The sequence below is a fragment of the Dermacentor variabilis genome, chromosome 3, assembly GCF_050947875.1.
Source record: "Dermacentor variabilis isolate Ectoservices chromosome 3, ASM5094787v1, whole genome shotgun sequence".
Classification (NCBI taxonomy): Eukaryota; Metazoa; Arthropoda; class Arachnida; order Ixodida; family Ixodidae; genus Dermacentor; species Dermacentor variabilis.
Genome location: NC_134570.1, coordinates 163,960,347 through 164,032,435, shown reverse-complemented (window position 1 = coordinate 164,032,435; position 72,089 = coordinate 163,960,347). Strand labels below are relative to the sequence as shown.

Genomic DNA, 72,089 nt, shown 5'->3' with positions numbered 1-72,089 from the left:
CAGGGGGTCACCCTCTCCTTCCAGTCATTGTGCCCGACCAGAGGCGCTACGAGAGCCGAAGTTACCTTCTCCTCCCAGTCTTTGTGCCCGACCGGCGGCGCTACGACAGTGTGCGTCACCATTAGCCCATTGTACAATCACGTGCTCGTCTATTGAGGGGTTCCTTCTTGCCCTCAACTGCGAGAGTATAAAAACAGCTGCCCCCGGACGCCAAAAGGAGGGCTCCGATTTCTTCTGTTGAGTAAAGTGCTCTCCCGTCTCTCTACTTCGGTCAACCTGACCGCCAACTCTTTGCGATGTTAAAATAAACAAGTTGTTTTGTTGTTACCAGTCGACTCATGCTTTGCCGGGACCTTCGGATGCTTCCAGTTGTACCCCAGGCCGCCAGGCCAACGCTACCCTTGGGGCTTGCGACCCAGGTACAACCACGGGCGTCAGCGCCGAGTTCCCAACAACCGATGCCATCGGTGGGACCCAAACAACTGTCTGCCAGCGGTGAGATCGCGACAACGGAGGCCAGCAGCGAAGATATGCAGTTGACTGTATGCTGAGCAGCTCAACGACGATCCGGGAGCAGTGCAACGAGCCCTGTGTGATGACTGGTTGCCTGCAGCGGAACGACTGCGCTGGACTCTTGGCTGCGAGGTTTGGTGAGTGCGGGACTTTCTTCTTCTGAGCTTTGCCAGGCTTTTGTTAGTGTCAGAAACAGAGCTGGTAATTGTGGTTGTCGTTGCTGCCGGGTTAGTTTGCGGCAAGACAATAGTAAGCAGTAGAGAAAGCAGCATTCAGAGCAGCCATGGATTTGAAGTCGTTGCGCAAACCGAAATTGTTGGAGCTTGCAAGAGAGTTGGGTCTGGATGTCTCAGACAAACTAAGAAAACCTGAACTGCTAAAGGCTATTCTTGAGTTAGAGGCTGAGGATGACGAGCTGTCGGAATGCCTTGAGACCATTGAGGAGAGGGAGACTGCAAAAAGACAGGAGCGCGAACTTAAAGAGCAAAAACAAAAAGAAGAGCGTGAACGTGAAGAACAGAACGAAAAGGAAGAGCGTGAACGCAAAGAACAGAAAGAGCGAGAGCAACAAGAGAAAAAAGAAGAGCGCGACCGTCAACACGCGTTGGAAATGAAGCGTCTCGAGATAGAGATGGAACGCGCTCGTAATTGAAGTCAGGCACACGGTGCAGGAGAACGCGTATTGTTCAAAATGACTGACCTGATGCGGCCGTTTAAGCTTGGAGAGGACATTGGTTTGTTCCTGGTTAACTTTGAGCGAACGTGCGAGAAGCAGGGGTTCTCTCGGGAAACGTGGCCACAGCGCTTGCTCACTTTGTTACCCGGCGAGGCGGCCGACGTAGTCGCTCGCTTGGATAGAGAGGAGGCAGAGGATTTCGACAAAGTAAAATCGAGTCTGCTAAAAAAGTACCGGCTGTCTGCGGAGGCGTTCCGTCGGAAGTTTCGGGAAAATGAGAAAGGCAGAAGTGAGTCATATACAGAGTTTGCGTATAGGCTTATGTCAAACATGCAGGAGTGGCTCAAAGAAGAGAAAGCGTTTGGTGACCACGATAAAGTTCTGCAGTGCTTCGGGCTAGAACAGTTTTATAGTCGGTTACCGGAGAACGTGCGATACTGGGTCTTGGATAGGCCAGACGTTTGTACGGTGGCTAAAGCCGCTGAGCTAGCCGAGGAGTTTGTGACGCGTCGGGCTCGCGGAGCTAAGGACGGTCAAAAGGGTGAATTTGGCTCGAAGTTTGAGAGGCCGAAGTTCACACCCATGAGAGCAAAGGGGAACACGCGTAGTGCGGATGCGAGTGGAAGCAGTGCGACCGAACCTAAGGAGACGGCGGCAGCCGAAGCCGAACGCAGAAAGCGGTTCGAGATGAGGCAAGCGCGCGTTTGTTATACGTGCCAGAAGCCGGGTCACTTTTCGGCGCAGTGTCCGGAAACAACACCAAAAGTTGTGTTTTTTTCAATAGGCAGCACTGACGAGAACATGAAGCTTCTCGAGCCTTACATGCGAGACCTCCTCGTGAACGGGAAAGAGTGCCGAGTGCTTCGCGATTCCGCAGCTACGATGGATGTAGTTCACCCGTCTTACGTAGAACCCCATATGTTCACGGGCGAGTGCGCGTGGATCAAGCAAGCCGTGGAAGCTCATAGCGTGTGTCTGCCAGTAGCAAAGGTGCTTATTGAAGGACCTTTCGGAGCGCTTGAGACGGAGGCGGCAGTGTCATCTATGCTGCCCCCCCAGTACCCGTACCTATTTTCAAACAGGTCCGATCACCTCCTGCGCGAGAAGGGGCTTTTGTTTGGTGAAGCTAGTGTTCAGGCCTTAACCAGATCGAAGGTTCGGGAGCTCGCTGCAAAGGCGGTAGTTGCGGGGCCGACGTTATCAAACAACGAAAAAGGGTCAGAGGCGCAGCAAGCTGATATTCAGAGCACGCCCGAACTGAATAAACTTGAGTCTGTAACGTTAAAGGCGCCAGATACTGGAGAGGAAACGCCCGACACGGGAAAGTTAGAAGAGCTATCTACTGATTTGCTCATCGCGCCTACGTCAGACGGACTTAATAGGTTGCTAAAAGTCAGCCGGTCGGCTTTGATAGCCGAGCAAAAAAAGGATGGCAGCCTGGAAAACGTGCGCTGCAATGTCAAAGAAGGTATCGCCAGGAAAACTGCGCGTTTTGTGGAAAGAGGTGGAGTCCTGTACCGGAAGTATCTAGACCGCAGAGGAGTGGAGTTCGATCAGCTGATCGTGCCTCAATGCTATCGTCAGGATCTGTTGCGCTTGACGCATGGGGGTTCGTGGTCCGGACACCTAGGAGTTAAGAAAACTAAGGACCGTCTCTTGCAAGAGTACTATTGGCCAGGGTGTTTTCGGGACGCAGACCATTTCGTAAGGTCATGTGACACCTGTCAGCGGGTGGGCAAACCAGGGGACAAATCGAAGGCGCCGTTGAAATTGGTACCTATCATTACGGAGCCTTTTAGACGGCTCGTTATTGATACAGTGGGACCTCTGCCGGTAACAGCCACGGGGTACAGACACATTTTGACTGTGATCTGCCCAGCGACAAAGTTCCCTGAAGCAGTGCCGCTTAAAGAACTCAGCTCAGTTGAGATAGTCAATGCACTACTGTCCATATTTGCGCGAGTTGCTTTTCCTGCGGAAATCCAATCAGATCAGGGCACAGTGTTTACTAGCGCTTTGACGACAACTTTTCTCGAAAGGTGTGGGGTAAAGCTGCTACACAGCTCAGTGTACCACCCACAGTCGAATTCCGTTGAGAAGCTCCACTCCGTCATGAAGCGCGTGTTGAGAGCGTTGTGTTTTGAACATCGAACTGACTGGGAGCTGTGTCTGCCTGGGGTGATGTTTGCTTTAAGGACCGCGCCGCATGCGGCTACGGGGTTTTCGCCAGCTGAACTGGTGTACGGTCGCTCGCTTCGATCTCCGCTTCGCATGCTTCGAGAATCGTGGGAAGGTAGGGGCGACGACCCAGTCGTGGTGGAGTACGTGCTTAAGCTCCTCGAACGCTTAAGAAGGGCACAGGAGTTGTCAGGTGAAGCAATGGCAAAGGCCCAGCAGAGGGCCAAGGTTTATTATGATCGGACAGCCAGGGCCCGTCGTTTTGAGGTGGGCGATGAGGTCATGATATTGCGCACATCGCTAAACAACAAACTAGACGTGCAGTGGGAGGGCCCAGCACGAATTGTTCAGAAACTGTCGGACGTTAACTACGTGGTAAGTCTGCCAGGAAAGCGGAAAGCACAGCAAGTTTACCACTGTAATCTGCTCAAACCTTATAGACAAAGGGAAGCAGTGGTGTGCATGATGGTAAACGTTCCTGAAGAGCTTCCGGTCGAGCTTCCGGGACTAGGCTCAGTGACGAACAGGGAAGACACCGGTCAAGTCATTAGTGACCTTATCAGTAAAGCACCGCTGTCGCCCGAGCAGAAAACCGAACTACACCAGCTATTACAAGAGTTTCAAGGTCTGTTCTCTGAGAGGCCTGGTAGGACTTCTGTCCTTACTCATGACATAGAACTTACCTCCCCAGAGCCAGTACGATCCAAGGCGTATCGGGTGTCACCCCGCCAGAGCGATATTATGGAGGCTGAGGTAAAGAAAATGCTACAGCTCGGTGTTATTGAGGCAGGTGAGAGTGATTATACCTCCCCTTTGATTTTAGTGTAGGTACCGGGCAAGGAACCTCGTCCTTGCGTCGACTACCGCAGGCTTAATTCCATCACTAAGGATCAAATTTATCCGATCCCTAACATCGAGGAGCGCCTTGAGAAAGTTAGTAGCGCTCAGTTTATTTCCACCCTAGATCTTGTCAGGGGTTATTGGCAGGTTCCACTTACAGAAGAGGCTAGTAGGTATGCGGCGTTCATTTCACCAATGGGAACATTCCGTCCTAAAGTGTTGAGTTTTGGTTTGAAGAACGCGCCATACTGTTTTTCAAGCCTCATGGATAAAGTGTTGCGGGGACAGCAAGAATTCGCTTTACCGTATCTAGACGACGTAGCGATATTCTCCGCATCCTGGTCTGAGCATATGGCACACTTGCGGGCAGTGCTAACCCGCCTGCGCGAAGCGGGCTTGACAGTAAAGGCTCCTAAGTGCCAGTTAGCACAGGCCGAGGTTGTCTACCTCGGTCACGTGATTGGTCAGGGTCGTCGCCGCCCCTCTGAAATAAAAGTGGCCGCTGTGCGAGACTTTCCGCAACCGCGCACAAAGACCGATATTCGGTCGTTCTTAGGTGTCGCCGGCTACTATCAGAGGTACATCCCCAGGTACTCTGATATCGCGGCTCCCCTGACGGATGCTCTAAGAAAGTCAGAGCCTCAAACAGTCGTCTGGGACGAGACAAAGGAAAGAGCTTTTAGCGCCCTAAAGAGTGCCCTAACAAACCAGCCTGTGCTACGATCGCCAGACTATACAAAAGGGTTCATTGTTCAGTGCGATGCTAGTGAGCGAGGCATGGGCGTTGTACTGTGCCAACGGGAAAAGGGAGAAGTAGAACACCCCGTCCTGTATGCTAGTCGTAAGCTGACCAGTCGTGAGCAGGCGTATAGCGCCACCGAGAAAGAGTGTGCATGTCTCGTGTGGGCCGTTCAGAAATTGTCATGCTATCTAGCCGGCTCGAGGTTTATCATTGAGACGGATCACTGCCCTCTCCAATGGCTGCAGACCATCTCTCCCAAAAATGGCCGCCTCCTGCGCTGGAGCCTCGCTTTACAACAATATTCCTTTGAGGTGCGTTACAAAAAGGGGAGTCTCAACGGTAACGCCGATGGCTTAAGTCGAAGCCCCTAACGTAGGAATCAGCCTCAAAATTGTTTGTTACTGATGTTTTTCTTCCTGAGGCAGGATTTTTTTTAACATATTGCTTTTGTTTAGTGTTTCAAAGTGATGATATGCTTTCTAGTGCAATTTTCCAATTTGTGGACGCGTTCTGAGTGATGCTAGACTACTGTAAGGAACTAGGCAGTGGTATAAAAAGGGGAAAGAGCCTGGCAGGGCTTAGTGAGGGTTGTGCCGTGCTTGCTGACTGAGCGGTTGAGTTTCAGCGTAGTTCTAACGCTTGCCGGGAACGAGAACAAAAATGTGAACTCTCCCGAAGTCACTTTGCAGTGTCCCGTGCGAACCTGAACGAGAGAACGAGGCCTTCTCTGTGCGCTGCGCTCAAGAAACGTCGAGGGACGCCCGACTTCGGTTATGAGCATCATCGAGCGACATCCCTCCGGACAGCGGATGCAGTCCCCTGTCCATCGGGATCTCCTTCCCCCGGCGGGGCGGTCTGTTGCGTTTCGCCTGCGACGCGCGGTTTTGCCGGCGCGACTGCGGCGGGGCGGCAGACATTTTGGCCCGTTCGGCGTCGCCGCAACGCTCCCCGCCAGGCGTTTCCAGGCGTTTCCAGGCGTTTCCAGGCATGTTCCGATGCCACGTGTCTTCATGTGCGTGTGTGAGTGTATGTGCCATTGTGCCCGAACGGCGGCGATGCGACAGCAGGGGGTCACCCTCTCCTTCCAGTCATTGTGCCCGACCAGAGGCGCTACGAGAGCCGAAGTTACCTTCTCCTCCCAGTCTTTGTGCCCGACTGGCGGCGCTACGACAGTGTGCGTCACCATTAGCCCATTGTACAATCACGTGCTCGTCTATTGAGGGGTTCCTTCTTGCCCTCAACTGCGAGAGTATAAAAACAGCTGCCCCCGGACGCCAAAAGGAGGGCTCCGATTTCTTCTGTTGAGTAAAGTGCTCTCCCGTCTCTCTACTTCGGTCAACCTGACCGCCAACTCTTTGCGATGTTAAAATAAACAAGTTGTTTTGTTGTTACCAGTCGACTCATGCTTTGCCGGGACCTTCGGATGCTTCCAGTTGTACCCCAGGCCGCCAGGCCAACGCTACCCTTGGGGCTTGCGACCCAGGTACAACCACGGGCGTCAGCGCCGAGTTCCCAACAACCGATGCCATCGGTGGGATCCAAACAGTAGTAGCTGTCCATGGAGGCACAGCTGTCTCACACCATCATCATCATCATCATCATCATCATCATCATCATCATCATCATCATCCTGGTTACGCCCACTGCAGGGAAAAGGCCTCTCCCATACTTCTCCAACAACCCCGGTCATGCACTAATTGTGGCCATGCCGTCCCTGCAAACTTCTTAATCTCATCCGCCCATCTAACTTTCTGCCGCCCAATGCTACGCTTCCCTTCCCTTGGAATCCAATCCGTAACCCTTAATGACCACCGGTTATCTTCCCTCCTCATTACATGTCCTGCCCATGCCCATTTCTTTTTCTTGATTTCAACTAGGATGTCATTGACTCGCGTTTGTTCCTTCACCCAATCTGCTCTTTTCTTATCCCTTAACGTTACACCTATCATTCTTCTTTCCATAGCTCGTTGCGTCGTCCTCAATTCCAGCAGAACCCTTTTCGTAAGCCTCGAGGTTTCTGCCCCGTAGGTGAGTACTGGTAAGACACAGCAATTATACACTTTTCTCTTGAGGGATAATGGCAACCTGCTGTTCATGATCTGAGAATGCCTGCCAAACGCACCCCAGCCCATTCTTATTCTTCTGATTATTTCCGTCTCATGATCCGGATCCGCCGTCACTACCTGCCCTAAGTAGATGTATTCCCTTACGACTTCCAGTGCCTCGCTGCCTATTGTAAATTGCTGTTCTCTTCCGAGACTGTTAAACATTACTTTAGTTTTCTGCAGATTAATTTTTAGACCCACTCTTCTGCTTTGCCTCTCCAGGTCAGTGAGCATGCATTGCAGTTGGTCCCCTGAGTTACTAAGCAAGGCAATATCATCAGCGAATCGCAAGTTACTAAGGTATTCTCCATTAACTTTTATCCCCAGTTCTTCCCAATCCAGGTCTCTGAATACCTCGTGTAAACACGCTGTGAATAGCTGGAGTGTGGCCTGATCCCGGTGACCAGAACCGGTAACGCACTCCCTCACAAGAGCAGGATTGGCCACTCTGGTGCAGTACTTGGCCACAAGCTCCTATAAAAGAAAAAAAAAGTCTCACACAACATTTCACAAAACGTTGAAGTTGGTGTCGCACGCCACTTTGTAATTCTTAGTTGTACAAACTGGCTTTGCAAGCGCGCAGCCGCCGCATACTGCTGTGGTGGTGCTATCGCTGTCGGAAGTAAGTTGGCTGCCATCTGCGGCATAAGCGGACGATGGTAGTGGCTCAGCCAATAAAGAAGCATAGGCCTACCAGTGTACTCACCATCGTCAAGTAGATCCCATGTACTCTTAGTGCACAGCAGCCTACCACGTGTAACTATCCACAGCAACGTCTATTCTCCGCTGGATTTCGGCAGACGCAAAAACTGCGGCGCTACGTATTGCGACTTGTTTAGCCAGGACCATCAGAAAATTGTCAAGGTGTTTATTGACAAGGTAGGCAAGGAGCGAGAGGACGAACTCGGTGCTGTAGTCAAAACCCTGCGAGAATTCAAAACCGGCCCCGTGCATAAAGCGCTGGAGATTTGCCTGATTGACTGGCACTTCTTCGTTACATTTCATACGCTGGAGTTGCGCCGGGCTAACCGGCGCTTCTTCTTCGTTACAAAATAAGTGAGCTTACTACGCATAATATTGGTGACAGTGGGAGAGCTACCCTTGCAGCAAACGCGAGAACAAAATCATCCGGGCAACCAGTCAAAACTTAAGAAAATGCGTTCTCTGGCCCCCCAATCTTTGTACAGGACCGCATTACATACACTAGTTAGTGCCCAAACGAGCTATAATAAAGTTTTGCTTCCGACTTCTTCCTAATGGTTGTTCGCAATATCGCTGAAGCTGTAACTTTAAGTACGCTGAGGTATTATTTGTCATTTCTGATAGCGACGTTCAAAAGGCAGATACAGGGCACCATACACTTCATTGCCGTCTTTTGGCGCTGGGAAAGTGTTGTCTGTACTCGTTCGAACGCCAGGGCCCCGTGAGTTCCTGGGTTCGGGTATTGCGTCGCCTCGAGGGATGGCGCCACGTTGCGTGGCACCTCTTTCAGGCGATTTTCTTCTAGCTGGATACATACAGTTAATATAACCAACCCAATCCCCTCTCACCGCCCAACTCCTACTCTCTCTCACGCATCTTCAGCTCCACGGTCACCATCAAAACATATACACCCAATCCTGCCATTTCCTGCCTTGGCGTCATTCATAACGTCGTTGGTCACTTTACTTCTGCTCAGCTCATGCATGACCTTGAATCACTTACGACTGATATTCTCGCTGCTCATATGATGGGCAGCACTGAATCAGTGCTCATAACCTACGCTGGCCCCGTCATAGCCCACTTCGTATATTTTAAACGCGTCGCTTTCAGATGCCGCCCTCATAAGCCTAAGCCCCCCGCATGCACCCGTTGTCTTGCTCTGGGACACCGTGCTCACCAATGCCCTCAGCACAACGTTCCGGCATCGTGTCACCGCTGTGGTGCTCCTCTACCCGCAGAACCTACCGATCACGTGTGTTCCCAACCATGCTGCATTCATTGCCAAGTAAACACACATCCATCTCTCGACCTCACTTGTCCCTTCCTGCTTGCTAAACAACGAGAGTGTGTCAAAGCCGCCTTTCTCCGTCGCACAGCTCTGTGCCGGGCCACACAGCCCACACCTTCCTCCGCCTCTTTCGCTAACTATGCATCTTCTTCACGTCATGCTCCATCACCTCCAGGCTCCTACGCCGCTGCAGTGAAAGGGCTCTTGGTGCCAGCGTTCCTTTCTTCCACTACTATACCCTCCACATCCCTGACTGACACTCCGCAATCTCCCCAACCACGCCAAGGAATTCCTCCTCCAGACTTTCAACAATACCTGGGACAGCTGCTGCTTGCCGAGCTCTTGGACATCCTCCCTTCTATGATTCCGAAGCCGGGCAAATCTCCCTCCCTTTGTAACCTTCGCCCTATCTCATTGACGTCGTATGTTGGCAAGACTCTTGAGCGAATGGCTTTGACTCGCTTCTCTGATTTTCTTGAGGCGAGAGAGTTATTCCCACATTCTCTTATCGGCTTTCGACGCCGCGTCTGTGCACAGGACATGTTCCTGATCCTGCAGCACACCTTTCTTTCGTTCATCCCCAGCCAGATCCACGCTCTTGTGACTGTTGATGTCCGCAAGGCCTTCGACGGTGTGTGCCACGACCCCATCCTGTCTCAACTCTCCTCCCTGGACTGCGGCAACCCCATATACTCTCATCTTCGCTCCTTCCTCTCTAACCGAATGGCTCGCTTTCGAGTGGCCACCACATCTGTCCGAGCCCCACCCACAAACCCGTGGCACTCCTCAAGGTGCTTTTCTCTCTCCTACCCTTTTTAATCTTGCTATGACCCCACGTGCCTCCCAACTAGCCCAGATTCCTGACCTCCACCACATCTATTATGCCGATGACATCACCCTCTGGTGTTCCTCTAGTTCTCCCGGTCACGTACAGGACACCGTGCAACGTGGCCTCGATCTCATCAACTCATTTCTCTCCACTGCTGGCCTGTCTCCTGCTCCGGATAAATCCGAGCTTCGCCTTCTTAACTATATACGCCTCATACCAGCCCTCCCTTCCTTCGCTCCCAGAGTACACGCTATACACTGACTCCCAAGCCGCCATTCACCACATAAAGAACCGAACCCTACCTCATTCACTCCAACAGGAGGTCGAACGAGTGGTCTCCGCACTGCAACCTTCCGCCGTTTTCCTACGCTGGGTCCCTGGGCATTCGGGGATTGACGGCAATGAGCTGGCCCATCAGCTCGCCCGTGATGCTTTTAACCGGACACCGTTGATCTCCTGGTCCAGGCCCTCGGGGGATTCTGGAGGACTCTCCCTGCGCCGCACTTTTAAGGAAGTTTACCTCCAGGTCCGTCTCGACAAGCGCCTGTCCTGTGTGTTTGCTTCTTCGTCCGTTGTCGTTAGCGCGGTTACATGATGCTTTCCCAGCCCCTCTACCCTCCCCCTCATCCATTCACTCACTGCGGCGGAGGCTTGCCTTCTGCGGCACATCCAAATGAATGCACTGGTTGCCCCTTCCCGCCTCTTTCTCTATCGCTACCGCTCCAACCCCTTCCTCCTGTCTCAACTGCCCCTCTACTTATGCAGGCCTTTCCCATTGCCTATTCTACTGTCCGGCTGCTCAGCAGTCAAGTTCCTATGCTCCCCCTTCGCTTTCCGTCTCCACCCTGCATGGCTCGACTGGCTTGGCGTTGAAGGTGAAGAACAGAGTCGACTGACCAGCCAGGCGGTCGATAAGCTCGTCCTGTAACTTTGGGTTGAATAAAAGCCTTATACTGCTACTAACCAACTCTATAGGAAAAGCTGCGACGAAAAAATTAGGAACCGCTAGGGCGCCGCCCTGTTGCTACTGGTCAATGTGGCCAGCGCAGCTTCTATTGAAAGAGCTGAAAACAAGTACAGGTCACCTTATGCTTTGTCAGTTAAAAACGCATACCTTATGGCTTTATGAAGGTGATACGTTAATATTAAGTTTACAGAAAGTGCTTGCTAAGTGCGTGACTTATGTAATCACGATGTACGCATTCATGCAAAAAAGCATGGCGCGAATTTCGGTTTCGTATCTCTGTTTTTTGGATGCGTAGTATTTTCGTACAGTGGCACACTTTAGGCATGTTTAGGTTTGACATGCGATTGCGCGACAACATCGGACGCTGTGGCACCTTCGTACCTTTTGTGCCCCACCCAAGCACCGAAGGGCTCTGGCATTTACCTTCACATGTAAGTAAGCGTATGTATCTTCTTGTTTAGAGCATCACTCGAGTAGAGAGCTCTCGTGATGCATTACAATCGTTTGAGAAGCGACACCTTAGAGCACTTTTTTTACCTATCGCTCTGTCTGCAAAGCAATAAAGAAAGAAGACAGTGAACAAGCGTAGCGCTGTTTTTATTTGCTGGTTTCCCTTCAGTAATAGGGAATTTCTGGACAGGTGGATCAGCGCAACCGGAATTGTACTGGCGAATCGAGAAGTCATAGAATCTGTTTAATTATTGCGCTTTGAACAATCGTGCTTCTGCAAAGGCCACAGCATAGATACATTGAATACTGATGTTGTGCCGAGTATTTCTGTGCCAGGAAGCAATCAACAGGTGAGTGCCTACTGCGGACGAAATCAAGTGCATGAACCTACATATTGATAGCGAAGGCGTTTTATTAACTGTGCAATATTTTCAACACTTCCTTACATGCAATTTCATGTGACATATCTTTTCTGGTCGCAAATGTATGCAGCGAACCTATTTGCATGACCGACTCAGGCCTGTGGGACCGTTCACTTGCACTTGATGCTGAGTCTTTTACATCTATCCCTAAACTGCAGATATGCACATACGAGCCCTACGAGCATTTTCAAATTCAGTTATTTTAGACAACACGCACATATGCAATACTGACATTATCACATATACGACTAAGCAGCTTGGACGCAAATTTTTGCTGAGTATACTCGCAGGTAAAATAACTAGATTAGGTCAAAAGCTCCAGCTCTTTTTTATTAAATCAGTGTCTTCAAGGGATATGCAAGAATAGCTTTTTTTGTCGCGCACTGATTATCTTGCTGTATAAGCAAGAGAAACCACGACATTAGTGTAATATATGTTCTATATCATACGAATATGTGCTTTAATTTACCAAATGAGGTGAATTATTTTTTTTGGCTCAGAAGATGCCGCCCGAGTCCAAGGACTTCGAGCCGCCACCTGAGACCACCACAAGAAGAACTGCCGGACTAGTGTTCAAGAAAGTTTCTTCTTCTTCTTCATTCAGTCAAATCACACTGCAAGCTGCAGTCATCAATCTTCTGCTGGATTTTGCAAAGGTTCAATGTGTAATGGGGTGTATTGAGCAGTTCAGATGGTAGCGTCTGTTCGTAACCGAGAAGGCAGGTGACGCAGAGCAAGAACAGCTGGTTGCCCGAACGGCTCACACTCGTGCTAAGCACTGGTGATCCGGCTGGCCCACTGGTGGCACTGCTGGCCGCGTTTCTCCGTCGCACAGCCTTGCGCCAGGCCACGCAGCCCACACCTTCCTCCGCCTCTTTCGCTAACCATGCATCTTCTTCCCCTCAGGCTCCATCACCTCCAGGCTCCTACGCCGCTACAGTGAAAGGGCTCTCGGTGCCAGCGTTCCTTTCTTCCACTACTATACCCTCCACATCCCTCAGTGACACTCCGCAATCTCCCCAACCACGCCAAGGAATTCCTACTCCAGGCTTTCAACAATACCTGGGACAGCGGCTGCTTGCCGAGCTCTTGGACATCCCCCTTTATTTCTATGAGTCCGAAGCTGGGCAAACCTCCCTCCCTTTCTAACCTTCGCCCTATCTCCTTGACGTCGTGTGTTGGCAAGACTCTTGAACAGACGATCTGGCTGGCTTTCTCCTTGCGCTCTTCTTCTTCAGTACAAATAAAACATGCTTCTCTGTTATGCAGACGCAATGACAAGCCATTGTGTGTGTTCCAAAAGTAAAATTTAAGCTATAAATTAAAGAATCCATTTCAAGTCAGAAACAAGCAAAAATGATGGATGCATAGTATCAGAAGCCCAAGGTACAGAAATTATGAAGGATTTTTTAAAAGAAATAATGCTATTTGAAAATGCAAGACTCTTTAGAGGGGGTCGAACAAGACAATACAGGTAGAACACTCTGCAAAATTATGCAAGAAATGGGATAGCAAACAATGACTCAGGAAATGTGTTGTTTTTCTGCAAAACAAAAGCTGATGATTGTCATTACATGATGAACGTATAAGGGGTTCCAGCAAATACGGACACGAGCACAAGTAAAGAAAACAGACAGGACAACGCTGGTTGACGGACAGGACAACCAGCGTTGTCCTGTCCGTTTCTTTTTACTTGTGCTCACGACCGTACTTGCTGTTATACGTTCACCATGCACCAACTGGCCCAGCAAACCACACTACTAAAGTCATTACATGAGTCACTTTAGCATCATGAGATGCTGCTTGATAAATTCAGAAACGAACCAAAAAAGCAAGCCACGCAAGAATAAAAAAAACAATTTAATGATGCTCTTTCCAAACTTGGATAAATAGAAAGAAACGGATCACATATAATGTGGACATATCAAACACCTTGTGAAAGATTAAAGAAAAATTCAATTTTGAGCTATGGAACTTGCCGCATAGATGTGGGGGAGCTTCCACCAATAGTGATAGTTACTACAACATTTAGATTTTGAAATCATTCATGCAGACAAAAATGATTCCTTATATCTTTCGCTACCACTTCAAGTACCTCCACCAAGTGTTACAATGATGCCCGCAGCGATACTAAGGATCTCACACCAACACCTGCAGGTAAAAAGCAAAATCAGTCAAAGTGCTGGGGCATTCTGGACACTGTGTTTGAAAACTTTTAGGCAAGAACAGTGCAAGAAGCAGACATAGGAACTGCATTTATTTCCATAATTCCCCATTTGAAGGGGGGGGGATGGACTTTTCTTTTTGCTTAGACAATGCCTACGCCTAGCAACAGCAGCTCCCTCATGCAGACTCCGCAAGCCAAGACGCCGTGAAGGCAAATGCAGGTAAGAGGCAAGAAGCAGTCGCACTGGTATTCACATTTCATCCTTTTTCTTTCTTTTTCTTACGTTGAAGCAGCCAGCACCCTTCGAACAGCCACCTTGACTGCGGTCGTGTCACCGTAGTTGCCAAGGAAGCAATTGAGGGAAAGCGACAGGCAATGTAAACAGCCACTTCTCTATCTAAACCATACCCTTTCTCTCAGATGGCTCCTACGCCTCGCCACGCCAGCTCACCTATGCAGACTCCACCAACAAGCATGCCGCGGAGGCACGTGCAGAGGCAAGAAGCAGTGGCACTGGTGTTGACATTCACCCAATTTCTTTTTCTTACGCTGAGGCAGCCAGCACACCTCGAACAGCCACCTTGACTGCGGGTGTGTCAGCAGATTCCTGTTGTACATAGGGTCATAATAAACTTCAGTAAACTTCATAATAAACTTGAAGGCAAATGGGACATTGACGCATCGCTTTTTTAAACATATAGTGTACACATACAATAAATGCTATGCTTTGCAGTGCTACAGAGCGTATTTTCAAGGTTCCCTCTATATTTCCGACCTTTAATTACGTATGTGTTGTGCGTCCTTCAGTGCTGCAGTTCATGTTGTATCAGCAGCTTTTTCTGCATTTCACACTGGATTAAGCTTGTGATAACCAGATGTGCAAAAGGCCTATACTTCTCTCACATATACAAAATAATGTTCTATGTAGTTCTCAGTTGGAATAAAAAATAAAAGTAAACAATCCCATCGTAGAATTGTGTTTATCGCAGTAATTCCTATGACAGTCATTGACATGTTCCCATCTTGAACTGGTCAATTCAATCCGTCATGGGAAGGAATTGTATGTATACATATAGAAAAAAAAAGGGGGGGGGGTATGTGTGTGTGTTTGTAGGTGTCGGTATAGGATTAGGGCGATATGAAAAAAAGAACTTACCAACACCGTCCTCTAGACCCATTCCTTTAAGCTATCACAACAAAGCGTATTAGGCATAAAGTCCACAACTAACTCTGACATTACTGCATACGCCCGGCAACGTGAGCTACGTACGCCACGACTCGCATTCGCGACTGCACCGGATGCCCTCCATATTATTCTGGTTAATCATGCTCACTGAAACGGGGCAAAAGAAAGATCATGGGCGCAGGTGCCTTTAAAACATCTCGACCTTGCGAGGCACCGCTGCGCGTGCCAGGGGAGCTGTCCGTGCGAACACTCCCTGGCATACGCCTGCCTCAGCGGCCGCAACCTGCGTGCGATCTGCTTCGAGCTTTGATCCCCCCCCTGGCCTTTGGGTGCCTTGGAGTTCCTGTGCCGCCTAATTTATTATAATCTGAGGTGCTCTCCTGAGACTTCCGTTTGTCGGTTACATGAGCCCTACCACCTGGATCAGTACTTGTAAAAAAAATCCGATCTCTATCGTCGCGACGAGAAAAGCACCCCGCAACGAAAAAAGCGCCCAGCGGCTTCTCCAACATACCGTGCCCGTGCGAACATAATTACGGAACGACAACGATGAATCTGACACCAGCTTCGAGCTCCTAACTCGTAACCTCGTCGAGTGATACTCCTTCACGAGGCGTGACCGCTGAAAACCGCATACCGCCGGCAATATCAACAGGATCATACTTCGGTTGTATAAATGCCACCTGCGCGGCCAACATCCATCACACACACACCATCCTGCAACATAAAATAAAGAACCACCTTATAAAGCCCAAACACACGGCTTCTCGCACACCACAACAACACACAAGAAGCGAGAAGCTCCTTCGTGGGCTACGCTGCTAACTGCTAGAAGCTATCGGTTGCCAGATTAAAAGTGACTACTGCCACCAAGTCTAGCAAGCGTCTCAGGAGCTGGCAACCTCAGCGCATAGCAACATATGGCGGCACTCTTGCGGTTCCCGATTTCAATGCATGGATAGCTTGTCCTCTAGAGTCAGTATAGTAACTCTGGCTGGGCAGTGCGCTCTGTCTCCCTGGCGCCTTTCGCTACCTGTCGTGCCTCCTTCAGTCGGTTTTCTTCTTTTAACTCGGCTACGTTCATATGGACCAGTGCACAGTATGGCGTGGTGCTGTGGGGTGTGGTGCGATGTGGCGCGTGCGAACCTGCACTACACCCATTTTAAGATTGTGGCTGGCATCATCTCCAATCAATCTGCTTTGTAGGTTACCATTTCATGCTTACATATACTATCGATTACGGGAGAGCCAGCAACATTTTTCTAGCGTCATTAGCAGCAATAAGCCCCGACGAGGAAGAAGCGATACTTCTGCGACTCTTGGCAAGCACATTTATGAACTCATTTATTTTATTTTTCAATCATATCACAACCCCGATTTGGGGCCTATCCCCCACAGTGGTTTTGTGCCATTTTTTGAGGCTTCATCATCATCATAATTTTCGGCTAAGTATCAAGAACAGAAGAGGCACTTGCCGAAGAGGAGACGACGAGAGTGACGGCGGTCGGAACAGCCTGTTCTACTTACTCGGGTTTCATTGGCCAGCGGTAAGGGATTCCGGTGCTAGTAGCGTCGAAAATGGGTCTGTTGAAAAATTGGTCATATAGTTCTTTGATGTGTTGTGCCCACTCCTTGATCGTTGCTATGCGGCCTTGATGCTGCGGGAAGAACAGACTTGTATCTAAGTCGGACGGTTGCCTTTCCCTGAACTTAGGATAATTTGTAATTTAGGCCTTTCCTAGGGGTCGGCGTAGTTTGGCCTAGGCGCTAGTGATTTAGATAAAGTAGTGACCACTACCCAGCGAGTCGTTTAGGACCGTCCAGCTTGTTCCTACGGTATCGTTCGTTATGATGAGATCATGAATCGTGTCTCTGCTGGTGCTTTTCCCTCTTCTAGCAGGCGTAACTGGTACAGTAACTGGCGTGTACCCGTGGCGCTGTATCACTTCTAAGAGCTTCGTACCGTTGGTGTATGCTTTCGGGCAGCCCAAGTTGTCGTGGTTTGCATTCAACTCCCCGGTTATAATTAGGCGACCGCGGTGTTCCAGCGTTCCCTGTACGTGCCGGAACAGTGACGCGAAGTCAGCCTTTCTATAGGAAGGGGGGGGCGGGGGGGGGGGCGGAAAGACTATACGTTGCATACGACCTGCTTTGGTTTCCCTTTCTTGACGGGCCATATTGTGATAATGATATGTGGGATTTCCTTACCAGGCAGTAATCTTAGGCTTGTTGCCAAATCTTTGCGGACGCGCGTGGGCACCGTATGATTGTTTGGATCGTATAGTGTATTTTATACCCCGTAATTGGTTTGGTTGCTCTCCCGCCTCTTGCAGTCAGATAATGTCCGGGGGTACTAGCGCTGCCTGTGCGTATAGCGAGAAAGACGCGCGCTTGCTTTTAATAGACAGATTTAGTTTAGCGTACGCTATGCGCTATAGTATAACCTACGCTAAGCAGCGCACGTTTGTTACAGTTTTAGTTGCCCTGCGAGTTGTTCGGATCTCAGAGGCCATATGCCGACGTTGCGGCTATCTCCCGACTGGAGCGATAGGTGGCACTGACCTCTCGAATTGCGCTTGAGCTGCATTTGAGATTTTGTGGCGAATGGACGTGCTTTTTCGGGGCTCCGTGGTGGCGACGAAACTGTTTTTGTGCATGCTTTGAGCTTGCTTCTGTTTTTGATTTGCGGATTTGTCTAGCCTTTAAATAGTAATTGGGTGGTTTTCTTTTCTCTTTTTTGTCTCTCGTATTTCGTGTGCGCGGGTCTGTTTCGTGTACATTTGCTTATGCACGATGCTTAGAGCGTCCTTTCGCGCCACGTGCTTCAACACGTGCAGCCGGGTGGGACGTTGAGTGTTGAGTCTTTAAAGGGTAGCTTGGAGGTGGCAAGACTAATACCTATTAGTGGTTTACTGTGTGCGTTTTGGTAGGGAAGTGATAACGTGGCCGCGTGGTTGCGCGCGTGCGAGAGCGTGTCATACCTTCGGTCTCCGCGGCATTCATTGCTTTTGAAACAGTGGTGAGAGTTCCTTTGCGACATTTGGAGGATTTGGATCCTGTACGTATCGGTTTTTGCTAAAACGCACGTACTCTGCATTATAATACTATTATATTATTTGCATCTGAAAAAGCCGCGCAATACATGGCAATAAAAGCCGGGAAAGCAGACAGTGCGCGACGATTTGACAACAGACAAGATTGTTAGCGCCGATGTTACTGTATCAATTCACGGCCACGATGTGACGACGCTAGTAGACACTGTCGCGGACTTTTCGATCGTAACTGAAAAACTGGCGGACAGACTCCGCAGAGTGAAAATGGAATGGTCAAGGCCGCACACTAGAGGTGCTGGAGGCCAGCTACTGACACCGAATGGCGAGTGTACTGCAAGGGTCAACATAGGGGATTTGTCATTCGTAGCAAATTTTGTTATTCTCCCCGACTGCTGCAAAGATGTAATCTTAGGTATGGACTTATTACGCGAGTACAGCGCCGTCATTACATTCCAGAAGGTATACTAACCTTTTCGGGGGACGAAAGTGCAGAACTACAACGCAAGTGTTTGCGCACCATAGACGACGTGGCCGTACCACCGTAATATTTCCGTCTTGTTCCCGTCAGGTGCGACACAGAGTACGATGGGGAAGATATTGCCGAGCAGATAATTACGCTTTTGCTCACTCAAGGTATTGCCACGCCCACAGGTCTCGTCAGAATAATGCATGGACAACCAGAACTACTGCTGACAAACTTCAGCAAGCAACGACGACACATTGCAAAAGGCGTAGCAGTTGCTTACCTCAACGAGATTGCGGAATTAGGCGAATGCTTTGCATTACAACAAGGAGAGCAAGACGCTTCGGCACCGTCACCTGTTAGTGACATGAGCGCGAGCTTATCACCAGCGGAAAGACAGCGCCTTGTGGACCTGCTTCACCAATTTCGCGATTGCTACTCCTCGACATGCAGAGTTGTTCAGACGCCACTGACGAAGCACCGGATTATCACGGAGGAGACGGGGAGACCAATCCGACAAAATCCGTACCCTGTAGCTCCAAAAGAACGCGAAGCGATCCGAGAGCAATTAAAGAAAATGCCTGACGACGACGTTATCCAACCAGCAAAAAGCCGTGGGCATGCTGGTAGTGGTGGTCAAAAAGAAAGACAGCAGTCTACGTTTTTGTGTCGACTACCGTAAGCTGAACCGGATGACAAAGAAAGACGTGCCTTTACCGGCTATCGACGGTTCTCTCGACAGGCTGAAGCATGCCCGCTACTCTCGCCGATGGACCTCAAAAGTGGTTATTTGCAAATCGAGGTTGACGCGAGAGACAGAAAAAGACTGCTTTCGTAACGCCTGATGGGCTTTACGAATTCAAGACCCTGCCTTTCGGTTTGTGCTCAGCTCCAGCAACTTTTCAGCGACTCATGGATATGGTTCTGTCAGGCCTGAAGTGACAGACATGGCTAGTATACCTCGACGACGTCACAGATTTTTCGGAAACGTTCGAGGAACACCTGAGACGGCTGCTGGCGGTTCTACAAACGATCCGGTCCGCCGGCTTAACACGGAAAGCGGAAAAGTGTCACTTTGGTTTCGAGGAACTCCAGTTCTTAGGTCATGTTGTGAGTCATCAAGGCATCCGCCCTGACCCCGACAAGATCACAGCCGCCGCAATGTTTCCAACGCCAACGGATAAGAAGGCAGTGAGGGGTTTCCTTGGTCTCTGCTCGTATTATCAAATATATATAGCCAATTTTTCACATATAGCTTCACCGTTAACGCGCCTTACAAGAGAAGACGTTGCCTTCGTATGGGGCCAAAAAGAACAAGCAGCGTTTAATGATATCCGACAGCGCCTGCAAACACCTTCTGTTCTGGCTCACTTTGATGAGGACGCTCCTACCATGGTTCGTACGGACGCTCACAACGGAAGTCTGGGCGCTGTGCCCGTTCAGTGAAAAGGCTCAGCCGAGAAAGTCATTGCATACGCAAGCAGGACGTTCTCACGTGCTGAGTCTAATTACTCAACCACAGAAAAGGAATGCCTTGCGGTGGTATGGGCAGTTACGAAGTTTCGCCCGTATATCTATGGCCGTTCCTCCAGTGTTGTCAGCGATCATCACTCCCTTTGCTGGCTGACGAACTTGAAAGATCCGTCCGGTCGACTAGCGCGTTGGAGCCTAAGGCTTGAAGAATTCGATATGACAGTGGTGTACAAGTCCGGACGAAAGCACTCCGACGCCAACTGCCTTTTAAGGTCACCAATTGAGCAGGAAGTCACAGAAGGTGACGAAGACCTGTCTTTTATAGGTGTCCTAGACACAGGCACGATTACTCTTCAACAGCGGGAAGACAGCGAACTGATTCCGCTTATTGAATCTTTAGAAGGTCGGATTAAAAGCGCGCCCAAAACATTTGCAAGGAGCTTGCCATCATTCTGCTTCCGTAATCATGTCCTTTACAAGAAGAACTTCTCTGCAAGCGGAAGCAACACCTACTTGTCGGGCCAACATGCCTCCGTCATGAGGTCTTGCAAGCCTGCCACGATGAACCGATATCTGGCCACCTCGGCTGCACGCGAACACTGGCCCGACTAAAAGAGAAATATTACTGGCCAAGGATTGCCACCTTTGTGAAACATTACGTGCGCACGTGCCTCGGTTGTCAGCGGCGCAAACCAACATATATGAAACCAGCTGGGCTACTACAACCAGTCCAAGCGCCCACGACCCGATTTGCCCAAATCGAAATGGACCTTTTCGGGCCATTCCTGACTTCCAATACTGGTAATAAGTGGGTAATGGTTGCCACCGATTACATGACACGATATGCAGAAACCAAGGCGCTTCCAAGTGGCACCGCCGTCGAAGCGCGTGTGTGTGATAACTTTATTTGGAATCCGGCGATTGGGAGGCCCGGGCCTGGGGCCGCCTAGATGGTCCCTGGAAGCTGCTGCTCCCGTGCGGCTTCCTTGGCTCGCTGGACGGCCCAAAGTTGGTCTTGGAGTTCTGAGCTGAGCAGCACGGCCGACCACCGCCACCGTAGATTTTCTGGGGAGACTGCCATTTTATTTTGGTATATTTCACATCCCCACAACATGTGTTGAAGGGTGGCTCTAACAGACTTGCATAGCTTGCACATATCGCACTCGTATATATCGGGGTAGAAAATTTTTAGTTGCACGGGACTCGTCGAGGCAGCGCGATTCTTTAATTAAAGCGTGGTTATGAGGCACCGTGCACCAGCGGTGTTAATAACGGAGAGAGGGACTGCCTTTACGGCTACACTTCTAAAGACAGTGCTTAGCCTCAGCGGCACGGCTCACTGAAAGACCACAGCCTATCACCCGCAAAGGAACAGCCTAACAGAACGCTTCAACAAGACTATCGCCGACATGCTGAGTATGTACGCAGACGTGGAGCACAAGAATGGGTGTTACATTCTACCGTACATTACATTCGCTTACAACACTTCTCAGCAGGAAACAACGCGGAAGACACCATTTAGCCTTCTTCGTGACCGTGAAGTGATGACGATGCTCGATGCGATGTTACCTCATGACTGCGGTGATACAGGCACGGACGCTGAAGCTTTCGCTCAACGTGCTGCAGAAGCGAGACAACTCGTCCGCGTCAGAATCGCCCGACAACAGGACTACGACGCTCGATGCTATCACTCTAAACACTAGCTAGGGTATCGCAGGAGTGAAGAGGCCGATTTACTCTTCAAAGCGTTTTATTCTCGCAAAATGTCGAGTGGAGTGAAATGCATTGTTCGCTCCGTCACCAAGGAGAGAGTGAAATGTGCTTTTCTGTCTGCCCTTCAGAGAGAGAGTAGAATGCCTGTTCTACTCTTGCGGCAATAGAGAACTAAACGTAGCGTAATGTTCTGCTTAAACTGTAGGAGGCTGGCCCCGAACATGACAATGTATCACTCATGCACGCTGAGCAAAGAACACCCCGTTTTGCTTCTAAGAGAACAGGCAGCCACAGTTCAAAGGAACGCGTAGCGAGCGCCCTACTTTTTCACTTGGAGTTGCTCCACCGCGCAGGCGCTCAACATCGCGGAACAGCACAGCACCGGTGAAAGTTGATCCGTCCAGCGAGCTGCAACGAAGGCCATCCAAGGGAGATCGTGTGTCAGCCATCTCGCTTCACCGCGACAACACGACAGCCGTTCGTCATTCGTTAGATATAACGACAAATCCTCCACGGCAAGTGAATTCTAACTTAGGTGCACATTCTGCGCATATGACACGCTATCGCCAGGAGGTTATCGCGGCGCTTAGCCGAATCGATTCACAACGGACTAGGCAAGCGCACTGTGTCTCTCGATGTCAATCGAAAAAGCCAGTCGTTGCGATAACTGCATGTGATTTTCTCATTTGCCGCTATCCGCAAGAGCTTTGAAATCGCAAACACTGTCAGAACCATCGTATGTTCGAGAAGACGTGAGGCGAGAGGTTGCTTAAAATTGTTTGCTCACCATCCCATGATTCCGAGCCTATGCGGAGCGTGCTTAGCGTGCGTTTTGTGTGTTTGAGTAGATTCAAGTTGACAGTCTACTGTGTACGGAACGGTGTTGAAATGAAGAGTTGCATAACAGAAAGCGTCGTTTTGCTGGTGGTATGCTTTCGTTATAAATAAGCCGCGCGCTTGTCGGTGACTCCCCCATGGGTAATCTGTGAGCACTTAAGTTACCTGCAGCACAGTGCTAGTTAGAAACTTTGCCGGAGGCATTCAGCGGCATGCTGCAAGAGGTCAATTGGGCGCGTTATCTTGAACTTACCAAAAACGCATGAGGAATCCAGGTTTTATGCTGAATAAAGTATAAACCTCATATAAGCGATCTTGCACGTGACCGCTACAAGCGATGCGATGGAGATGGTTGTCGCGTTCGCTCGTCGCCTACAAGTCGTACTCCGTGCGAGCGACGATTTCGAGTGACGCCTCCCCGGTGTTGCCGCTATGAGGGCTGCAGATACGCGTCGAAACTAGAGTGGTGCGTGCTTTAGTAATTTAAGTTGATGTATTTTACTGTAAAATGTACCATAACATATTTCCGAAGGTCTTTCAGTAGATTCTTATCCTTGCACATGTAAAAAAAATTCAATCGTTTGCTCGTTCCGCGCGACGATCGGTAGTGCTTGAGCGATGCATTTCAAGTTCTGGCTTCGCGCTATAGGCTAGTCGCTCATAGCACTTCCGGGCGACGAGCGACGATTTCTAGATTTCCAGAACCGAGCCATCTGTTCAAGCGACGGCCCGTTTTGTCGCTCGAAGCCGTCGCTCGTCGCCGTCGCGCACTAAATCGTACTGATCATGTTTAGCCATAAGACAACTGTTTTTGCTCATGTGTTGAAATGGTGTGATTATATGCCTGATTTTATGTCTCCTGTTGCGGCTTTCGAGCCCGGTACGAATAGGACAGGGCGCCTATATCTACGAACTCGGTGAATTGTCAAGCAGCGAGTTGTGCTTCGGCATCGAATATAACGGCTGCTGTGTGGAATTACAATTTATTGTTTATTTTTTTTGGACATGCCTGTGCATTTGTTAATATGAGTAGGTGATTCACAGTTATGTCATATGAAGAGCTAAGTCACCCTTCCTCTGGTGGTTACAAGCGTAATGTGTGCATCTTGCTACTGCATGGCAGATCAAAATGCGTTTATCGCTTTAATATGTTTAGTAGCGAAATAAAGCACCGAAATAAAACGTTGCTTTCACTCCGTGTTACCAGTCGTCTGTTGTACACAAAACAAAGAGTCGGTCTAATAAACTAATAACTGCGGTCTAACTGCAACTTTTACATGCCTTCAAGAATGGAAAATGCTAGATTTGAAACTGCAGCAGTAGTCGAGTCTGTCAAAAATGAACTCCACTGTGCACCTCATAAATGAAAATAAGTTCATGCCTTTTACTAAGCTTAGATGCCGGCCGTAGTGAAGTTTCTTGTTATTATTGAAATCCGGGTAATCTTGCCATAACAAGCCTTGTTGCCCTTTCTCATAGGCACATCCAGTCATATCCATTGAACTGGAAGACCATATTTTCATCCCTACTGAGTATCGTCTTTGCAGGTATGATCCTAAAATTATGGCTTGAGCAGTGGCACAACCAGAGATGGTGCGGGGGGCACACTGGGCACGTGCTTAGGATGTGCCAGAAGTGGTGTTTGCGACACACCAGACTAATGACAGGCCTATGACATCAGACAATGGCCAATATTCCATTTATTAGCAGGCGTATTTTAACATTGGTGCCGAACGAGGATGAACAGTCGGTTATTTCTTTTTTGTTTAAATCTAAAAATTTAAGTTAGTTCAACAGTTGCTTGTTGCAGTCATTTAGACGTCTCGCATGCATCTCAGTAGGAAGACTAAAAGCTAAGACTTTCTTTTAGGGCTGTGACCTTACTTCTTGACTGTCTTGATGTTGTTTTACATCATGTCCTCGTGTTGACTTTTTGCACACAATATTTTTCAGGCACCCGCTTTATAAAACGCAAGATGCAGCTGCAAGGACACAAGAATGTCAAAGAGCCAGCCCAGCGCGACTTCACATAGTGCAGAGGAGCGCACGCCATAGAATCAAAATACATTTCCATGCAATTTGGACAAGAAAACTAGAAGGTGGGTACATTAGGTGTACCATTTGACTAAATGTCAACAAAATCAACATACAGTATGTCACCCCAAGATGCAAATTCTCACGTGCTCTAGGCAGTCATCTTAACATGGTATATTTATGTAAGGTCTCTGATGGGAAAGTCCAAATCAAGTATGCTCTCTGGAGACAAACACATAGGAGCAAGTGTCATTGAAAAGTTAGAAATCTGTTAAAAGAAAAGCTGATTAGTTGTGAGAAGTGACTGCTTTTTGTCTTGCCTCTCAACAGATCTTTCCATGTGATAAAAAAATAATAGTACAGTGAAATTGCATATTTGCTTAGTGGCATGATACTTGCGATGAGCACGGTGCCTGTGTTCACTATAAAAAGCAACAGCTTTTATTTATTTATTTATTTTATTTATTTATTTCATAATACTGTGAGTCTTTCTCAGGCTCTGACAGGAGTGGAATGTACAATAAGTGGTACAACAGGTTTGGTGTTCCGGAACATGAATGAAAAGATACATAACTCATATAAATAATAGAATCAAAAAGTGTGCAGAGCTGTAGAATCATACAATCCGTGACTCATAATCAAGAAGGCTATGACTACAACACATTTACGAAAGCATTTTCAAAGAAAGATTCAACATTCGCAACAAAAACATCAATTGACAAATCATTCACAATATGGCGGGGCAGGCTATTCCATAGTTCTATGTAACGAGGAAAAAAAGAAAATTTGAATAAATTACATCTAGCAGCAAATGGCCGTATGCACAAGTCGTGATTGATTCTTTTGGAGCGGTGTTGAGGTGGCTTTAGGTACACGTCTTTAGTTATGTTGATGCAATCATGATATAACAGGAAAAGAAATTTCATACATGCAGTTAGTCGCTCATGCTTGGTTAGGTGCTTACATATATTTACCAGCTTTAATAGCTTACATTTGACAGCACCTGAATGCAAGGGTGCAAATACAAACCACTGTGATTCTGTATTTTAAATGCTGACATGAAGCAGGCACATTTTCATGTCTTCATTTTTATCTATTTTTTACACCTAAATTCAGAATTATGGCTTCCTTTTAGATTCCAGAAACGCGAAGCATTGGGGGAAGACGATTCTATCTTTCAGAAGTTATCGTTTACGTGCATCCTCATGAAACTAGTCCATTAGAACCGCTTGTGCCTTCTGAAGTGAAAGAAAGAAGTAATTAAAGCCTTTAACGGTGTACACCGTGCTGCACACCTTACGTCTTAGAAGCCGGAGGGTCACTTGGAATTGAAAATTATTTTTAAAATGTAAAATTGTGGTTTATTCAATCTACTTGCCAACCATGTATGCTAGTGGAGGCAGAGAAGCGTTCAATGCAAAGAACTGAGAGTATCTGAGCAAAACCCTAGTTCATCAATTAGCGGATGTGAACGTATAATGTTAAGCAAAAGCCCCTTAGTTTCATGGCTTCTGTAGACATATTTCTTCTGGACTTAAGATAGAGTGCACAGTGCGGCGATGTATTAATCTTCCTAGACACAGATTTACTTGTTTTGAGACGAAGGTTCTGTGAAGTGCGATACTTTTTGTTACTTTAGCGCATCTTAACCACTTCAGTAGGAAAAAAGCTTGGTTTTCAGGTAGTTAGTTCATTGTGCACGTATATGCATAGCCGCATGCTAAATCCATGTGCATGGAGGGGATATGTGAGACACGATGGTGCCATTCTCAATTTATGTTTTGCTTTGTTTGTCTTTTTCGTGCACTTCCCTGCCTGTACTTATGCTTATGTCGCCTTTGATGCATTATATTCATCATATCTGATTTTCGGTTCACATCTGAAGCCATGCTATACTTTATTTAGATTGCATATTCAACTAGTCACAATAATTGATCATGTAATTATGCAAGCTGCTCTTCAGAAGTATAACATTGCTACCGTAATGGGAATGAAGAGCTACCATATATGATAAGAAATTTGATGCGCAAGATTTTAATGCCAATGCTCCTTCAGCTTTATACTCATTTGCTACGCGCTAGATAATATTGTAAATTTAATTTTGTTTATTTGTGAGAAAATGTAACCGATGAATCCCAACAGCACCAGGAAACTACTTTTGTGAGGAGGCCAATCGAATTTGAAATATAATATGCCTCTGTACCGGTTTGAGACCGGGCCGGATATTGCTGCAGAACCACCACAAGACACACTTAGAAGCAATGGCGTGCAGCCCATACACGAATAACCTTATGTGAAGTACAAGCAAAGCTAGTTAGACCTGCGGCCTCACATGAGAGTACACAGTTCTGTACATACATGAGAGTATACATACATGAGAACACATTTTTGAATGCACTGTACTCTCAGTCAGGGACATCCATACACTGTACAAGACGTTATCAAATGAGCTGCTGTCTTAGCATATGCCAAACAAAAAAAAGAACGTTTCTTGCACAGTTTATCTAAATTACCAGCCCCATGCTTAGCTCGTCTGATAACCTCTGCCATATGATATAGGTGCACGCGTTTTCTGCCAGAAATGAGTTTGCTGGCCAGTAATGTGGCGCGTATTTCCTTTCGATCATAGTGTCAATACTCTGTGAGTCTGCACACGTTTGTTCTACGTTTAACTTTCCATTGTATACTTTATTTTTGAAAAGAAGGAGCCAATTGAAATCAAATGATATTTGTACACTATAATACTGATGGAACTTCAGAGAATATGCTTATGTTTTATTACAAGATGCGTTATGAAGTTCATGGGCATCATTGTAATCTGATTTTATGTCACTATGTTTGTCAAATTATTATTCAGTTTCTCTTGTGACTGATCAATAAAGATTTTGACCTTTCAAGAAAGAAAATGTTTCATTTGAGTAACTCGGCGACTACAGATTACCAAGCATAAGTGCAGGAGTTGCTTTTGAAGGAATCAAATATTCCCCACATGTAAATATTGCAAATCCCTTCAAACGTGACAATGGATCTACATCGTGCTTTCATACTATCGGGAAGAGTACTAGCACTGTTCTGAAGGAGTACAAGCATTCTGTTTGGGGGAGTAGAAACACTGGGCTTGGAGGAGTAGAAGTACTCGGTTTGGGAGGAGTACAAGCACTCGGTCTGGGGGAGTACTGTTACCCCTGTGGGGAGAGTAGTAGCACTCTGCGGAAGAGTACTCGCACTCCCTTGCGGGGGAGTAACAAAACTGTCTGGAGGAGTTCACCTACCCTCTCTCAAAGAGGGTCGATGTACTCTCGAAAAGTGATTGAAATATGGGACAAGCAGATACTCCCTCAAGGAGAGTGCCCGGAACTGTCTTTGTTTTTAGAGTACAATCTACGGCGTCGCTACATCACATATCAGCCAGGCGACAAAGTGTAGGTTTGGAGTCCCATCCGACGGCGAGTGCTTTCAGAAAAGCTACTCAGGCGGTACTTTGGTCCGCACAAGGTTTTACAGCGCCTCAGCGACCTGAACTATGCGGTTATCCCTGACCGTCTTGCTTCATCCAGGGCGAGGCAGCGTCCACCAGAAGTTGTGCCCATTGTGCGCATCAAGCCCTATTGTTCGGAATGAAGTGCCCACACTTCGTTTGACACATAGTCCTGCCGCTAGGCGAGCATCGGAACGATGCTCTCTCTGGGGTGAAGCAAATGCCACGTCCAGTACGCGGCACGTATAGAGGAACACGAAGATGTCGCGCATTAAGGAAGAAAAGAAGAGGTCCCTGCGCGATCGTTTTTCAGCTGGCCTGCAATTAAGGTGTCCCGCCCTTTTTTGCCAGCTCCTGCTGCTTGCGAATCGTGAAAATATGTGTCACTAAATCAATCAGTAGTAAATATCAAAAGCTGAATGTCAGAAACAAAAAAGTACTAAAAGCATGTTGACAGCTGGTAAACAACGAGCTTGATTGAAGAAAATGAGACGCGAGTAAATTAACTTTTCCATGAGCTTACGGGGTACGCTAGTTAATGATAGGGGTCACTTATTAAATCCAGAATTCACACAGGGAACTGATATTTGTATTGCGACTACATTCCCTCCTTTCGAATCATTAGGCCAGGTGCAAGATTCTATGGATTTAGCAAAAATGTGCCTTGGTAATTAAAAAAATACGTGAGCGTGTTCGTAAGGAACTTGGAATTATATCATTGATGCCTTCGTAAAAACATATTTCTACCTTTGTTATGAAACTGACAACACGCACAGCATGAAAAGAAATAGGCTTCATTGGAATGGGTAGTGAGCGAACGAGATTTCAGGATAAATAAACATTGCTTTTTATAACAGGAGCGAATGACACGAATATATTTTTCCCCCTTTGCAGCAGTTATCGTGGTGGTACAGAAAGGCCCCTTTCATCACACAGTTCAAGAGAAGACGACTGCTTGTCACTGACTACATTCCAAAACTTATGTGGGTTAGCATGAACAACTTCAAGCAGACTAGCTTGATAAAGTGCCCTCTTGAAAAGTGAGTCATAGCTTGTTTGTATTCCAGGTGAGCGGCGACATAGGCGCCTCAACGCTCTGCATTACTGGCTATCTTGGTGCAACAAAATTATCTATTTTTAATGAGCAGACACTTAAGACGAACATAAACCATGACGCTTGTGAATTGCAGGTAGTGAGTATCATTAAGATTAATCGGTTAACGAGTGAAAGCGCTTCCTGTTTGAATAGGCACCAAATTTCTTCAGCGCTTTTCCTGTGATAATTACGAGAGTAGTCAGTCGTAAACTACAAGAACGCCTTGTTAAAATAATGAAAGTCAGCATTTTTATAACTGCGAATTCGTTGTTATGATTTCGCAAAAGGAACAGAAGCTCATAAGTCAAACTTCTTTATACAATATCATAAGAAGCCAACAAACAGACATGAAGGACAGTAAAGTGGAAATTACATCTACTTCTTAATTGAAATAATGAAATGATAAATAATGAAAGTTAAAGAGTATGAAAATACAACTGGCTGCAGGTGAGGCACGAATCCACGTCTACGTACATAAATGCGAAGACGCGGTCTTGTACCCCGCCTGCGGCCCAGTTGCTTTTTTTCACCCACTTTCATTTCCGTTAATTTATCACTTCTTTAATTCAGTTAATGAGTACATGTAACTTCCCCTATGGTGTCCTTGGTGTCATTATTGGCTTCTTGCGGTATGACTGATAAATATGGGGCCCTCGATTTATTTTTTTCTTGTTCATTACATTACAGAATAAACGGTTAGACCTGGCAAGTAAATTATAGTGGGAGCAAGGTGGGGTGCTGAAGAGAAGATCATGTCCAAAATGTTGATAACCGAATTGGGTTCAGAGCAGGCCGTGCTAAGTTGAAGTTCACATAAATATTGAGGAAAGTTTAGTATTGTGAAGAACTAGCAACTATTGAGGGAAAGTCAGTACACCAATTAATAGTAGGCTAGCTAAAGTCGACTAAGGCGTATAATGGATACGAGGGAAATCTTCTGGTTAGACTACTTTATGCGTCATAAAAATTTGATCAATATTTGTTAAATGAAAGGGGTTGATAGTAAAAGTCACTAAGCCCGGCATGTATATTCGTTCATATGAATTCAAGAGAGGGCAAGAGTGCTATGTTGCTACAGATAAGCCTGCCACGGACAGCTATCTGCACACCACCACCAGCGCGCAGGCCACAATCTTACTGGAAGTATTTGTAACGACTCTGACGTGGCAACATTTCGCGATCAGCGATTTTGCTCGAAAGCCATGTCTCGGTGAATACAATATCGTCTGAGCATGTCACTGAACGTGTTGCATGTGAACATGTTGCTGAATGTGCACTGAATGTGTGAACTGAATGTGAACTGGATGTGTTACTGAAATTGAACATGTTACTGAACGCGTTACCACTCACCCAAGCTCTGTTCGAAATGCTGCACTTCTACGTCGCTTGAGCGACCACTCCCTTATAAATTTCTAGCTCCTCGTCTCGTAATATTTTGAGCGAAGACCAGAAGTTCATTAGAGCCTACAGCAGAGATGAGTATAGTTCCATACATACGAAACACGAGGATATAATTGCAAATAGCAATTATATGCACAATCCAAATGCATTTCTGCCGTCAGTGTCGCCGTAGCCGTGATGTCGCATGTAAAGTCCAAGGACCATAAGATCGTTGCCGCGCGCCGTATGTTGCATGAGCGGGTGAAAGCGTGCGAGGGTAAGCCGCCGATCGGGGCTCAACCTCTCGCAGCAGTGGCCTTTGCCCTCAGCGGAGATGGCTTGTGAGGTCGCCATTTTAAAAGGATTTCCTCCGTTAACGGTCTTTGATCAAACCGCGCTATCGCGATTGCGAGCGATTGTCTATGTAAAATGCAGCGAGGACTGTCACACAGAACGTTTTTAAGATCTTAATTCCTACCAAAGTCACCACACGAGGCCTAGTCGACCCATCTGACTAGGAAAGTAAATAACTTCGTAACAGCCAATTCTGGCCGCATTCTACATCGTAGAGTGGCCTCGCGGCGGCAAAGTCCAGCTGGGACGCAAAGACGGATAGAAGAGTACAGGTGGTGAAGCCGGTTGCCTTGAAAGTTTGAGTAGTTGCACATTCAGAACATGACATCTCGTGCAAGCATTTGAAGTTTTCTAGCGACATCTGTCTTTGATAAGGTATCGATCCCTTTTTGGTGCCTTGAAGAGCGGACCAAGCAGAGTTATCGGCGTGTTCGTTACCTATGACACCGCAGCGATTTGAAAGACGCTGAAATGCCACGTGGTGTCCTTTCTAGGCCAAGGTATAAGTTAGCTCTGTAATCTCGCAACCTATTTGTTCTTGTGGTCTGCGCTGCAGGGCTGATAGCAAAGACTGCAGTGCTAACGTTGAGTCACTGAATACTGACCATCCACGAGGTTCTTGGCTGGCGAATCACACTGAAATGCGAAAAGCTGCAAGTTACGCAGCCGTCGATATCATTGGGTGGCACGTCTTAAAAGTGGTGGTGGTTGCTTTCACTGGAAAACCCGCGGCACCGGAAGAACACTGGAGACTTGCTAATTCCCCGGTGTATATATGTATGGGGTTGGCATAACTATCGTGGAAGAGGAGTAGATATAGTTGTTTAAGAGCAGGAGATGACAGCTACGATTTTCTTCTGATTCCTGGTACAGTGAGGCGCCTGATGTACTCGTCTGTGTACTCGTCTGTCCTTGTTTCTTGCGCGTTTCTGTTTTTCCTTCTCATTTATGAATCAACTCATCCAGGAAAATGTTTTACTAAGCCATATTTCTCCTACGTTGCGCTCTTTTTTTTTTTTGTCGGCACGAGCCAAGCACAACAGCGCAGTTGCCATCGTCAATCTCATCGCTGTTGCGACATGCCAGTACCGGGTTCTGGCTTTCTGCGTACTCGTCTCCGGTTCTGCGACCTGCGTACTCGTCTCCTCCTCGTTTCTTTCGCGCTTCTATTTTCCCTTCTCAGCCCCAATGGAAGGCTGGCGGAGTAAGCAGAAATTTTATCACAAAAAGATGCCTGAGGCCTTTCTGACAGTAATGTGGCAAGATGGTCGCAACCTGAGCGGGCAGGCCTAACGCGCGCACTCATCACTTCCACCGCAGTGTGTTTGTGTAGGTTGGCCCGGGGTGATTGCAGTACTCCTGACGTTGACGCGCACTTTGGCAAACCAAGACAAACGCCGAGAACCCGAGCTTGAATAGCCTGTTGAGCAGGAAGGTTTGCCATGCAAGCGTTGGCCAGCACGGGCAAACCTCTAATTTAACAGAGAGAGAGCAAATGATAAAGGAAAGGTAGGGAGGTTAACCAGGACTGAGCCTGGTTGGCTACCCTACACTGGGGAAAGCAAAAGAGGACGGAAAGATTAAAAGAAGAAGAGAATTTAACAAATGCGAAAGCTGCCTATGGGAGCAAGCATGTGGAATGTGCTTCTAACGTGCTTTCGACACGAAGTCACCTACTGTCGGCGCATTCCTACAGTAAGCTCTGAGTAAGTTGTTTTAATCAATGCAACTCGAGCTACGAAGTATCCGCTGCATTTGGCAATTGCACGCAATACTTTGCTGAAAAAAATTACAAAGCAATCATGGACCCGCCGATCGAAAGGATGCCGTGAACGGTACATATACACGCCATCGCGTTGCTCGTTTATGCGTGCAAGCACAATATGCGATGACAGCACTCAATTCGGAATAGTTATACATGCCGTGCTGTCATTTGTTGCTGCTAAAATATAAATAATACCTTCTGACTCTTGGTGACAAGCATTTGTGCCGTCGTAACGTGGGGCTGTGGTATTAAGCATTTGGAACAATGCATTTCCTGTTTATAACTTTAAGCTTTCTGTCTTGAAAGAGATAAACGCATAGCAATTTTAACAGTAAAAAAGTCTTCAGCAAAGATCTCAACGTGCCGTGTACGCAGATAGAAATCAATGTGCTTTAATTGTAGTCTCAGCCCTTGTAGAGCGTTACTTACGTGGGTCAATACGTATTGGTGACGGCAGAATTTGTGGTGCTACTGAGCTTGAACTCTGCTGACGTCTTATTGCTGACGGTGTCAACTCTCCTCGCTCGTTCCGCCAAGTATCCAGAACGACTACACTCCACTGCTCGCAGCATGTAGAAATACATAAAAGTGATGAAAGCTAAGCAAAATACTGCGTCAGTTAGGAATATACACGTGCAGTGTGTGCTACCGATCATACTCACGATCTACAAGAGCTTCGCGTATATGCGTCTGTACCATGGCGCATTTTGCAGGTGGAAATAATTTTTGGGCATGGGCTTTTTCCTCTTTTTATTTTTGTAAGAAACGTCAGAGACCGAAATTTTGCAGTATGGCGAAGTTTGTACGCTAGAGTAGTTCATAATAAAATACGTTGAATAGCGCAGGTAGTTGCGTGCCACAGTTGCGTGCCATATTTTATAATCTCTGAGAGGGTTGAGCATGGTCATTGCCTCACATGGCACATCGCATCGTGGCAGAAGTATTAAACTTTAATTGAATTATGGGGCTGTACGTGCCGAAACCACAATCGGATTATGAGACACACCGTAGTGGCGGACTCCGGATTAATTTTGACACGTACCTGCTGTTATTTAATGTGCACCTAAAACAATGAGCGCTAGCGTGGTTGTATTGCGCTCCCGTTAAAATGTGCCTGCCGCGGTTGGGATCAAACCCGCGACCTCGATCAATGCCGCTACAGCAGCGGGCACAGATGTGTTCGTTTCAACCGCCACCGTTTCCGTAGTGTCACCTAGACTCTGCGGTGCGCTTTAATTAATGTGGCTCTGCTTCTGCATGTCCTGCGTAATTAAGTTGTCCGCTAAACTTATTTGCATGGTGTTCATTTTTCAGAAATAGCAGAAATCTACCGCAGCGTATCTAGAACTTAAACCTATCCAGTTTCCCCGAAAGAGCTTTCGTGTCTATAGTAGGGGCGTTTCCTTGCTTTCTCACGTCAACTTTTTCCTCCCCCTCCTCCCCCCCCTTATGGAAATTGCGATAGTCGCAAAGCTGTAATTCACTCGTTTCACGACTGCGTTGGTTCTGCCGATTCTCTGCCCCCTCTCCCATTCTGTCAAGCTTCCCTCTGGACTTGCAAGTTAGTAGAAAGGCAACTGCTCCAGTTTCTTCCGCAACGATTTTGTGGGGACTCACGGATCATTACACCTGTCAAGAGACTAATGTGGCGACGCCCAGGAAGCTTCCATGGCATTGTGCCCATGCGACGCTATGGAAAGGTCCAAACGAGTATCTCGCGTCTCCTTTCCTATCTGTCACGCTCGTTTCAAGTATATACACATTCTGAACCGCCCCAACGCGGCGTTCAAGACAGCTACAGCAGCAGCGGTGCGAAAGTAGAGGGAAGATGCAAGAAAAGCATCGTTTTAAAAAAAAACATGATGGGTGTTGCAAATGTTCGCCTCGCCACGCACTCAGCCTGCTGCTTCACATGACAAGGGTAAACTGAAAAAACACCCCTTCGTTACATATAACACACGCACACACAGCATACACAAGCACTCTTGATAACCGGAAACCATAGCGTGCCGCATTCAGGCCCGTGTCTCAGAGTAGTAACTAATAGCTCCACCTTTCCACCTTTACACGGCTGCGAAATCCCAAGAACGTGATGCCACGTAAAACTTGAAGCAGATTGTCGTATAGGCCTTGGGATGGTAAAGGGCGTACAACCGCACAAAACAGACAGATTTCTTCGTCAAAGAGTTGAACACCCCTACAACAAACGCACCCACATAGAAGTGTCATGTATAATAAATCATTTCGTACGTCCGTACCGAAGTTCTATCTTTCGCATGTGTTGTCAACGCCGCTGCCACACATTTGTCTGTACAACCAAAGATGATCGCGAACGCTCAGAAGAAAGGAAGTACTACACAGGACGAGCACTGAGCTTCAACTACATTTTATTCACAAAAAACGCTTGTCTAAATCATCATCATCATCATTTATTATTCCCTAAGCGGCCCCTGCTTGGGGTATTACATAGGGGGGGGGGGTGTAGTACATTTCCAAAGTACACTGAATTGGTCAGTAAAAAAAAAAAAAACGTTGGCAGTCACTGAATTAATAAAAATCTGTCAGAGAACAGCAGGATTCTCATGATAGAACAGGGGTCACTAAGACATACTAGAAAAAAAATATTTCACAGCATACACACAACGGAGCGAAAGACAATTCAAGAACTCGTGGTACAGAGAAGCAAAATTGAAAAACAAAGCATGATTGAAACGAACGAGAACAAGGATGAACTGTAGTTAATACAATAATTACCTAGGTTACGTGGATAATAAACCACAAATTTTACATAATCACGTTCGAGGACGATCAATTCGGGAAGTTTATTCCATACCGCTATAGCAGCAGGCAAGAATGAGTTAAAGGCGTCAGTGGAACCGTGTAGACGCTGAACGATAAATGATATGAAATGACGACGAGAAGTACGGATCGGTGGGAGAAGGAGCGTTCCATCTAAATGAGAAAATGTGTAGTATAGTTTGCGAAATAAGCGGAGTAGGGCAATTCCACGTCCGTATACTTGACAGGAGAGACTGAGGGATCTAGCTATCACCTGACATGACGACAGACAAGACTTCGCTACAGTAAGACAGTAATGAGAGCGCCTGCCAGCACCAATGCTCCCGAACGAGGTCCTTGCAAAGCAAAGCACCATAAGGCGTTTGTACATTGTATAAAGGCTGGGTGGTGTAGCGTCTAATTTCCTGCGATGGAGTATGTACAAGTAACACTAGAAGATGTGTAAGTATACGTTTAAGAAAGCACCACAGCTCACTGAAAGGTGTAGCGCGTTCCCATTTTGCCTTGCATTGCAAAAGCTCCGGATGCGCGTCTGTTTTGATGCAGCCGAGGTGCTTTTCCATCACAAAAATCAGAGGGCGCGCGAGCTAGTAGAGGCACCGCTCATAAAGAAAAGCAGGCATGTGTGTGTCAGCCAGACGTCAGCATCGGCTCTAGAAAGTGAAGTAACCGTGTTCGGAAACGCGCTAGGAACGCGCGTAATCTTTGAAAACCGATGGGCAGCCAATGTGTCAGGATTTGTACCTGATGACAACTATAGGCTTGCTTACACTCTGAAAACTTTCTTCGGGGTTTCCTTCCTTTTCAGTGGTTATGTCGTGTGATAGCTGTGTTTACGTAATGCTGTTCTCATTTAAACAGGCGTTTTCTCTGAATGAAGAAATGTTGTTGAAGTTCGGCGCTCGTCTTCTGTTGTTTTGTTCTTGGTCGTCGTAGTTCGCGCGGCCCGTTACCACGAATCGACACCGACGCGCCCACTTTTCCGTTCTCTTCTGTCTTGGATGGGCGCTATAACGTAAAACTATTCCAAAGTTTCTATTCCAATTTTGCAATCAAGCCTTCCGCGATTGGTCAAAAACTTCTTGGACCACCCCCCTTTCACCTGTCTATCACGCGAGGTCACGAAAACCGCGATAGCTCCCCATCTGATATAACGTGTACTCACGGATTATGCATGATTTGACCAATTAAAAGAAATGTGGTTATTTCTGATTCGGCGCCTCTTCGCCATTAGCCCTCGGCCATTGGTCAAAAGTTTTCGGGCTGCGCCCACTTCACCTGCCTCTCACGCGACGTCACAAAACCGCAAAAACTCACCGCGTCAAAATGTCGTGTACGCGATAAAGATGCATTAATATGCCGAACAAAACTAAGTTTTCTTCTGAATAGCCGCAGGCTGCCCAGTTCCGAAAGGAATAAAACATAGCTGCCGCCGATCGCTCAGGCACTGGCTACTCGCACCTGTCGAAGAGTATGGGTTTATTTGCGTGTAATAAAACTTTCTATGTGGCCGTGTAACATTTTCGAGCACTTTCAGCCCGTTTACGACATCGTTCTGCCAACTCTCCTTTGCTGAGGATCCGTTTTAGCTTACGCTTCCTTTGCATGCCACCGTGATTGTCGACCAGCCACCGCAAGCTAAGTAAGGGAAAGCGGACCAATTGCAGACGCCGGCACCACCCTCTTCATCCGGTTATCGATTTTCAGTGCAGTGGCTCGGCCCTATCGAATCCCTCTCCACTTGAGTGTGCTCCTCGCCTCTTTGAGCCTATTAGATAAGACAAGCCGCTCAGTGTAGGGAATGTTATTCGTTTTTCAAGCAAACAAAAGTGACCTCCTATGAACGAGGAGAGCGATTGATTGGTCTGTTCAGACAACCCGGTGGGTGACCGCCCGATGCTTGCGTCAGCGGTTACGCAAATCTGGCGTCAGGAGATTGGAATAAAAACACATTGGAATAGTTTTACGTTATAGGGCCCCTAATTTGTTGCTTTACAGCGAACAGACGTAGGCGCGGTTGCACTACCCTTCGCAGGTACCACTGCGAGGCGGTGCGCGTCGGTAGCGGTGATCGACACTGCAACACAAGCCACGAGGCTGTGTCCCGAGCCCACAGAAGTCCTGGTTGCCCCTGCCCCAACCCCCCATGCCACGAACAGCCGAACACCTTTGAGGAGCGGCATCATTAGTATGTCGTGATCGTCGACGCCACACGAGGTCGTCTGCAGTAACACATTACGTTAGACAAAGTGTGTCAGGAAAAAAAGGAGCGACTTCTCTCACTGAATAAACATATTTAATTACATTTAAGAAAATTTCGTCGTTAGCTTGATCTATTGTTAGTGATCGGATGCGATCACATTGATCAGTGCAACAAAGAATTTTCGAAAGCCAAATAACTTCGCTGTAAATACTGTTTTACTTTATGCGCCTGAATGGTCACGTTGTCAATCCGCGCTGTTTCTGTGAATATGCACATCTGCGCAAAAACCGAGCAGAATGGAAAACCCGCCTACACACATTGTGATGCCAACCTTAACGACTATCCTGTATAATGGTTTTAGAGAGTGGCACTTTCATATTTCGCCTTGTTTCACGCTACAACCGTGTTCTAGTTTCAATTCACAGCTATTCGATGTTTTCCGCTGTGTTGCTCGAAATAAGCTGATGGTCACGTGGTGAAATATAGCACTGCAGAAACTTATATATTGTCAAAGTTGCTTTAAACAAACAATTATTTTGGTTAACAATACGTGTTGCAAAGTGACTTCCTCGCAAGGCAGAGGTTCTTACACAGAAATAGAGACTTGAGATTATCAACAGTCGTCATTCGATGCGTGTCTCATGATGCGCGAACGTTCACACAAGGGTACTAGGTTCGTCTAGCCTTTCTTAACGTTGGCTCCATGGACATTCCTTATTCGACAATGTTGATCAATATATTTCCTCGATTTTACCGCGAGTTGGTGTATAACAGCCCATGCCACATGCATAGACGTTTCTGCATGGAATCGCAGAAAACGGGATTCAAAGATACAAGTCAAAGATTGCAAAATGTGTAATGAACACGCACTTACACACATAAAGCTCTTCTGTAGCAGGAAAGCTTTTTTCTATTTCTATCTTTTTCCTATGTCAGAATAAAACCATTAACCACATCTTCCGTGGACTCTGGTACGAAACGTGGATGTTTGCCACCTACTGTGCACTTGTCCAGCGGATTGACGGTCCACTAAAATGAATTGGCCTTTAAAGCTACCGGCATGCACATTTGGCACGTGGGGTGAATACATTACCCATCACCCAAGGCATTGCTGAACTTCCTGCACGAAATACGCTTCCACTCGTTTATATAATATTTATTACTGCATTGTTGTATGCCTTAAAGCAGCCCTCCTCAAACAAAAAACAAATTCGTACGTGCAGTTTCGCACTACCACGTATATCTTGCTCGAACACATAGCAAACATCGCTGGCAGAGAAGCTTCTGACAAACTATGTCTCTACAGGACCGTCGAGAACTGTACTCGTTCGTGCGTATTTACTCAACTACTTGAGAAACTGGACAAGAGAACAAAATATCATGAGCCCAACACGGGCAGTAGCTGCGCCCATGTTGCCTCGCCCTTGGCCCGTTTGGTCGCGCAGTTTGCAAATAATCCCGTAAGTTTGCCCTCGCGCTAGCATTCAGACACGCGCGATATGTTTACGCATTCTGCGCGTATTTTTGCGGGCATTGCCTGCCACTGCCACGGGTCGCTTCAAAGGGTGCCTGCCCACAGCATCGTATCAACAGTATTATAGCCCCGCAAGGGCACCTACACGCCCAAGTTTAGCGCCGGTCTCGTCCGGATCCTTCCCACCGCCGCGAGCAGTCGATCCGAAACCAGACGTCGGATGTGTTAGCAAAGCGGTGCGCCAATGAAGGGCTCAGGTCTAGTCACTCGCGAGCCAATGAGCAACAGGAGGTTGCACGCAGCAGCTCGCGTAGCAGGTGTTGATATGCGGGTGCAGCCGAAGCGCTCTCGCTCAGAATACAGTGGCTTTTTGAGCGAGCAGCGGCGGAGAACAGAGGCAGCGCGGTAAGCAGCTGCGGCTGGATCGCACGAGAGCGTGTGACGTCCACCGCCTTCGGCGAGCAGGCACCGTGCGCACCATGAGGCGAGCCTGCAGCTGGAAGCCTGTAGGTAAAGGTCGCCGGAGTGCGTGCCCTCATTAATCCCTTCGTCTCAGAGTTCGGGGAATGACTCTGACGTGGGCTCTCGCATGCGCACCGCGTGAACGCTGCGCGGTTGTCCGCATGTCGACTGGCATTGCGTTTTCTGGTAGTTATTTTGCCACGCGTTATGGTAAACAGCGTTTCTTTTTTTTTAATGTTGGGCTTGTACTCGGGAGGTCCTAGAAGCGTTATTCACATCAGCGAAACACAAGATGAATTGCACTAGGTTAGAACACTAACCCTCTGCTGCATGGTCTCGCCCAAACGCAGTGTTCTGCTTTATGGCTCCGTGTTATAAGCATTGCTAGATCGTCGTTTTAGCGCTTCGCTCGTAACGTGCAAGTTGCGGATTACCAATAGCAAACGCGAATTGACGTATTCATTCTATCTAAGTAGTAAGCTGCGCTAGACATTCTCCTGTGAGCACTGCCTCTTTCGTCTATTAGCGGTAGCTACTAGCGGCTCAGCCAGCGCCAAGCTTTATTGTTATCAAGTTGTTCGAGCTAGCTACCTGCATCTGAAGCTGCAAATAACAGCAGCACGACAGAAGTGCGCGCATTAAGTCATTACGCTACTGAGTAAAACTTACCCAACTTTGTTTTTGTAAACGTCAAATTGCAAATGTGATATTCTTTGCACCGTTTACTACCGGACGTGGTGTACACACCTCGCTTCTGGCCCCGCGTGAAAAATAGAACCAGATGGTCTACTGCGACACCCGAGAGGATTTTGTTCTGCACTTTCTCATTAACCGCCCGTAGCATGATTCTTAAGGAGTCAACTTGAGCGATAAGTAGAGCCACTTGGATAAAGGTGATTCTTATGTGACCAAATCGTTTGGTCCATTGGCATGTCCTGCTAAAGAGAGATGTCACTTGACTGCCAAAAGTTATTTTCTTGTAAACAGCAACCTAATTATGTGTTTTTATTGTTACATCCTTGCGAATGCTACTTACATTTTGTGTTTGCTTTATGAACTACTAGAAAAATGTGATATTGATGTGCCCACGTAGGTCGTACATTATTCTTGTCACAGTGGAGGCGTGAACCTTTATTGACACGAGTGCATAAAGACAGTTTCTTCTCGTTAGTTTATTATTAGTTTTTTGGCCTTGTTCATACTTGCAATTCATTTTATTTATACTTTCTTTCAATAGACGTAATTTATCTCTGTATGTGGATTGAGTGTGCTGGCTATTAGGGAACGTGGTTGCTTCGATTTATTGATAGTGTATTGGGATAGCCTAGCTTCCTGTTCTTCAGCAGTAATTAAACAATTGCAACACATGTTTAAAGATCTTAACCAGCAATCCTTAAGCGTATTTTTGATGTCTATTACCTCAACGAGTAAGCTAAGGTTCACCCACCTGACAAGAGTTCGTTATTTGCAGCCTCGTGACACTGTAAATGTTTGTCTAGGAGGTAGCTATGCGGGACGCAGGTCACAAAAAGTAAATTTACAGCTGTTAGAAATAACATCGAGAGGAAGCTACCGGTGCTATCAATTCATCAACGGTAGCTTACCGACATTCTGATAGGAAAAGCACACAGTCAGTGCGCTTTACCTGTGCTCGTCGACAGCACTCATCTCTCACAAATATCACCCACCATTAACTGCGCCCGAACCCCCTGTAGAAAGCCTCCGTTTGGATATTCGGTGTACTGAAAAAGAAAATCAACGAGCACGAAGGACAAAAAACAAAGAAAATGCAATAGACGCTGAAACCCCGACACGAAACGCCTCGCAAGGAAGCCCAGAGACAGTCGTCGAGGTGCGTTGTCTCTCGGTCGTAAGGGGCGCAAAAGCTGCGGCGTTCCGATAATGAGCAACGAGACCTGTTATAGATACATTGAGAACACATTCGAATCTCTAGCGAGTGTCGTAATGTATAAACAAACTAAACAACGCTTCGGTGCTTTGTTCAAAGAGTGCACGACCTAGCAGTCGATCACTTCGGAAACAACCTACAGACACCTGGCTGTCGCTAAACGCAGCTAGTTTGCGGCGGCTCACAACTGCCTCTCGCCTGCATAGGCAGCTGCACCTTCGAAGCTATTATTTTCATCTTCGAACGAAGCTCGTGGGGTTCCCGATAGTGTTGTAGCCTTCTCGTGCGTCGAAGCAAGCTAACGTTAATACTTTTTTTTTATTTCTTCGTACCGCTAAACGCGCGTCGATATTAGTAGTAGTTGGCGTGTGGAGTAAATGAGCGATTCGAAGAATATTGCTTTCACAACTACACAGTCCGCCTCTTCTCAGAGACTCTTGAAGTCGTGGGCGGGGGGGGGGGGGGGGGGGGGATATTTGAACTTCATGATAAACTGTGATGAAAACAAGTAAAATAAAAAAGTAAGAACCAGTAATACCAAATGAAGTGTTTAGAAAAGCATGTTCATTTAAAGTAATATTTCCTTATTTCCAATGAGGAGGTACCAATCCGGAAAATCAGCACGTGGGCGTGCGCGGCTCCTTCTTCAAGTGACATCGTTCGTGCGCGATGCTATGCAATACGGCGACTCTTTTTGTGGGTGTCACTGCTTACGCACACTTAAAGGCACACTTGAGACTTAAGAGGCACCATAATTTTCTTTTGCTATCGTTTGGGGCTGATTCGTAATTACCGCATTAGTGTTAAAATACACAATTGTTGGGCAATACATCCAGAAACTGCGCAATGGATTAGACGCACGGGAGGGTTCCGGATTGACGTTGACCATCTGGCGTACTTGAATATACGAGCGTTTCGCAGTTAGACTCAATCAAAATGCGGCCGTTGCGGCCGGGATTCGAACCCTCGGCCTCCTGCTCAGCAGCGTAACGCGAAAGCCGCTGATCCACTGCGGCGGATAATTCATTACTGTAATTCTTCAGGGAAATCGCTCGCGGGCACCTCAGAAGGCAGCTATATAAATAGCAAGGCCGTGTTTTTAGCACAATAAATGCCACCCCCCCCCCCCCCCCGCCCACCGTGGTACAATTGTAGGCGATCGCAGTATCTGAGCCGCTGTAGCAAAAAAAAAAAAAGGTTGACCTTTCGTGGGCGCTGAGCACGAGAAAGCGAGCGTTAATTGTGTGCGCCGTATTCAATGAAACTTATTTGCAGGCTAGGGCTTGAACGTCCGTATTTCGCCTCGTCCATTTCTTTCGCCATGTTTCGACTATACCGAACTAACGCTTTTAATGGTATTCCGCAAGCATATTTATCCTGCTTGACGTTTCCTTCGAGCCCCCACCGAAGGGAATTAGAGAAGCTCCCAAAGTCAAAAGCACTGGCGAGCATTTGAAAACTGCGCACTAGCTTCATTAGGCAACAGTCTCATCGGAACGCTCAGAGGAGTTCAGCAACCGCCTCTGTTTCAACGCGCCAGCTGTGGTGACGTTAGAAAAGCAGGACGCATACTCATTAGTCGCGAGCGCAGTACACAAAAAGAAAGGAATGACGTGTTTTTCCCATAACATACGGCAGCGTACAGGCATACCTGTAAGCAATCGTGAAAGCCACGTCCGAATTGGAATTTATAAAACAAAGTTCACCTCACTTATGCTCACTCGGCGTTCCTGTGCGCAGAAAAAATATGACGATACGCTTGTTATTTTCTTAACTTATGTTAAGGTAAATTTTTATAATTACCTTGATAATTTCTGCTTGTTTTCCGTTTATTTAATCTCTTAATGTGCAAATGCGAAGTAATTCCCAATTTTACTTTGGCAAGCCCATAAAGCTAGGGTGGCAGTAATATCGGCCGTTGTAATGGGTACTCGAACTCAGCCACGCTGTGATCACAGAAACTATGTGCTGTACACGCTAAGCATTTCGCACCCATGAGGGCGTAAATAATTTGTCCCATGGTTGACACTTTTCTTGGGCGTTTAGCAACATCCCAAGCAAACGGCGTTTAGCCGCACTCCCCAAAAAGAAGGGTGTTAAAGGGACAACGCCCTTTTGCGAGTATAAAGGTTGTAAATAAACAACACCCTTAAATGTAGATGCATTAGGATGAACAGCGCCCTTCCAAATGGATGTTGGACTTGCTAATACCTTTGAGTTCATTAGAGCCATGTGGTTTATATATGGACTGTCTTATGTGCTTAATTGCCTGAGCCACCTACCATCGGGTTCACTATGAGCGGGAACTCCCGAAACGTGGCCTAATTGCTCTCCCCGTCTAACAGTTGGCACTCGCAGGTGACACTTTCGACAAAAAACGTTGAGAAAGTTTCGTCATTCCCACAGCGTAGTACATACCCCTGTGCTCCTCGTCGTCTTTCTTGCGCGCAGCCGCCGAGAAGATATTGGCTGAGGTGCGGCCCCTGGTGCTGCAGCACCATCCTCTAAATTGAGGGCTTCCGCAGAAAAAAAAAGAATATTAAAAAGGAGACCGATAATAGCCTATCGGGCGTGCGTCCTTCCACAGCATTGAAATGCCGTAGTGGCCGAGCACCTGGCAGGGAGCGCCGCTTGTACCTATTTTACCGGTAGACATCACGCGGCGGCTCTCTTGTGCCACCCAGCGCCACGGTGGGTGCGCTGTTATAAAGCCGTCGGTGGTTGGACAAAGGATGCCCAGAGACCTCGCATTCTTTGTAGGGCCGCTTTTGGAGGTGAGAACTTTCCACAAGTATCTGAGCGGCAGGCGAGAAGACATCTCTACCTATTAAAAAGAAAAAAAAAAGAACGGTGGCTTCCAGAAAGTGTTCGATCCAAGTGCCTCCCGCAAATCAGGCTGGTGCTCAACCTCTGGGCCGCTGCCACGATATATAACCCCCGTATATTGCTACGGAACAGTATTTGCGATGGCAAAGAGGCGAGCAGTGTGAAGACGATGACGACGATTAGAGGCTAGCGCGGGCTGTTGCCTCTTTGCCAAGTGCGGCGTATTTCCTTGTAAATATACTTGTATATGGCTTTTCGTCTGCGTCTTCCTACGTAACATGTCTGGTGGAGGTGGACGTTCCCTGTACCTTGTCACGGAGCTTCGCAGTGGACGGTACGTCGAGCATTCCTTCATGGCTCCCGGCGACGACAACTCGACTCAGCCGCCTCCGACACCTGCTGGCTACATGGCTCTCCTCGCTCCCCGTGACCCTGGCGTATTCTCAGGCAAAGATGGGGAAGACGTCGAGGACTGGATCAGCCCGTACGAACACGTCAGCCGCAATAACCGGTGGGTCCCTACTATCATGCTCGCCAACGTAGTCTTCTACCTCGGTGGCACACCTCGAGTTTGGTTTCGGTCGCACGAAGATGGGCTCACCAGTAGGGATTTGCTTAAGCAAACAGCTCAGAGATTTGTTCGGCGACCCCTACGGTCACCAACTTGCCGCGCCCAAAGCGTTATCCGGTCGTGTGCAGGCGTCAACAGAGCCCTACGTCAGGTACATTCAGGACGTTTTGGCTCTGTGCCGCAATGTTGACGCACACATGACTGAGTCAGACAAGGTTGCCCACATCCTCAAAGGCATTGCCGACGACGCCTTCAACTTGCTCGTTTTCAACAACGTGGCGACGGTGGATGCAGTTATAAAAGAGTGCCGCCGCCTGAAACTCTCTAAAAGCCGACGTATCGACCAGCAGTTTGCCCGCCTGCCCAACACCCCAGCGACATCTTCCTGTGCCGATGCTCCTCGTCCCAACAACACTGGCGACGTTACCAGGATCGTCCGGCGTGAGATCGAGGCCACCTATCCGGCTGCCTTCGACTCCAGCTCCTCCAACGCACCTGCAGTCACGTTTCCCTGATCCGGGCAGTTGTCCGCCGGGAGTTCGCAAACATGGGTCTTCGCACCATCTGCTCGACCCATCGCCCTGATACCCAACCGGCTTCGATTGCACCCCGTGCCGCATCTTATTACCCACCACGTTTCCGCGACCCATGTGAATGGCGCACTGCTGACGACAAGCCCATATGTTTTCACTGCCGTCGAATCGGGCACATTTCTCTGCAGTGTCGCAGTCGCTGGAGTTCCCCGACCCTGGTCTCCTTATACTGCCTACTCTCACCCCCCACGTGGCTCTTCTCGTCCCTATGCCGCACGCTCCGATAATGCCGCCACTCATTCTCCTGCGCCGAACCGCGCCTATTCTCGTTAGCCTTCGCCCCAACGACGACAATCTCGCTCTCCCCAGCCCCGTCGCACCTATTCGCCGACTCCCCTCGGACGCCGCTCCCAGCCGGAAAACTAGACGATGCAGCCCCTCGAGGTGACGCTGCATTGCTCCCTACGCCGCCAAATCCTCTACTGATGCTCCCCACTCATCTGAACCTTCTTGACCTGCAAGTCGACGGTGTTTCTGTATCTGCTCTTCTGCTAGTCAGTATTTTTGTCCGTCGTCTGAGTGTTCGTGGCCTACTATGTTTGACGGATGTGACCTGAACTGCCAAATCGCCCCTGAATTGCTCAACAAGTGCGTTCAACCACGCGAAGAAAGCGCCGAAATATAGCTTAAAAATCTTAAATACTCGAGATATTCCAGGCCACTGCGTCTTCGAAGGGCGTATGTGGTAAGGATTCTTCTTATTTTCTTTCTCTCTTCCTTGCCTTCGTCATTGCGCTCACGCGAAACCACTGCCTCAATATCGCTAGTATTACAAGCTCGACATGGCGGACGTTGACAAATGAATAATATCGGTGGAAAGGACATTTTACAACATACGGCTTCGGAGATTCTCACCGCCGAAGCTGTTCGGGTCTTCCCCCATGGCTGCCTTCCCGCTTATGGCGAAACGCGTGGCAGTTTTGGCCCTATTTCCCCACATCTAGGTAACTGGATAGTGTTGTAAACTTTCCTTTAACTTTATGTCACCTTGCAGTGCTGTTTACGGGAGCTTCATGAGACTTGTTTTCGATATCGAGGGCAATAGCCCAGCCATTGACCAAAGCGGCTGCTCCGCATTGTAAGTTTAGCCACCAACGGGGACCTGTCGGTATGGTCAGTGACCACAAAATTATTTTTTGAAAAAGATACTTCGGCTCAGAGAGCCCTCCAGTAAACGCTTTTCTTCGCTTGGGAAGCACTTGCTTTGTAACGAGTGAAATTTTCATTGCTGATGCACACAAACTTACGAAAGCATTAAAGCGCTAAAGGCTGCAGACACTGAGCGCAGATCGCATATTTTATAACGGCTGCTTCTGAGTGAGTACTACTAATGTTGAAGGCCATGGTTTTGAACACTGTACAGGCATGGAAAGCTATTGCAGACGTCAGAAGTGCGTAGTTACTGTCATATTCTGCATACTGCCTGATTATGCTTACAAAACCATAGACATGCCAAATGCCTTTCAAAAAACCTTTCTGGACTCCTAAACGCGCAATCAGCTATGGGCCCGGATACCGTAGAAACTAGGCAATCCCTAAAGTCTTGACTTTGAATTTTGACGTCGCATGGCGAAAGTCGGTTTAGTGGCCTATCTCAACATTTCGGTATTTATCTGTCGTAAGACAAAGAGGCATGCACGCGTCCTACCACGCTATCCATTTCGCTATACCCGGGTGATCACTTCTAAGTTCTGTGGAATGTTGAAAAACAGCCTGTAGTGGATAACATCATTCTAGTCCGTGGGTTGAATTATTCAGAGAGGCAAACATTGTTTCCAAGAGAAATCGAAACAGACGTTTATACAATTAAGAAGAATTACACAATTAACTTCCTGATTGCAAACAAACAACACATGTTGAAATTTACGGATTGTCGCACGTGAGTTTGAAAGGCGTATCCACGTGAAATCGATCTCCAGAATGACATCAGCTTGTTGATATGCGCCATCAAACTCGCCGTGAAAATGTACTGTTGTTCAACTTACTTTTTTTAAACTTTAAAATTAATATCTGAGTTTTTAAAAGTTAGCAATGTTCACCAATCTTTGCAAGAAACAAAGCGACGGCCTACATAACACATACGCTTGCTATAGACACTAGATTTGAACTTTTGCATTTACGTTCTACAAACATAATCAGATCCTGCGCAGTGGTTGCCGGAAAAACAAGTTTCTTCGTTCTCGTGTTCATGTATCTAGGCAAGAGTTTCGCAGCTATACCTGCCTGAAGAGGAACGCGAAATCAGTGCTCGTCTGGTAGATTACTCGCTCAAAAAGTAAAAATGTTCCTTAATAGTGGAGACAGAAAAGGCCATATTTATATATTTTTAATATGGTATTCAGACATCCACGTCCGCGACATGAAGGCGATGCCACAAACGTCATCATATTTTCGGATGCATTCATCCACTTATCACCATATTTTCTATTCTAATGTAATTCTAATTAATTTATGAACCACAATCTCGCATCAGAGGCGGCTAATAATCTATTACGTTACCGAAACTAACCTTGCCCTCTGACCGATTCTATACTAAAAAATTGTGTTCTCTCCTTTTGATGCACTTTGTGCCCTCGTAAGGGATTTTTCGCAAGAAAATGTCCTTTTTTTTCTTTCTCTTCGAGCGACTTGAATATTATGTGGTTTGCGAAACCTAGGTTTCGCGCAAAAGTACAGTACTACACGAAGTGCCTTAAAGATCTGCTGGTTACTACAAAAGGAATGGCAATTTCATATGCCCACCCATTGGGGGCCGCTACATTGTCTCACAATGGGCATTGTGGTGAAGAAATAAGTCGATTCTTTGCCAATTTTGGCTACTCAACTAAACTTCACAAGCTTTACAGGCACAACACAACTGCATCACGTGGCTGGACAGTTGGAACTGAGCTTGTCAAAAAAAGTATTGAAGTAGGTGGGCGAAGTAGGTGCATGGGCGAAAATGCGTGGTTGATGCCATTTGGAAGGGTGCAGAAAACTTATTTCTTTCTCAAAGTATTTGTTTTAGGTGAGAACAAAAAATTCATGTAGAGCGTCCACCGCGTACCCTGGGCGCGGACCCGCAAGTCCACTTCACAGCGCTGCGCGCTTCTACGGGGCAACGAAAACATGCGGTGGCCGCGCAGCTGGCGAAATCTTCTGCCTTGTGCTTTCACGTTTCGACGCGCATGCGCCGGTTTTATGCTCTGCCGCCGTAGAAGCAAGTGTCAGAGAAAACGAGAGACGATCCCTCCAGGAATACATCGTTGTGTAAGAAAAGTGTATAAAGCAGTGGGGATAGAAATATTCGGGGCTGCTCGTTTGAACGCGACTCGCTCCATTCGTGCCTCCGACGTAACTGCTTCTGTGGTTTCTTGTGGTCGGCTCTTCCGCAGAGGCGAGTTTTGTGTCGGGGATCGTACCACCGAACGAGCGCGTGGGATCCGCGGGTTGTCTTTCGGTCGCACCTTTTGGTAGCGCGTAGCGTAAACATTGCGAATGGTGAGTACCCTGCCGTCTTGTCATATTTTACGTGGAGTGCCTCTGCTTTCGCAGTGACAACAGGCTGGTCTGTAATACTGAAAGCGGAATGGATAAATATCTAGAAGGACGATGCCGCCTGAGAATTACTGAGCTGACCGCATCGCAGGCAGCATACGTTTAGGCGCGGTCCTAGGTTGGAACGGAGGCTAGACGACGATGGTAGTGCTTCTCCGAGCGTGGCCGACATGATAGAAGAAAGAGGTCGTAGTGGACCTGCCAGTACTTCTCCACTTGAAGCTTGTACCTCTGAAGGTGAGCATAAAGAATTTCAAACAATTTTTATTTGTTGGTTTACGAATGAACTAGTAAGGTATATCTCATGCATTCGTCTTCACGGGACGTGCTTGTTTCTTCCACGACTTAGAACTACCAGATAAAATTAAGTGGTCTTCCATTACGCTTGTCCTCAAGTTTCTAATATAAATATATACGTAATGGAGAGATTGAAAATTAATGTAATTAATAAACTTTCCGATTTGCGAATCTGTTCACTACACTTTCTCGTGAAAACTCTGCCTGCCAAACCACTTGCACCAGCATTATTGGCGAGCCTAGCGTAACTTTGGTGGTGCGTTACGTATTTCCTTTAGAACACGGCAGCAGGATGTTTCTCCACACATTTATGTCCCATTTCTTGCATTTCAGGAAGTCAACTGCCCGCGTTTTCGCTTCAACCTACGGATTGCCACAAGACTACACAATGAAACCAACGGCACATATTTAACGCGCAAGACATCAGCGAAACAGATCGCCTGGTCCTGGAACTGCGGTGTAACCATACCGAGGAACATCTATACCGCATGCTACCATCACTATACCATGTTCGTGAAACGGTACACAGCCCGCATGGCGTCGACGTGGTGCTCGAACCCGTTCCTCTTGCAGATAAGGTTGACTACTTCCACGTTCAGCATTGGATCAGTGATGTCTGCAGTAGACTCGAAACAATAATCCTAAGTCCAGCCGAATTTTGTGAGAAGTCCTTGGACATGCTACAGCAGCTCAAATTGCACCACTTTAAGAGCAATCAGAAAGCGAAATATTGAAGAGAGCTCAAAACAAACATAAAGGGTGAAGAGTTCATTGTTTAACTGGCCTTCGCAGGTTATTATATCTGGCTCGTGTAAGATGCTGCCAATCCTATCACCGGTTAAATACACAAGCGATATTACATCGTTTCGTCGCATAGGATCGCTCCAAAGGAACTGGGACCCTCCGTGCAAAATCACTTGTTATTTTTGACTGTCTCGAGCGTGGTATAGCTACAGTGGCTATCTCTTCAAGCTGCAGTCTTGAAACACCTAAAATATGAATTTCCTGATGTCAGAAAAGTTAGCCGTTTTTCCGACAGTGTGTCTTCACAGAACAACCAGAAATATTTTGTAAATTATGCTTTCATGAAAACGGCTTTCGTTTAGCTTCAAAGTGGAACTTGAAACATCTCATTACAAGAACACTTGCCAATCGCGAGGCTGTTGGCAGCCAGGGCAGGTCTTAAAGACCCTACAAGGAACATATCCTTACACCTCATGAGCTTTTTACATGTTAAGAAAAAGAATATCAAAGTACGTCTGTGCTAAGCGTGCTGGAAAGAAGTGTTGAAGAGAAAATAGTTGAACTCTCACGAAGATCTGAGGCTGCGATTTCTCTCGAAGGTTCACGCGCCTTTCACCCGTTCGTACCATCATCGCTGACTCAGCCGCACAAATGTTTCTGGTGACGAAGTCGATACGTCAACGGCGGCAGCAAAAACTGCAACGACGTGAAAGATGCAAAACCGGGCGCACAACCTAACTTGTACTGCGTCTGTCGTGCATGTACCAATCTAGTGACGCGGCAATGACATATCAGCTCCCAGTACTTCCGAAACCTCGTGCCAGCAAGTCGCACTGTTTCCGAGTTGCCAGCAGCATGAAAACACAGATCACAGGGAAGGTATTCTGTAAGAGTTCACGTAGTGGACATGTCATTTCGTCTGCTGTTGAAGTTCTGATGGGCTGGACAGGGCTGCACGTTCACGGCAGCGAGACAGCACAGCCAATTAGCACTTAAGGAGCAGTGAAGCAGACGTGTGAGCTGGCGCCCAGGATGTGACAGATGCTCAACAAGAAAATTATTTTCTCGCCCAAAAAGTACTGTTATCAAACATTCAGAAGAAAATCTCTTTTGCACACCCTTCCGAAGTTATTAAGAATGCATTTTTACTTGGACCGCATCACAAATCTACATGTACCTGAACGTGAGGCATTTTTCACATTCTTGCACTTCGACACTACTCGCCTATCGACTTCAATACTTTTTTGACAGGCTTATTGCCAGTCATCCAAACGCGTCATGCAGTTGTATTGTGCCCCTGAAATTTGTAGAATTTTGTAAACATAGTAAAAAAAATTGGCGCAGAATCACCGCAGTGCTTTGCCGCGAAGCACATTAGGAGAAAAACTAGCTGCCGCTAGGAAAGAATAAAAAAGTGCAATTCCTTCACCAGTAAGCAGCAGATTTTAAAGGCTCTCCGTGTAGTACAGTATTTTTGCGGGTAGACAGAGTTCGCCAACCACTCCAACATTCAAATCACTCAGAAAGGACAGAAAAAGAAAAGCTTTTATTGCAGAAGTAGTTTATGACGGCAAACAGCGCACCAAAATGATTGGCCACAATTTTTTTTGAAACCAGAATCAGAGGGTCAAGCGCAATATATAGCACATTTGGCCTAGAGTGACCCTTTAGGAATTTACCATTTGAGGAGGAGGAGGAGAAACTTTATTATTGCAGAAACCGTTGCGCGGTTTATTCCTGGGTGGCTCCCTCTGACAGGGCTCCACTGGCGGTCGCGGCTCGCCGGGCCTGGTCGAGGGTCGCCAGTTGGCTTCCCAGGTCCAGTTCGGAGAGTCTCGCCTCCCAAGACCACGTAGTGAGTGTGTGTGTTGTGACTCGTGGCGAAATTGCGTCGCCCGGACGGTCGGTGCATTCGTGTGTTATGTGCGCGAGTGTCGCTGTGTGGTTGCTACACCAGGGACATGTTCGGGACGTATAACTGTCTGGGTAGATTGCGTGTAGACGAGACAAGTGTGGGTATGTGTTAGTTTGCAGGCGGCGCCAGTCCCTTGCCTGGAGTTTATTGAGAGCTTTGTGTGGGGGAGCGTATTGCGGTCTTCCGAGCCGTTGGTCCTGTAGTATTTGTTGACCTGTCGTTAATAACTCGTGGGTCGCTCGTCGGTCTCTCGGGGGCTGAAGAACGGTGTGGTCTGCCGCTCGGCTAGTGAGACCTCGAGCTGCGCAGTCCGCCTCTTCGTTGCCCCGCAGTCCTTCGTGCCCGGGGCACCAGACGATACCATGGGTCCATTGTAGTGTGCGACCAAGGATTCGAATGGCTTGTATAGGGAGTGTTCCATTCAGGTATAAACGACAAGCCGCTTGTGAGTCAGTAAGGACACGGGCGGACCTTCCCTTGCTCTCAGCGTCGCGAAGTGCGAGAGCGATTGCTGCTGCTTCTGCTGCTGCGCTGCATGTGGCGCGGATGGAGGCTGAGGCTACCAGGTTCCCCTGATTGACAACCGCGATTGTGTATTTGAGCCCGCAACGTGGCGACGAGGGATACGGGCTAGCGTCCGTGTAGTACGTATCCGGGTCTCTGAAACAACGTTTGTGCAACATGCGGGCACGCGCTGCTCTTCTTTCCTGATTGTGGGTGGGGTGCATGTTCTTGGGGATAGTGTCTACTACAATGTTCTCTCTAATGTGGTTAGGCAAGAGTTGTGTTTCTTCTTTGCAGTACTGAGGTGTCAGCGGGTACCCTAGTCGTTGAAGAAGGTGTCTTCCCTGTTGAGTCTTGTTGAGGCGCTCCCTCTGCGCTATGAGCGTGGCACTTGCTAGCTCCTCAAAGGTGTTGTATACGCCTAGCGCTAGTAATTTCTTTGTGCTTGTGCTTGACGGTAGAAACATATTTCAGGAATCCCGTTTTTGAGGGTTATGAGCCATCATGGGGAATATATTATGCTGACGTGCTCCTTGCGCTTCTTTATATCATCGAGCGTACGTATCGTTCTAGACTGAAGAACGCGCGCGAGGAAAATATTGACTGAGATCACTTGCCAACATTTTCTGTTCACTAATATAGAGTTTCTAAACAAAATAATTATATGCTGACGCAGTTCATCGCACGAGTGCGTTGCACCAAGAAAAATGATTCCTTCCATGAGTCACTTTCGTTACGCACGTCATCACCGTGATGAAAGAGACAGAGCTTATGCGAAAGAAAGTCGAAAGGTCATCGTGACGAATGTGTGGGAGTGCTCTTTCTGCTGCATGAAATCGAGATGTCGCTCGGCAGCAGTAGTATAGAAGAGCAGCTGCGATGTAGCCATGCTGCAAAAGCAAAAAATAATGATAACAATTCTTTGACGCCACTTGCATGAGTTAAATTCCAGGAACGCCAATATTTAATAAATTTCTGCCCTACGGTTGTGCACAGAAAATAGGGGAAAGCGTCGTTGGTTTATTACGTAGCGAAACTTCATCTGCCCACACGCGAAAAAAAAAACTTACCAGTCCCCAAACATTATTCGTTATTGCGTGCGCCTTGCCACGCGTTACATAAGTGGTGTAGTGGTCATGCTTCTGTTGAGGGCGTGAACGTAGCTGGACAATTTGAAACAACGCTGTCGCAAGCAAGAAAAATGACAGGGTTGTTTCTCTCACGCCCGTACTGACATACACGTAATGACTTGCGACGAGGAGTGCTCTATACGTGTTAGGGGGGGGAGGGAGTCTTTTCTGGGAAATCATGATGTTCTTGTAGATATCTATAAATACAAAGTGTGCAGGAGAGTGCGTGTTTCTTCTAAGAGACCGATTTATTCTCATACGGCAGGTTTTAATAACAATAATGTTTATGTGCCATCATACATGTTAGATGGGAGGGCGCAGGGAAAAAAGCTGCTCGCAGGCAGCTTGACGAGCCCGCAAGCCCTGGTCTGTTTTTGTTAGTTGTTACATGTGCATGAGTACGATTTCAACTTTCTGGTAAGGCACATTCAACGCTGCGTATTTGCGGGGGGGAGGGGGGGGCAGAGGCGTATTACGGTGTACTTTCACTGACGGGGGGAGGGAGTTCTCTACAGAGAGTTGTACGTGTGGATTAGCTTTGCAGCCGCTGCTCAATACTAGTGTCCAGGAGGCCTAGCGGGAGGATGGCAAAATAATCTTATCGTAGAGGTATCAAGACAGGGCGTTATTTGTGTCGACGCTTTTGGAACGAGCATTGATCCTTCAGGCCAGACGCAAAGGAGTCCATGATGACCGAGACTTCTTGCCAATTGACACTACTAGTTGGATGACGCACTGAGTAGGCTTTCCTGCTCAGAGCTCACAGGGCAGGCGCTGGAAAATAAAATTTTCTGTTGTCAAGAAAATATTCAATAATGCCTAATTCGTCCGCAACGTCCCCAATCCTTTAGCTAATAGCAAACAGTCAAAGAGCGATTTCTGAACATCATGCTAACTTTTACAACAGGACCCGGAGGGCGACAATGTTGCCAGACCAGTCCCCGTAAACGGTCACACTGCAGCCGAGAAAGTTGGCAGCGTTCCCGCTGGCGGCGGCGGCGGCGACACGATGAAAGACGAGGCATTTGCCAAGCGTGGAGCGGACGCTGACAAGAAGAGCAAGAGGAAGATGGCCGTGCCTGACGGCGGGCTCAGCTGGGCGATGGCCGTGGTCTGCTTCATAATCAACATGCTCTCCTCGGGCTATGGCCGTTGTCTGGGCCTCTTCTTCAACGCCATCATGTCCACGTTCAGAGTACCCCGAGGAGAGGCCTCGCTCCCCTTGTCGGTATACGGCGGCTTCTTCAACTTGAGCGGTGAGTGCAACACAAGATCGCAATTAGTTAGCAATGCAAGGGACACTTAATAAATATGTTGATCTGTACTTCCAAATTATGCTTCTGCAATAAAAAAAAAGCACTCATTGCGGGAAGATCTGCATGGTAAGCCAGAAATAACGCAGACACAAAAACATGTGGCGACGCAAGCTTATTGTGCTCTCATTAGCTCGCCGAGACTTCATACATTCGTACGGCGTCTGCAAGAAATTTGTTAACATTTTTATCGGTAAAGGTGGGCATTTATGTTGTTCTAAATGAGTCAAAGACGAAAGTTAGCAAGTTTAAAAAATCTATACAGCTCTGAAATGACCGAAATACGAGAGGCTGCTTAGGCATTCATGACGTCACACTGACGCACCGGCGTCAAAGTAGCTGAGCAAAATTAAAAGAATGTCGAAGCTCGGGTCTGCATTTTATTTTTATTTTTTGCAGTAACCAACCTATGACCACGAAATTCGCAAAAGATAGAGTATTCAAAGAGTGTCTTGTCACCATATCTATTGTCCGTCTTCGAAAAAACTGATAACCGATTTTTAAGGACCTAATTTTTTATGGCGCTACGAAAAAGTCACCCTCGGTAGTCTTTACACCTTTAGCAGTTACTTCCAAAAGCGCGTGAATATTTTGAAAGCAGAGTTTTGCGACCTGCAGCAACCTCTAAAACAAGAAAGAGTCCCTCCTGCAGCAACGCCGAGAAGTGAGAGCGATGCCGATAGCCCGTTTCGCAAATTGTGAAAGTCGTGCATCGTTCTGCTTTTGCAGCAGTGAGCGTAACTGCAGTTAAACGACTATATTTTGACCTTTTCAACCACTTTTGAGAATAAGAAGCTGGTAGAATATGTTTGCGTTGCTGCACGGACCTTTTTTTTTTATATTCATACCGCGCTTATCCCAAGTACCACAGATTTTCGAGCTCGTTGGTTTGATACAGCTATTGAAACCACAGCGCTTGATCGACGCTGATAAGGAAGAACGACAAGACCCGGCGCTTGGGGGGAGGGGGGAGGGGGGAAGTCGTCTTTTCTTGTCCGCGTCACATAAGCGCTTTGGTCTCAATAACTGTACCCCTAAGTACACGCCTACGTCACGTCTGGCTGGCCCCCAGTGTCGTTAATCTGTCGATAGACGAGCCAAGTCAACTCATGGAAAACGAATGCGAAAGTAGCGCCACTTTTCTACTCACTACAAACGAAGGCTTATCTACATATTGTAGATTAGAAAAAACTTATATTAGAAAAGAGTCTACTGCATTTCAGTACCCATAAAAAGACCAGGAACACCGTACACTAGTAGGATATAAGGTGATAGATCATTTGTGTATATTCATGTCTTTGCCAAGTGCAGTGCCAAAGGCAAATTTTTTCGATATTAGTGAATAACTAAAAGTATATATAAAGGCTCGTTTTAGCCAGTACGATAAGTAATCTTTCTATCAGCGGGGTTATCTCGATTCATGTTCTAGGCGGTTGTTTATCCCTTTATTGTGCCTTCAACACCACTATTACAACGAATAGCAGAAAACGTGCAAATGTCAATTGAAGGTTCAAGAAATAGCTGCACCAAGCATCTACCCACTTCAGAAGCGATACGAAGGCTCCACCGTGTTGTGTTTGACGTATGTCATCTCGGTACGTTTAAACCGAGTGTTTCATCGAAGGCTCAGTTTTCTTTAGTTGTCTGTGACAGCACAATTCTGCTCCATGTGCTGGTCTACTCGAAGCGGTATTTCAAAATATTTAAATGCATGATTGACTAATTAACAAAAAATCACTAATGTAGTTTCGAACTAGGTAATTAAATTCTGGCACATATTGCAATTTACAAATTCTGGCGTGCGAGGCTACAAGGCATATCCACTTTAAGATAATCGTGTGGATGGCACAATTTACGAGATGTGCACCGTCAAGCATGCGCTAAAATGCACTGTCGTTCCACTTACTTTCTCAATAAAACATCGTTTTATGCATTGAAGCAAAAAAGTAACAGGAGCGCCATTGCATTTCTCTGCAAAGTTCTGGATTTAATATCTCTAAACTGGTCTCATCCTGAGAACTTGTTCCAAGTGGTTTCGCATCGGGAACTGCCCAGCTAGTATTTTTAAATTGCAATATGTGCCATACGTTAAAAATAATGCGTGATTTTTTTAGTTAATTAGCCGATTATGCGTTTCGACTTTTTGTGTAAGCAATGTCCACCTCATCGAATAGACCAGCTCACAGACAAGGACTGTGCTAGACAGATCATAGACTAGACAGTTTTGAAAGTGTTTGCTGAAACAGCCGGTATACGTTATGAAGCCCTTGCCATGAAGGCTGACTGACAAACCACAATTCCCCTCATTCCGTGATTGTCGCGGAATTGAATCCCGGCCACGGCGACCGCATTTCGATGGGGGCGAAATGCGAAAACACCCGTGTAATTAGATTTAGGTGCACGTTAAAGAACCCCAAGTGGTCGAAATTTCCTGAGTCCCCCACTACGACGTGCCTCATAGTCAGGAAGTGGTTTTGGCACGTAAAACCCCAGAATTTAATCTTTAATTTTCATTCCGTGATTGTGGCGGCCGGCGCAAACTCTCTGTCACGATTGGGGCTTACTATCGCCATGTTGGCCACAGAACTACTGCAGTTTTTTGGTGAAGCCGGGTGAGACCGGAGTCACTGTGTATCGTTCCACTTACTGCACCTGAAATGTTGTTCAAGCTAAAAAGCTGTATGCAGTATGCACTTAGTTTCTGCCGTTCGTGCAACATACATCGAAACATACGCATATTTTAGTGAAGCTTATTGTTTTGTCTTGAAACACGGCTTGACACGAGCCGTGTTGTTTTAATAGCACTTCGCCCTCCGCAGTCGCATACTCACATTCGTCGAAGGTGGTTCTTAAAAATCTCTCACGAGGTAGTATAGATATACAAGCACTAAATTTCGTTCCTGCTCGCTTTACGAATCATCAAATGAACCCCGAAGCTCAACCATATCAAAAAGCAACGCCTTCGAGCACGATCCACAGGAAATAGCGAGCGCAGCCTTTCCACGATGCATCAGCCATCAGTTATCCGCGCTCTTTTCTCATCGAAACGAAAGCGGGGGGGGGGGGGGGGGGAGGAGAGGGGCACCGTAGAATTTCATACGATAACTATAGGAGATAACTTTGGCGCTAGTGTCGGCGAGAGCTGCAATGTGAGCGGTGGTGCCAGCATGGGAATAATGGGAAGTGCGCGGATTTGCCTACACGTCGTCCTCCTGACTCCAAACAGCTTCTTGACTTTGTAAACTCGTCATATTCAACAGTCGATTGTTCAATAAACGTTAATGAAAGTGTCCCGTGGCAGGATTCGAACAGAGGACCTCTAGCGTGGAAGCCCTATATATGGAAACAATTACACCCCGGACGCGGCCATCGGCCAGCGACATGAAACGCCCTCATGAATTTATCGCGGGCCAGCCAGTGCCTTGAGACGCTTGGCGCGTTTCGATTTGACCACCCAGACAAGGTGAACCGTTGCAATTAGTGGCGTTTGAGCGTGTTCGCAGCGTTTTCTGCACTTGGACAAGTATAGATTGCTCTCAAATTTACGACAATGAAAGCACACAAAGCGCGATAAACAAAGGCACAAGAACGTCCGAATCCATAAGCACAAAGATCAGACAAATCCATGTACTTCCCACCCTCACAATGGTGGATGAACGATTGCAGCGCCAGAGTTCCACTTAGTAATTATTGTAGGAAACGCTACGGGGCGCGCCATACAAAGCGCCAGCTCTACTACTAACTGTTGTGGAGGTACCTGGTTGAGGCAGTCGCTTTTTGATGCCGGTGGATGGGCAGTCATGTGATATTTTTTTTAAATTTTTCGCCAGGTTTCTTTGTCAGTCGGAAAATAATAAACGGGCCAAAAGCACCTGACTGAAAACGCGCCAACTTCAAGCTTCTTGCAATTTCCTACAAATTAATGATTGACAGCGCGGCATTCGGAGCAGTAATTTGAAAATAAAAAGAATACGTAACTTTATTTATTTAAAGGCATGAACAGAAGAAATATTGGCGGCTGTGCTACGCGACTGGGAACAATATGCGCTGGGTTATCTCGTATAGATTGGCCTGTCTGCTCAGAAAAAAAAAAGCGCGATGCATGATAGCTGGAAAACCTTGTAGACCGTGGCGAGCAGTCTTAGGACGGAGCGTAACGAAGTTACAGATTCCGTCCTTTGCGTTCGTTTTTGGTATTAGAGGGAGACTAAAGTCACAATCGATTTCTTCCGCATTATGAAATTACACTTGTACAACGCCAAAAACAGCGCACTCCTACCGTGACAAGGCACTCGGGGATCCAGAACAGACGCAAGAAGGAAAGACTGGTGGCGAGGCCCTCTTGGAGTTCTCCCACCAGCACGCCGTGACGTCATGGATTGACGTCATGACGTCGTGGCAGTCCCAGTTAAATCTTTGGCGGTAAACATATACTACATTGTGTTCTAAAGGAGCGAATGGCTTAACATGGGAACTTTCGGGAACTTTTACCTAGCCGACGGGGTGCAAATACAAAATAAAATAGAACAAAGAATTCTTCGAAAACAATTAATATCGCACTAACGTACCGCCGTCGGTGTCCAACGCGAAATTCAAGAAATGGAACTTTGACCTTCATTTTGTCTTTTAATATTTAACCTACGATCGCGAAATTCACCACAATAAACACGACAAGTTCGCGACAATTTTCAACAATAGTTCATGAGTATAGTCGCCCATTTAGTGTTCTTTATTTTCCCTTTGAAGCTACCACAGCATGCTGTGTGGAGGAACGCAGAGGCCCTCCTGTAAGCAAGTCTGTGAACAGTTCACACAGCGCAGGTTGAAACAGACCACAATAGTATCGCCTTGCTGCCGATGCTGTTATTATTATTATTTGTTCTGGAAACATGTGAACATTTGACAGCAAAGGGAAAGCGAGGAGCAGGCCGGCAAAACCGCCACCGGAAGGGACAAAACACCTGCCTAGTTTTCAGAAAGGCGGAGACAGAAACCTAGAAGTGGATGATAGGAAGAAGGACAGAAAAGAGGGAAGAAAAAGCACAGCAGATAAAAATAATGCAGCTGTAGACCAACGGTTTTCCAACGCCACGCTCGACATCTGTGCCGTGATCCAGCGGCGAAGTGAAAGACGCTAAGCGAGTCGAGTAGCAAGAAATTAAAGGCATGATCGCAAAGACAACGAAAAGCAAGCCGTGTCTCCTGTCCACAACCGAGGCGCGCCACCCTCCACAAAGGAAGAGAACAGGTGTGAGACTTAAATCCGACAGACCTAGATTGAACAAAGCTTTGTTCTTCTCGAAGGCAAATAGCTCGCGCAGATCACCGGACGTTTTTTACACCATCTGGTGCCACTCAAGAAAGTGCGAGAATTACTGAGTGTAATAATGCGACCAGTACCACGTCAGATCTTCGCTTTATGGGAGAAACGACAACTTGTTTTACTTGCAAGTACACGAAGCAGACAGACAACGATGGTGTAGAAAGCCTGGGGAAAATAAAATTGAAGGGTTTCTTTTCCGACTGTAAAAATAATTCGGAATATCGTCATGAAAGTGAACGAAAAGACAACCTGCCGCAGGGGGGTAATCGAATCTACACCTTCCATAATACGTGTGCGGAGCTTTAGCAATTAGGCGGCCGTGGTGGTTATGCTCCAGTTGACTTCCTTGGGTATTTTTACATATGCACAAGTGTAGTTGATGTGCTTAAGGAGCTCAAAACAAAACAGATACGGCACGAAAGAAAGCGGCACATTTGGAAGAAGCGTTTGTCCCATATCTATACTGTTTTCTTTCTTGCCGTGTCTGTCTTTTCCTTCTTTTTTGCTTTGAGCCCTATAATAACCTCAAGTATGCCGATACTGGGCCCTCTGGAAATCATTTTAAATGGGTAAGAGTAGCCCTAGAAGCGTTATCCAGCTTCACCCAGAGCCATGGCGGCGGATTCGGAGCATACTTAATACAGCAGGCAACACGTAGTATGCGAACTGACGGCCAGGCAACCCGCCAATAAACCGTGATATGCTACCGCGTTTTAAATCATGTGCAGCCTTGTTTGTATCATATATACAAATGCGGGTGAATGTAGAAGCAGGCAACTGGACAGATAAGCCTTGTAACCTACCACGTTTTAAATCACAGGCTCCCCTCGCTGCAATTACTTGGGGCGATGCGAAGTTAGAAAGGCAGCGTGTTTCCAGCGCAGATTGTTGGCACTGGTATACTCGGTACTTGAATCCCTACCTTTTCCAGGCCTCATCTCCGGCGCCATGATACAGGCCTTAGGAGTGCGCAAGTCATCGACCATCGGAAGTGTCCTAACCGTCGTCGGGCTCTCCATCTCCATCTTCGCCAACGGAACAATCTTCCTCGCCTTTTCGGCGGGCTTCCTGATGGGTGAGAGTGCGCGCTTGCGTGAACGGAAACGAGAGAGAAGCATACACGTTAATTAAGAAAACTAGGTGCGGCCACTTCTATGTGGTAGCTCCGATAACCTGCACATGTAATGCATACAAATATCCCTGTTCTTTATTCCGCATTAAAGTAAGCGGCCACAGAAAGACGTTGTCTTAGTGATTTATTTATTTATTTATTTATTTATTTATTTATTTATTTATTTATTTATTTATTTATTTATTTATTTATTATCCATAACTACTCAGTTGCCTAAATAACAGGACACAGTTGAAAAAGTTGGAAATCCACATTTAGTAAAGACTAGAGGATTGACAACGTCGCAATGCACTTATAGGGGAAATTAATGCGTCAGGTGTGTCCAACGAATATCAACACAGAACAGAACTATAGAAGCGGAGGCTGCCGTGATACAGTCAAAGTGAAAACAATTATGTAATATATGTCTAAAATAATTCATGCATATACTAATGCATGAATTATACATATATACTAAGAGAGTGTTGAAATACACTCACAAAGGAAACAGTTGGGTCAATTTATTTTGATGTACAAGTTTTCCAAGAGTTCGCTACATTATTTAATTTTTTATACGAGTTCGAGGGTCATCCGGAAACAATTAACCATCTTACATTCAAGAAGTTTCCGTGCCGCAATAACATTGCAGGAACAATGAATGGAATGGATTTAACAATTTAAGTGTAGTCAGTATGATCACTGTTCTTTCGTGCAGCGTAAAATCGATTATTTTCTATTTGCCTACATCACACACAAGTGCAAGATTTGTATAGTCTTGTTTTAGGCTGAATACGTAAATTTAATGATAATAGTTGGGAAAATGTATGCTAGTGACCTTCCCCGGGATCCGTTCGTTCATTACTTCTAAACGATTGCTATCGTCGACAGATTCACCAAACAATTTTCGCCTACGTTTTACATTGTTCGATGATGCGCTTTCATTAGCTTCAGCTGCACTATTGTGGCAGTTGCTGTTGTTGTTGATGCTTATAAAATGGTTAGATCAAGGAAAACTGCAGGTGGCACACCCCGAAAAAACGTCAGCAGGACCTGACCTTTAGCGGGCACATTGACATGCTTTTGAATAAAACTGCCAAAATACTAAGCCTCGTCATTAGGACACTTACAGACGCCCCTCATGGGCTGAAAGAAGCAGCCTATCGTACTTTGATTAGGCCCCATCTGGAATCCGCAAATGCGGTACTGGATCTTTACCAACAGTGTTCCATAGATACGCTTGAGGGTGTACAAAACCCGGCCACTAGATTTATAACGCAACAGTACTCATGGTAAATAAGTTTGATGCATGAAAAAAATACAGCATTGCAATTGAGCCACTTCATACGAAAAGTAAAGAGTGCGTAAATATTTTACTCCCGATTTATAATAATGCAGCTGGGATTGATGAAAACGAATGCCTAAAATCTCCCCATTACGTCTCCTCCATACAGCGTGACCGCACTTTCAAGATAAGGGCTATTCAATACCGTATGAATTAGATGAAGTTTCTTGTTATCCCCCTTTTTTTTAGTTTCTGTGGACAGTTACGGAATGAAGGACCTCACTTACAACTGGGGTGGCAACCAATAGTGCTGTATTTTCTAAAGCAATCAGTGATTTCTGAAAGTACACCTCCTTGGACAATGTCATTACACAATGTACTAACTCCTGTTGACACTGTTTCCTTACTTGTGCGTTTGATTCTACTGTACCCATTTCCCTGCGATAATGATTTCGCCGTGCAGGGTGTGTTGAAATAAATACAGCTGGTCACCGAGGCACCGTCCATTCCAATCACCAAAAAAAAATCAAGTTATTGAGGAATGTGGCAAAAGAATAATAAACAATGACGACAAAATTCTGCAGATCCAACGCACATGCTCAACTTTATGTGAAGCGAATCGTTAGGCAAGCGCTGCGCGTAAAATCCTATGCAACTAACGTGACGTGTGCGGTTGCGTTTACTTTCATCCCATGCAGCGCGCAAATTCATGAAATGCTCGTCTTTCCACCAACAAGGTCTAGCGAGCAGGCCTAGTGAACGGACTTCCTGCAATCGCAAGATGTATGCTTTGCATGCTGCTGTTGAACGATTCCGCGAGGTTAGAACACGTACACCAAAACAATAAACTGCTGAAGAAAGTTGAACGTGGCATTTTGCGGCAGCGAAATATCATGTCCCTGCGCTTCGTTCTTTAGTATATACAAGGTGATCAGTTTTAAGCTTTACGGATTTTTTAAAAATGGCCTGCTACAGATAACAAAATTCTCGCCCTCGAGCTGGATTGTAAATAGAGGCGGACATTGCTTGCGCAGGAATTCGAAACATCTATTAAATTAATTAAAGAAAATTCACCGATTAAGTTCTAAAGTAATTAATGACGACACATATTGCAATTTAAGAATCGTAGCCGATAAGCTTCCAAGGCGTACCCAGTTGGAATGAATTTCCAGAATGGCGCCAGTTTGGATATGCGCCATGAAACTTGTCTATAGAAATGCACTGCTATTCCGCTTAGTTCTTTTTTTAGCAAAGCGCCTTTTTATACATTGAAGCACAAAAGTAACTGGCACGCCCATGTATTTCGTCGCACATTTTGGAAACAACACCTCCAAACTGGTGTTATCCTGGAAATTCGTTTCAAGTGGATACGTCCAGCAAGCTCAATGGCTACTATTCGTAAATTGCAATATTGGTCTTAAAGTAATTTAGGAAGTTAATTAGTGAATGTTTGTAAATTATTTGAATATGTGGTTCCATTTTTCGTGTTAGGTTCGCCTCTTCGAGTAATCCAGCTCAACGCCAAGTATTGTGCTATCCACCACAGGCGATTCCTGAAAATTCCGTAAAACTTAAATATTATCATCCTGTATAATAATTCCAGAAAGCCCGTACACCATTCTACCGTGCATCATGTAAAGTTAAAATAACTTGCTAATCCTTATTTCTGGGCTTGAAGATACATTCGTAGAGTAAACGTTGTGAAATATTTTGGAGTAATAAGTTAACCTACATGGTAACTGTTTAGTCAGTCATTGATTTATGAGCTACCTACGACTGAAGTGCCGCTTCAAGATATGATAAACGCTACTACGGACTTCGCGTGACCTTTATCGTGACTAAATCTAAATTTCGACGTATCAAACTATATATATGAGAAATGTTGCAATGGGATTTGATGGTGTTAAACATTATACCAGGATCGAGAATTGGACGAAGGGGTGTGCAACATATTTCGTTGCAGCCCAAAAGCACACAGATTAAGACTGCGTGTTTCTTAGCCACCTCTTCATCTTATCGCGTTGTAACGAAATACGCTGGGTTTGAGAGTTATTGGCACTGATTTCCCTGAATCGCTGCAGCTAGACTTCTACTTCGAATCGTATTCTTAAACTTCTGTTGCATTCAACATTTACGTTCATTTTTGAGTGAAAATTTGCCTTTTTCATCTTTGTTTCAGGTGCCGGCCAGGGCATAATTCTCAACAGCATCATAGTGTGCGTGAGCCAGTACTTCGAGAAGCGGCGAGGCACCGCTCTAGGCCTAAACATGGCCGGCGCAACGGTGGCCTCTCTCGTCTTCCCCAATCTGTACAAGTTCCTGATCGCCGAGTACGGCCTTCGCGGCACTCTCCTCATCATTGGCGGCTCGCTGGGAAACTTGTTGGCCCTTTCCATGTTACTGAACCCTCCTCCTTGGGAGAAGGAGGCAGGCGAGAGCGGCCCCGTGGTTCTGGAAAACAACGGAGCTTCTCATGCACCCTACGACACTCCGGCGAACGGCCGAGTGTCGGTCGTGTGCGGCGGTACGGAGGAGGACAGGGACAAACTCTACTTGGAAATTGAGCCGTCGCGTACGGCGTCTCCGCAAAGCAGGAAAGCCACCTTGGTCAGCATCTCGAACCGCGGAGCCGGCACCTACCGACGGGGAACCATCATCAGTGTTAACGATAGGGCGGGCGTCATCGGGAACCGCAGGGGAACCATCATAACTCTCGGTGGCGATCACGCAATGACGTCCCGGCGCGGCACCCTCGTGTCTGACCACCCTTCCGCCCTGCCCAGGCGAGGAACTGTCACGAGTAGCATGGTAGACGGCGGTGAGTCGGTCCTCATGGCTCCCGACTTAAACGAGAATCGCACCAGGAGGGGCACCATGATAAGCGTGGCGGGATCGTTGTTCGCGAGTAACAGGATCACGAGGGGCTCCGCCGCAGTCGACGTCAACTGCGCACGCAGAAGCACCTTGGTGAGTGTGAGCAATTCCTGCCGCCTCGACTGCTCGTCCTTGCGTGGTGATACGCTCAGGGTCGAACTTCCTGCAGTTCAAGAAGAGGTCTCCGGCTCGCAATCGGTGCTCAAGAATGCCCTGGAGGTGCTGAGGGCTCCGCGCTTTTATTTCCACGCTTTGAGCTTCGTTTCGTGGTCTTTCTTCCTCGACTCCTACTTGACGGTGATGTTCGATTTCGCCGAAGACATCGGGGTTCCCCCTTCGGAATCTGTGCACGCGCTGACATTGTTCTCGGCAACGGATACCGTGGGACGCTTGCTCGTACCCTTCTTGAGCGACTACGGCCTCATCTCTAACTGCGGCCTGCTCACCATAGCATATTTCTCTCTGGCACTACTGCAGCAGCTGGCGCCTTACATACACGGGAAAGTAGCCTTCTGGGGCCTGTCAGCTGTCATGGGTCTCCCTGCTGGTTACGTCATGGTTGGAGCTCCCGAAATTCTCTCTACTGAGATCGGCACGAAGAACCTCCCCATTGCCTACGGATTCATGACAACGCTCACTGCTATTGGAGGCTTTGCGAGGCCACCAGTCATCGGTGAGTACAAGGGGGTGTTTGTGTTGAGCTTCATAAGGCATTGCATACAAGCCTTGTTACGTTAGCTTCCGTTTGCCGCCGTTTTGCGCTATGAAAGCTTTATGAAATTTAGCTCTTACAAAATAGTTACCTCCCAAAAACTTCATTACACTATAGCCACTGCTGGCACCTTCGAGAAGGCTTCACCTGCGAATCGTGCAACACCTCAACTGCACGAGTGCCGTCGGCTTTGGAAACCGCGGGGCCATTATTTTGGCGTTAAGGTTGACATACGCTGCCGATGTTGCTAGACGGTTTCTAATTTTACAAAAGAAGTATTGCATTACAAGTTGACCTTCTTTCCCGCATTGGTGCCATTTGATGCTCAAAGTTGCACGTTTCTTTGACAGAGTCGCTGTGCTGGCCAATTTTTTAACACCGTGTGTTTTCCATTGGGAAAGTCTGCTCAATTATGACAAATTTCTTTTTTCCTGTATCCTACTCAGCTATGTAACAGCATAGTAGCATTATATATTGTGAACACCTCAGAAAATGGCAGATGTAACCTTTTTGTAACGTGTTATGGGCGGAGGAAGATGTCACGTGAACGCCCACTTCACACGCCGCAGAACATAATCTTTCTTCTAAATGAATGTGGTCTGTTGCAGTATTGCAGGTACGAAAAATTGCAGTACAAATAAAACGTTCAAGGCAAAAACAAAAACAAAAAATACAGCAACAGAAACACACCCAAATATATCTTGCAGCTGCGCTTGCCATCCTCCCCTTAAATATTTCCATCCGATTTCTTGTCCCGGATCGCTGCAGGAGGCTCCACATCCCTATAGCGGCTAAATTGTTTGCGTGTACACGGAAGCTTGTGATAGATGATCAGACTATAAACTTCTATATGGGCTGAAATATCTTATAGACGAGCAAAACACCAATAAGCTGGTTGTTCATAGCTTAGCAAGAGTCGACGTTTCCGGCGCAGCAAAAACCACTGAGCCTCAAAGTTATACCAGAGATTTCGTATCTCATCAGAACTACAATGATGATATCTTGTGCCTTTAAATTTTCCCCCTTCACCGATTCTAATAAAAAGGCCCAATAACTTTCACAGTCAAGAAATCGATGGGCTGTTTGTATTTCGTATAGAATCCAATGCGAATATATTAGGTTATGCAACTGTGGAGGCTGGTAAAGAAGCCGCTCAGTAGTATACACATGGGTCAGAATATGTGGCCGCTCTGTTCGGTGTCAGTTGATTTCTTACGATTGCAACCATGTGCCCCAGAATTAGACTTGGCATCAAATAACTCTCGTTAACTTGGCATAATTCAAGTTAGGCTGATAGAGTGGCACGAAGAATGTCGTTTTAAGACGTAGCATTTCGGAGACAACGTCGTGCATGTGTGGATCTGTGTTGCAATTCGCTTTCTCCTTGATCGAGTGAACAGAGGTCGCCGGTTGTGGGCTATAATAAATGCCACGTAAATTCTTAGTTCTGGCCTGTTGTTAAAATAAGTATTTGCATGGGTATAGCAGCAGAGAATATGCTAACGCACTTTCGTCAGTTTAGTCAAATAAGTATTTGCGAAAAATGGCAAGTTATATAAAGTATACATTTCTACAGATGCTGCCATTCTGGAATTACGAAGGTTAGTACTCCACGCATGTACGTTTCTCAGTTGTCCTCACCTAAGAGCGAACTTCTAATAGTTTATCCGAAAGAAAACCAGCGGCAAATTTAGCAGCGTTCCGGGTTAAAAATTCTCCACAAAAGGTGCTCCCCCCTAGCTCGTCACTTAACCCCAAAACGTTACTACGAGACCACATTCGCCCACCCATTCGTTAGAACAGATTTTGCCTCTTTCGTCATCCCGCGCCAAAACGCATTCACTAGCGTCCGCTAGCTCAACCACGTCAAATGAATCCACAAAGAGTATTTTGGCTATATGGCTTGCAAAGCTGCTGAGTGGGCCGCTCTAGTAGCGCTAACCGTACAGTTACTATAGTTATTTCTACTAACGGTTGAGTGGTTACGATGTGACCAAGCTCTCAACTGACTGCTAACGGTTGGTCGCTTACCGCAGGTTTTTTCCGCGACAACTACGGCAGCTACGACGGCCTGTTCCGACTCATCGGTGGCATGCTCACACTCTCGTTCCTCTTCACGGTGGGCCTTTGGATCACCGGCCGCTCCAAGCGAAAGGCGACGATAGTCATACCGGAAGCGTTCATCTTCGTACCGGAGCCGATGCCGACACTCCAAGAGGAGGAAGCCGACTTGTGAACACGCTGTGGAGCTGAGGAAGCTCCCTGGTGGAAGGTAAAAAATTACCGGGAAGAAGAATCACGTGACTGTTGTGAAGCCTAGTCATAAAAAAATGTAAACGTAAGGTTAATGGCAAATACGCCCTCACCACATAATAGGCAAGCAGCAACTTCTATCCGCCGAGTTCCTGGAGTAGACGGGGAGAATAGAGAGGCGTTGCCGAAGAACGTTGGCTCGCCGAGGTTAGCTGCCTGAACTCTTATTGCCTTGTGTCTTCCTTTCTTCCATGAGAGGCTCGCTGTTTGGTTCGCATCAACTGCGTTGGAATTACACACTAACCCACTAACACACTAATCCGCCGTGGTTGCTCAGTGGCTATGGTGTTGGGCTGCTGCGCACGAGGTCGCGGCATTGAATCCCGGCCACGGCGGCAGCATTTCGATGGGGGCGAAATGCTAAAACACCTGTGTACTTAGATTTAATTGCACGTTAAAGAACCCCAGGTGGTCCAAATTTTCGGAGTCCTCCACTACGGCGTGCCTCATAATCAGAAAGTGGTATTGCCATGTAAAACCCTCCATAATTTATTTGTTATTATACTAACACATACCATCATGTCTTGGAACTTTGTTGCCACTCATTTAGTAGTAAACATGGGACGCCTATATACTCAATGTGCTGAGTAAAATGTGTTCGAAATACCTGTAAATATACGAAAGACGATGCTTGTCATTTTCTCTAGGCCCACTTCAGTTTTGTATAAATACTCAAAGTAGCAACGAGTAAAGCAAGGTTCAAAATTTTACTAACTTAATTTTTCTTTTGCTGTAGCAAGCGCGAGACTATTTATGGTAAAAAATGACAGCACAGGAAAACGCTCTTGCTCTTCTTATTGTTCTTTTAACATTGTTTCGCATCTTTTGCACATCATAACAAAGTACTAAGCCACTAGCCTAGCAACAACCTGTAGCAAATAACTTTTTTTTCGTTCGAAAGTGCCAGACAATGGATGATAACGCGACGATGGAATCGTCGTAATCGTCAATGGAGTCGTCCGTAATGTTCGTAACCGTTTCTAGAAAAATATTGACCCTGCTTGCTTCTGCGGAATAATGAACGCTGGCTAATTTCTACCATAAAACCATGAATAAAATACCGAAGTGTGCAGCTGCCATGCACCTAGCAGGTGCCCATAGCGGACTTGTGTCCTTCCTTTCAAGGGAGATTTTCATCGTGATCCCCCACTTTTGTTACATACTCGTTACGAAATAGGTATAGTTTATTTTCATCAATACCCCTTTCGGGTAGGTCGAAAGACAGATGCAGAAGCACAGAATTAGTGCAACAGAAAATGATGTACAGACAATGCTGTCCCTAATGCTTCGTGGGTTCTTCGTAAAATTAAATATGGTCAGAAAATGGTAACCGTGAGGAGGGCCGTTCCAATTTGTCACGGCTCGAGCAAATGCGAAAACCCAATCCAGTACTCGCCACTTCCCGCGTTCCAGTTTCTGAAAAACTCTGCCGTCAGCAGGTGATGCTTTACATCCAAGCCTACAAGAATATAAATGGAATATTGTTCTAGTTTTGTTGTTGTCTCTGCGTTAAAGGCACAGCGATCTGGCAACAATATCCTTTAAGTTTTCTTTTTACGTGCTTTTGTATTCAAATATTTAACATTCAACATTGTACACGCCCCATATTAGTGTTACCTACAATATTTAAACAAGAGATCATCTGCATGAACAGACCAATTGACAAGCGCTTTGTCTAAAATAAACACTAAATTTTTCTGGAGCATTGCAGTTAACCCTAGTGTCTTTGTAGCTTATGTTGAAATGCATAAGGAAGGTTTATACAAAGCAGCGTTGGGTTATTTACGATATAAGAAAAAAATGTACTTGATGACAATCATAGGGGAAGAGACTGCCTCCAGGGAAGGGCTTATTGGCTTCCTTAATCGACCACATGTCATGCAATCACATGTGGTTTGTGCTGCCTTCCTGACTTATTTTTTGACCCTACACGACAGCTGCACCCAACGTCTGTCGACTACAGGGCCGGCATTCAAAAGCGCGACGTAATTCAAGACCGTCGGTACCAACATCTGTCTAGGTCGCCCCGTTCCACACGTTCGTAGGCACTGATGCGCGCTCATAAGCTTTCAAATTCGTTTTTTTTTACTTGTACAATTACGTTTTTGCATGCATACATGCAGAAACGTTGAACATTTTGCTCAGCCTTTTCCTTATGCCTTTATTGTGCTACTGTCACGCTGCCAGTCCTCAGTATTGTACATTATGCCATACCAGGCCTTGTCATCGTCTCTGTATGTAGCTCTTGCGAAATGCCCTCCGGAGCCCGCGAGGTAATGTCAATAAATAAATAACCGGATAGGCTGCGATAATGGGACTAATATAGTACGATTCTTCTTCTCTACGCGCGTCTTCTGTAGTTACCAGCTTAAACAGAACCGGCAGTCGTGATCTGTGGATAATTACAAAAGAAAGAAAGTCGAAGTAAATAAATTACTGCATTTATGCTGGCTCTAGTCTAAAATTGCCTCGGCTGGTGACAGGGATCGTGTCCACCCGTGCAGTCAATGAGTCTATCTGTATCGGCGCCCATAATGCTTGCTGCGAGGCTACGTAGTTGGCATTCCAAGATGAGTGAATATCTCGCCCTGAGTTGTGTAAACAAATAATTGTCGCGTTCGAGAACCTATAGACCCAGTAATGGAAGTACAAGTACATAGCCAAGTAACGCTTTTTTTTCAACTGACGCTTAATTATGCCCCATGGCTTTCTAACTTCAAATTTCAATTTAGTGTTAACTTTGTCCCTCATTGAGTAAAAAATACACAGAATGCAAATTCGCGCACAATAAAGTTTACATGGTAATTCTGAGAGTTGGTTACTTGTGACGTAGCATCTTGCTTTATCGCGCTCGGTATGTTTCTTTTTTTATATTCCGCGGGTGTGTACGCGCACGTACGTTAATTCGCATTTTTAATAATATTCTCACTGTCAAGGAACGACGTTGTCACTTCTCTGAGCAAGTGTTAAACTACCATCAATGTCCTGAACATTGTGATGCCGCATACGTGAAAACGTGAAGCGCAATACACGTACATGTTAATTAACCCTGTATATATATATATATATATATATATATATATATATATATATATATATATATATATATATATATATATATATATAGTTGAAGAAACTAAGGGGCACACTTACTAAAATTGCATGTTTAATGGTTTAACACCGCGGTCCTGCCACGGCGTTCGTCCCAATAAGATTTTTAGTCTGTACTGTATTTAGTACTGCTTTTAGTCTGTATATATATATATATATATATATATATATATATATATATATATATATATATATATATATATATACTAAGGTTTCGTTCGACAAGCATAAGGTGCGTATTTTTGTATGCTGTCAACCGCATGCTTTTAACACTTTAGTACTGCTGTAAGTGGTGAACGTGGCTACGATATTTTTGTCCACTAGCCCAGGGCACTCCGAGGTCAGTTTATCGTTACAGTTAAGCTCACTCGTTTC

General features: G+C 46.7%; 1 protein-coding gene across 3 annotated transcripts; it reads left to right on the top strand.

Annotated features, from left to right (window-relative positions):
* The first annotated feature begins 39,487 nt into the window (after positions 1–39,487).
* Positions 39,488–71,669, top strand: LOC142576488 (uncharacterized). 3 transcript variants are annotated; one of them, XM_075686631.1, is made up of 5 exons: positions 39,491–39,697; positions 54,583–54,931; positions 61,243–61,386; positions 64,884–66,251; positions 68,327–71,669. In XM_075686631.1, exons 2-5 carry the CDS (start codon positions 54,685–54,687, stop codon positions 68,524–68,526), a joined length of 1,959 nt encoding a protein of 652 aa, XP_075542746.1. In that variant the 5' UTR covers positions 39,491–39,697; positions 54,583–54,684; the 3' UTR covers positions 68,527–71,669. The 3 variants fall into 3 exon arrangements, with proteins under 3 accessions (XP_075542747.1, XP_075542746.1, XP_075542745.1); XM_075686630.1 differs by having other exon boundaries at positions 39,492–39,693; XM_075686632.1 differs by lacking the exon at positions 54,583–54,931 and having other exon boundaries at positions 39,488–39,697.
* Positions 71,670–72,089: the final 420 nt, after the last annotated feature.

Coding starts and splice junctions, on each gene's coding strand:
- LOC142576488 (XM_075686630.1), top strand. CDS start 39,667: ATGAGGCGAGCCTGCAGCTGGAAGCCT. Junction 39,694..54,582: donor GAGCCTGCAGCTGGAAGCCT/GTAGGTAAAGGT, acceptor CTTTTACAACAG/GACCCGGAGGGCGACAATGT. Junction 54,932..61,242: donor CGGCTTCTTCAACTTGAGCG/GTGAGTGCAACA, acceptor TACCTTTTCCAG/GCCTCATCTCCGGCGCCATG.